The following is a 64154-nucleotide window of genomic DNA, read 5'->3' on the forward strand; positions in this document are numbered from 1 at the left end:
CAGACAATTTGAAGCTACCCAGCGACAACTCAATACATTCATCAAGTATCACCATATTTTAAGAAGATGGTCTATCCCTCTTTCTTAACAGCATATTGATAAACAACTGTATGCAAGGTGTCATTGTAACTGGGCTATGGACTTTACATCCCTGTCTTTATTTAAAGTGTGTGTTGATAGTGGATACACCCAGTACAATATTAGCCTTAAAGGATGAGGTTTAGTAAATTGACTCATTGAATTATAATAAAACTGTCAAAATATTAGTGAAAACATTGCTAGCTTGTTAATCAGAGGACAGTACACAATACCTTTTGAAAATGGCAACTTCCGTAGATTCTGTCAATACAAATTCAGATTTTGTGAAGGCTATGTTTGCAGCGCTTGCGAAAGTAAAAGTATTGCAAAATTGTGTTGATATTTTTTGTGAAACATGTATGAAATATTTTTTCAACGAATGAATTTATCAACATGATCAATTATATAAAAACCGTTCCAAATATGGAAGAGGAGAACACAATAAATGGCCTCTCACAAAGAAAATGGAAAATTTGCTTCTGAAATGTGATGTCCACATTGACGAGAAACTGACAATGTTCAGCCACAACCACAGTCAGCTGTGCTGCTCTGATTGTTTTCTACTAAATCACAGGTAGGTTACAGTCATAAATTTGTTGGAAGGTAATTGAGGTCATGGAAAGTCATAACAAATATCTTCATTCTGAACATTCTAGTTGCTGTAGATGTATAATACATTCAAGTGTTAAAGTATTGATGGTATAAATGATTGATGATATTTTTTTTAAGTGTACATGAATTGCTTGTATAGACCAATATTGAATTGAGCAGGTTTTTTCTCTGGTACAGGGCACTGTTATCGATTGAAATCAATGTCAAAGCCCTGTTGATATAAATTTTAATCAGGAAGTTCACTTTATAATGCGATTATTTCATAACATGTATAAGGTCACTATTATGAAAATAATTTGTTCAACCCAAATTTGAAACATTTTTTAAACATGCACTTCTTTGATTTGAAATCCATTAAACATCTTGGATTGCTGTAATTTGCATTAAGATTTTATATGTCATAATGGTCCTGTGATCAAAATGATTTTATTATGCTACTTGTTCATTTCACAGACAGTGCACCAATGTGGCTCTTATTTCTGAGTCAGTAAAAAAATCATTCGATATGCAGCGATGGTCAATCAATCTTCAAACATTTCTTGATCAACTTAATATGTTTAAGAGTGAAAAGGAGGCAAGCATTCATACACTAAAAAAATGCAACAAATTACGGACATGCGAAACAAATTATATGCTACTTTGGATGAGCTAGAAAAAACATACTTGAAAGAACTTGATAAAATAAGGGTCACATTGCAAACTTCTCTCACGAAAGACGTTAACAACTGCAGCAGACTGGAGGATGAACTGCAACAACTGCATGAAGCTGTAAAAAGCCTGAGTGAAAATAGCAAGACAGAAATGTAGTTCATAGCAGTCAGGAAAATTATGGAAAAAATACAAGAGTATGAGACAAATCTGTGAATGATCAGAGTTTAATCAAATTTCATGCAGACATTGACATTCAGCAGTACCTGTCTAAAAAGTCAGGTTTAGGATGTAATGAATCCAAACAAGGTGTTCACAGTGAAGAGGAAGTTTGAGTATAATGTGAAAATATCAGGTGGCACAAAGACTTGCTTCATCAATGGTATTTGCATCATGCCTAGTGGTCGTGCCATTATTGTTGATAGTATTAATACAAACGTTAAGCTGTTGGACCAGCAGTTCAAATTAGTCAGCCACTGTGATATATCTGGTCTTCTAAAGGGTATTTGCCTAACTACATCAAGTCAGGTGGCTTGATTATTGACAGTAATGTGCAGTTCATCTCGGTGAGGAATGGGCAGCTGATTACAGGGGGTAAGTTTCAGTTATCGCATGAAGCTACCCATATTGCCCACCACCGTGGAGTATTGTACGTTACCTCTGGCAATGCCCTGTACCACTACACTCTGACTGGGACACTGGTGAAAAAAGTTATATGAGGATACAGGAGGTGGCACTCGAGGTTAATGTATTGTGAATATTTTTAATTGTTTAATATATTGTAATAACTTGTATGTACCAATATAAAAACAAATAAAAAAAAATAAATCAACAAGTGTTTATGTATTTAATTCTGATATACCTATATATGACATGTTTAATGTTTTGCAGTGTGGAAGTTTGCAGTGAGTCCTGCTGGGGACAGGATCTATGTTACCAACTGCGACCAACACAAGCTGCTAACGCTTGCCATGGATGGCACCCGGATATACTCCTTCACTGACCCTGAGCTACAAGGCCCATGAGGTGTCCATGTTACACGTACAGGACAAATGTTGGTATGTGGAAGCACCTACAATACTGTCATACGGGTTGATAATGATGGCAAAATTAAGCTGGCAACTCTAACTGGGGTGATCTATCCATGGTCTGTCTGCGTCAACACAATAATTGACCGGATCACTGTACGACTATACAACAATAGCATAATACTTGTTATGGAACTCCAATAGATCTACCTGTTAAATATATAAATATATACAATGTTTAACTTTTTCTTTTAATGACACAATTAGCAATAGCTGTTTGAACAAACAAGATTTCCATCAAGTTTAAAATCCTTGTTATCTGATTCGAGTAAGACACATGGGCAAGCAACATAAAAGCAGGTTCTTTCCGGTCAATAAAAAATCCAGAAACGGAATGTCGGACGGACAAACAGACAGGCGGATGGCCAGTTCGACAAATATATGCCTCCTACCTGAGGAATAAATAGTGTAAACGTTTCCTAAATGACTGCTTAAAATTTCTAATTGAATCTAAAAAAACCAGTTTATCTCCCTTTCCAGCTCTACGAGTAAATATTCGAAATTATAATGTTAATAATATTTTCATTTATTTGTTTAACACAAAAACACAATTTCCCAATTTCAGTCAAAACTGCTAATTTTTTCCCAATATGAATGGCCCTGGCCCAATTCCAAAAAATGGTGAAAAATACTGGAGTAAATCACTCAGTAATAACACTTCATTTTATTGCATTAATAGAACATAACTGTTTTAACCTAATAGCTTTTTTTGATGAAACGTGCAACATATATTTTACATTACCAAGTTTGTATATTGGATTCAAAATGAAAATGATTTTGATTTTAAATGGAACTTTTGTGTAAGCACATTTTGTTTATATTGTCCATAATTATTGCATTTAGCAAATGTTACATAGTTGTTTTTTATGTTGTTGAAATACTGTAACCATGGTGTACATGTAAACCTGCAATTCTTTTCTGTTTAGTATCAATTTATATTGTGTTGCACATTTATAAGTACTTATGTAAGGTAAAAATATGGAACTAAGAATATATTAATTAAGTTTGTGTAGAGTAAAAACACAGCACATATGGTCCATTAAGTATGTGCATTTATATGTCTTTGTAAATGGATTGTATACACACATATGACGGAATGAATAAAGTCATTGAAATAGGGAAACAAAACAACAACAAAAAGCGCTTCCTTGTTTAAGTTTGCTATTTAGTATTTTTCCATATCAGCTAAGTTGGAAACACAAGGATATCCCATAAGCATTCATATTATACCCTCATTTGAAAAACAATAAATATACAATAAATGTGCTTGTTCTAGGATATTTGGGCTTAATGTATGTGCGCAAATTGTTATCCCAGTTTACCCTGTGCAGTCCGCACAGGCTTATCAGGGACGACACTTTTCATCTAAAGTGAAATTTCGTCGAGAAGATAGATCCTTAAAACAAATGATTCCATAAAGTGTAAATTTTCGTCTCTAATAAGCCTGTGCAGACTGCTCATATCGGACAGCACTATGCATATGCATTAAGCCTATGTTTGTCAGAACGAGTCACACTAGAAAGAATCAATGAAGCCCACACATTTCTCTCACATACTGGGGCGTTTTAGCAGGGTACTAAACTTGCCCATATTGGGGTATCTCAGCGGGATGTTGTGTCACAGTTTACCGTCAGCGTACACATACAATTGGCTCGCCACCAAGGGTCCCTTTGCGTTGGTGTGAACGATGCAAACATTATGCTGAAAATGAGTGGCAAACGGTGTCTGTAGTGGTAATATTTTATTATAGTCGCATTTTAAACAAACGGGGCTTAATGCATGTGCATTAAGTGTCATACCAGAGAAGCTTGTGAAGGCTTATCAGAGAGACTCCGCTTTTACGAAATTTTTCGTATAAACGTTAATGCAGTTGAAGTAAAAAGTGTCATCCCCGATTAGCTTGCACAGGCTAATATGTGACAAAACTCTACGCACATGCACTAAGCCCGGTTTTTACCACAGTACAGCTCATAAATTAGTAGAAGCATCAAAAGAACTGCATGGATTCTCATTATAATACTCCTCTGGTTATGATTATTTTCATATCAAAAATCACTTAACAAATATTATTGTATTTTTCCCACTGCATTTTTACAGTGCATGTATTAACTTATAATCTGACAACAAATAGGAATTTATCAGAAATGTCATTACTGTTAGGTACTGATAATTTTTTTCGGCGTGGCTATTTAACGTCACTTTTGACCTCACCTGATCTTTGTAAGTGTCCAATAAAATTCAAATAAAATTTCCCGCGGCTAGACACGAATGAATACACTTCATTTATTCCATTGGCTGATTTAAGCAAACCACCAGAACATTGGAAACATGTCCGCGTCTTTGTAACACTGTTTTACTGCGTGTTAAGCGTGAAACAATTTTATCTTTAATGAAAAGGCTTGATAGATTTTAAACAGTTTTACACTCAACTTTTGACACCATACAGTTTGTGCGTGCACCATTTATTTTCAGAGGATTGCCAGCGCCAGAGCGTTTGTACTTAAAGGCTATGTTCTCGCGTATTAATATTCAAAATATGTACGAATACTTCGCATGTGGCCGGTTGACTCATATGTTTTAATTTCACTTCCATTCTCCTTTTGGTTTTCTGTTTTGTATCCATAGGTAAAATAAGCCGCGAAAACTCCGCGTAACATCCCGTACTGCGTATGATGCAGCTAAGAACAAAGACATTCACTATCTTTGATCTCATTCATTGAACTCTTTACCTTTCACCAACTTCAACCCCAATCAACGCCGTATATCTTTTTAAAAAGATATTTCTTTTTTGCACATGCTGTAAAATAAGTTGATTTGTTTTACTTATTTTTTTATTGATTTACGTTGGATATTTTTCTATGCGTTTGTGTTGAATACATGGATCTGTCAACACAAATTAATAACCCATGAAATATCATGAATTTACAGTATTTAACAAAAGAATAAAACCCAGACTTTCATGATAGTTTAATAGCCTTTAAAAGAAAATCTAAGTTTTCCAACAGCTATATCTCTTTTTTCTAAAACATGTCTCATAGATTTGAGGTGCGCTCTGGAAAAACCTGGTTAATGTATGTGCGTAAAATATTGTCTAAGATTAGCCTGTTCAGTCTGCACAGGCTAATCAGGGACAACACTTTCCGCTTTCATGGAATTTTTGTTAAAATTAAGTCACCACTAAACAAAAATCCAGTCTAGGTTGAAAGTGCCAACCCTGATAAGTCTGAGCGGAATGCACAGGCTAATCTAGGACAACACTTTATGCACATGCATTAAACAACATTTTCCGAGAGCGGGGCTCATTCATTGCATTTTACAACAACAAGTGTCCTTTTTATACCCAGTAGCCATCCAGAAGATTCGGGTCAGGAACAGTAACTGTGCTGTGGTCCTTCTTACTTAATACACCAATGCTTAGCTCCCCTATGAAATTAGCCAGTAGCCATGCATAAGATTCAGGTCAGAAACAGTAACTACACTTTGGTCCTTCTTACTGAAAAAAGCGATGGTTACCTTCCCTGAGCGCTTACCCAGTAGAGATACAGAAGTTTCATTTCAAGAACAGTTACTGCGCTGTGGTCTTTCTTAATGAACACATCAATGATTAGCTCCCTTGTGCTCTTGATGAACGCTTCAAGTCAAGTGCAAGAATTGGCGTGGTGTGAACGATGCAAACGTTATGCTGAAATTGAGTGGTAAATAGTATCTGTAATATCATAGCAAGGATTTTAAACTTGGTTGAAATCCTGCCTGTACAAACAGCTTTTGCTAGTTGTGACATTCAAAGACTAGTCAAAAGTGCCTTTTTAACAAAATTCTGCTCGTTGTAAGTGCCTTTTTGACAAAATCCCCCCCCCCTGCCCTTTCCAAATCCTAGCTGGAGCACTGGTAGTGGTAATAATTGTGTTAGCCGCACTTTAAAAAAAAACAGGGCGTAATGCATGTTTGTTCAGTGTTGTACCAAATTAGCTTGAGCATGCTCATCAGGGTAGACACCTTCCGCTTTTATGTTTTTGTTTGTTTAAAGGATTTATTTTTCTGAACATTAATTAAGTTGAGGCGAAGATTGACATCCCTGATTATCCTGCACAGGCTACCCTGGGACATCACTTAATGCACATGCCTTTACACCCTTTTTCCAAGAACGGACTAATGTACATTTTCTGCAAAATATGGTGCTTATGTCTCTTCTCAAGTTAGTTATTATATAAATAATACAAATGAAGGCTGTAGCCAAAACATGTTTAGTATATTACTAATTAAAATAAACCAATGTAATGTGTTTGCATGGCAAAATGTTGCGTAATTTCAATAAATAATCAAGAACATTAGTTGACAACAGTGTAATATCATTTTTTATTTCTCAGAGTATGTAATTTCATAATTTACAATCATGAATGTTACGACTTAGTCCATGTTAAGTTGTTAGTGTTGTATATTTCACAATGATTATGAATAAATATAATTTCATTTTCTTAAACTGCATACAATCACTTATTATTACATTTGCAGATTGTAAGAGCATGCAAAAACATAATGCGTCCAAAAAACAGAATAAATGCAGTAGTTCCATACTTAACTTCTGTCCTATTTGTATTTTATGGAAGAAATCAAAATATACATTACATACATTTAAAGCCTAATGCTTATTGAAATGCTCTGTACTCCCTGGGTAGATTCATTACTCTGTGTCTTTCAGTTAGATATAAAGACGCTACCAGAGTGGCGATCAAACTTACGGGTCACTAGGCAGACGCCATATCCACTACGCCACCGCCACTGAATAGTAACAATATACTTGAATTTACTCACCTAAATTCCATTCCATTTTTTTTAAGCGCTGCATGAAAAACATGCTTAACCTATGTGCCTCCCCAGATGAATTTAACAATGGTCAAACATGCCTCAATATTTCCTTTCAACTTCGAAATTCTCATTCTGAAAACACTTTCTAAATCAAATATTTAAATATGGGCAAAACAACCAAGGCCCGTATTCATCAACACATTCTTAGACTTAATAAAAAAGAATAGTTTAGACTCAACACAATTACCTCAGTATTTGCATATAAACAGGCTTAAAACGGTGCTTATATCATTAAAATATTGTTCGTAAAGAAGAAATATACCATCAAACGTGACTTTGGAGTAGTTTTAGTGTTTAAAGGTTTTAAGAATATTCTTTATTTAAAGTCATAAGAAAAAAAATTGGTTTGTAACAGGGCAACAAAGCCCTAACACACAAGAGATAGTTCAATGTTCTTTGCTTAAACTAAGTGTTTACAAGCAACAAGGTAACATCGCGAGAACACACCAGGGATATTGCGGTTGGGTTTGCTTCTCTCAAAGTTGAGTCAGTATATTTGTCATTCTTAGCCAGGGTAACAATCATGAACACACCAGGGATATTGCCAATGGGTTCGTTTATGCTCCTACTCAGGAATTTAAAGGGCAATATTATCTTCACTGCTGGACTGTTGGGACTTGCGCCTTCTTCAGCCTGCGCCTGCTGACCTTGAACTAGGGCTCCAACCTGACACGCCACAAAAGGCTGGAATGACAATAAGTACATGTTTGGTAAATTACAGAATATTTTATCCCTAGTTTGGAAAATGGGGCTTATGCATTTGCAATAAATGTCACAGATTAGCCTGTGCAGTCGGCAAAGGCTTATTGGGGAAGACACTTTCGGCCTAAAAGATTTTGTATTAAAAGAGACTTCCTTTCAAACCAAAATTTCAATAAAAGCAGAAAATGTTATCTCTGATTAGCATATGCACACGTGATGCATAATATCAACTAAACTTTATAACCATTACTCCAATTTGTTCAAATGATGTAAGTGTGCAATAACTTCATATCTCAATATCAAGGTATCTCATTTTAGGCCAAGTGATAGTGAGTTTCACCGAAAGTAAAAAAAAACAAACATAGTTTACATTCCTTTACCTTGGATTGGTGTATTTTTAACCCAGTTAAAAAAAGATTAAAAAGATAAGTTATAAGTTTGGAAGTTGTGTAAGAAGGCATTGTTAAAAAGGAAGTTTCAAATACATTTAACTCGGTGTGCATTTTATCCTAAGTTTAGACAGGTTAAACTCTGGAGTGTGCAATTTTATCTTACATTGAGTGCAATTTAGGATTGTGATACAAAATGTTTGAAAGATTTTCAATGCAGTTCAGAACAGAACAGTTGCAAACAATTAATTGACAATAGTCGTATAAATTGATACATCAATATAGGTTAATCAGACGATTTCTAACTACCAATGAGACAAGCATGCTTGTTAACTCTATACATGTATCAAGTTTCAACCCATTTTCAGAAAATGGTCTATTCCTCTTATCAGCATAATTATAAACAACTTTATGAGAGGTGTATTTAAACTCAACACTTGACTTTGTACTTCAGCCATATTTAAATTGTGTTGATAGTGGATACACCCACTACATAATAAGCCTTAAATGGTTGAGTTTTAGTAAATTGATTCATATACTTATTCAAAACTGTCAAAATAATAGTGAAAACATAGCGTGTTAATCTGAAGACAGTGCACCTTTTGAAAATGGCAACGTCTGTAGATTCTGTAAATACAAGTTCAGATTTTGTAACGGACTATGTTTGTAGCGCTTGCGAAAGTAAAAAAATTGAAAAATGTGCTGATATTTTTTGTGAAACGTGTATGAATTGTTTTTGCGACGAATGTATTTATCAACATGATCAATTATATAAAAACCATTCCAAATATGGAAGAGGTGAACAAAACAAATGGCCTCTCACAAAGAAAATGGAGGATTTGCTTCTAAAATGTGATGTCCACCCTGACAAGAAACTGAAAATATTTTGTCAGGACGACAGTCAGCTGTGCTGCTCTGATTGTGTTCCACTGAATCACAGGTAGGTAACAAAAATTCATGAAATTGATGGAAGGTTATTGAGGTTATAGAAAGTTAAACTGCTACTGTCTCATTCATCAATAAAATATATTTATCAAGATCATTCCATTGTCTGAAGATGAATTGTGCATTGAATTAATTGAGGAATGGCTTTCTATGCGGGCATACATTGTTTGTAAAGCCCTTATCTTTAAGTGATCAGTGTGTTTCACTGTAAGAGAACTGCTTTATATATTGAAATTATTGTCAAAGCCTTGTTGTTATAGCTTTTTATTAGATAGTTCACTTTAGGATCTGGGTAATTATTGCATAAAAAATATAGGGTCACTATTCTGTAAATAAATTAATATAATTTTCAAGCCAAGTTTGAAACATATGCTCATTATATTTGTAAATAAAAATATGCCCATCTTTGATTTACAACCCATTTTACCATCTTGATGTGCTGTATTTTTCATAGAGATTTATTTAGGTTAAAATGGTTCATGTGATCAAAAGGATTTTATAATGCTTAATGTGGATTTTTCAGACAGTGCACCAACGTAGCTATACTTTCTGAGTCTATCAAAAAGCTGTCATTGGATATGAAACAGCTGTCAATAAATCTTCAAACTATCATGGATCAACTTAATATGTTGAGGAGTGAACAAGAGGCCAGAATTCAGTTAATGGAGGTATCATATAGTAAAAGAATGCAAGACATCCGCGATATGCGTAATAAATTAAATGCTACTTTGGATGAGCTAGAAAACACAACCGTGAAAGAACTGGATGAAATTAGGACCACACTGCAAACCTCTATAATGAATGACGTTGACAACTGCAGAAGACTGAAGGATGAACTGCTAAAACTAGATGATGCTGTACAGAGCCTGAGTGAAAAGAGCAAGAAAGAAATTCAGTTTATAGCCAGCAGGAAATGTCTGGTCAAAATACAAGAGTCTGAGACATATCTGAAGAAGAACTCTGTGAAGGATCATAGTTTAATAATATTCCAGGCAGATATTGACATTGAGCATTACCTGTCTAAAAAGTCAGGATTAGGGAGGATTGCAGTAAAGAATCCAAACCAGGTGTTGACAGTGAAGAGGAGGTCTGAGTATATTGTGAACATATCAAGTGATACAAATACTTGCAACATCCAAGGCATTTGCGTCATGCCTAGTGGCCATTTCATTGTTGTTGATGATGAAAATACAAACGTTAAGCTGCTTGACCTGCAGTACAATATAGTCAGTCACTGTGATTTGTCTGGTACTCTAAAGGATATTTGCCTCATTACATCCATTGAGGTGGCTGTGATTATTGGCTTTAATGTGCAGTTCATCTCTGTAAAAAATGGACAGCTCATCAATGGGAGGAGCTTTCAGCTATCGCATGGTTCTGTCGGTATTGCCCACCATCAAGGAGCGTTGTACGTCACATCTGGCACTGCCCTGTACCACTACACTCTGACTGGGACACTTGTGAAAAAGATGTTTGAGGATACAGGAGGTCGCTATGGAGATAGAGGTAAATGTAGTATAAATTTATAAAATTATTAAAAGTATTGTAAGCACATGTATATACTGATATTTAAACAAAGAATACTATCTATTTACATCTCTAAAAAGCTATTATAAAATTATATTAACATTTGTTTTTTAAAGAATACAAGTGTTTATGTATTTAATGCTGATTTACCTATATTCGACATGTTTAATGTTTGCAGTGCATAAGTGTGCAGTGAGTCCTGCTGAGGACAGGATCTATATGACCAACTACGATCAACACAAGCTGCTCACACTGGCAATGGATGGCACCCTGATATCCACATTCACTGACCCTGAACTCAAATGTCCATGGGGTGTTCATGTTACACCGGCAGGACAGGTGCTTGTTTGCGGATTCACATCCAATACTGTCATACAGGTGGTTCGTGAGGGCAAAACGAAGCTGGCACAGATAGAGGGAGTGATCCACCCAATTTCTATCTGCGTCAACACAAATATTGACCAGATCACTGTGGGACTATACAACAACAACGAAATAATGGTTGTAGAACTCCAATAGCTCTACCTGTTGAATATATATATATATATATATATATATATATATATATATATTAAATACAAAAAGTGTGTTTCATAATATGTGATACAGTTTCAAACCTTTGTCGCTTTGTAAATCAAAGAGCTAATGCAAAGGTAAATGTATCAGATTAAAGGTAAATGATCACATTTTGATCTATACAAAAGTTGATGCGCTTATAGGAATAAAAGAAAAGTATTCACCATTAGAAAAAAAGTGTTAATTTATAGCATACACTCGAAATGACGTTCATTTTGACGTCGTAGAAGTTAAACACGTTAAACAAGGTTTTTAATAGAAGAATGACACATTTCGGGCGTGATTCTTCGCATTTCTCGTGAAATAGACAGTTTGAGTTCTTCTGTCGATGTTGAATACGCTGCACAAACCTTCTCTTTGAGATGACCCCAAAGGAAAAAATCTAAGGGACTGAGATCCGGTGAGTGGGGTGGCCAAGGCGGACCTGACTTCAACGATATCAGTCTTGTGCCAAAGGTATTTTCCAGCCATTGAAGAACGCTTTGTGCTGTTTGCGAAGCAGCCCTGTCTTGCTGGAACCATACTTGTTTTATATCAATGCCTCTGCGACGAAGAGCGGGTAGGAACTTATGTTTCAAGAGTTTCAAATATCGTTCACTGTTGATGGTCTCGGTATTGACTTCACTATCTTCGAAACAGAACGGTCCAATTAAACCTTCAGCGCTAAGAGCAGCCCACACTGTCCCTTTCTGAGCATGGCATGATTTTTCTATAAACATGTAAGGCTTAGCGTCTGACCAGTAACGATGGTTCTGTTCGTTTAAATGTTGGTCAAGATTCTTTCATCAAAGTGGCAAAGTCAAGACGTTGGTTACCATCACTTTCTTTCAGATGTTGGAGGACCGGAACTTTGTAGGGTGTTAGTTTTAAGTCAAATCTTAAGACTCAGTGTACAGTGGTGGCACTGGAAGAATGGTTAATGTCAGAAAATACCTTTCGTACCGACCTCTCTGGTGTTTCGTCAGTAATTCGCTTCACCTGTTCAACATTTTTACTGCTGCGGCTGCTTTTTGGTCTCCCCGTGTTGTTCTTTCTCTGGTCTAATATTCCTCCATACTGCTTAAACCGTTTAACTACTCTGTTTAGTTGTAATCTGGTAATAGGCCTATCCCAAGGATATAGCTTTCGCATTCCTCTTATGACAAAAATTACTAATTTTCTCTCATAATATAATTGTATTATGTTTTGACTTTTTTTGTGGAAAGCACCATCTTGAAAATAACAACTTTTAATGACATCACCTGTGACGTCATTAAGAAACAATGTTTGTGCATATATCAGTTTTATTGAACCCGGGGCAATACTTTGAAAGTGTATCACATATTATGAAACACATACATATATATTTCAAGGTATTCAACTCAAAATTAACCGAAAACAGGTTTGCTTTGAACGGCAATAACTTCATATATTTTGCAGCGATTTCCATGAGCATGTCTTATTCAACGCAAAAATGAACTTTCTTTCTGGAAATGTACATATCTTGCAATATGTTTTACAAATGCTAAAAAATAACGCGACACACAACTCGCGTAACCTACTCGTCATCGATCAGACCAGATCGGAGACTTCAATCTTCACGGAGTAAAGGGCGTTTTCCCTGCAAAGTTCACGGACCTAGGAATCATAATTCAATAAAACGTACGAAAAAACAATTTTATTGTTCTTGCCGTTACATTATGCATAAAAACTAACTGTCCAGCGCCGTTTGAAACCGTTGTTTACGTACATTTCGACTTGCAGAAATTTAAACACACGAGTGATTTCATTGGTCCAATGGGAAGGTGAGTCTTTACTCCTGAAGATTTCATTCATAAATCGGGTTTGATCGTTGACGAGTAGGTTACGCGAATTGGGTATCTTGTTATTTCTTAAAATTTGACCCAGAATTTGTAAAAATATTACAAGACATGTACATTTATTGAAAGGACATTCATTTATGTGTTGAATAAGATCGAGTGCATGGAGATCGCTGCACAATTGGTGAACTTATGGCTTTTTAAAGCGATGCACCCTGTTTTCGGGTTACTTTGATTTGCAAAACTTATTATATTTATATTTTTGATCGCGAAATATTTTTTTTTCAGAGAAGTTGATTGTTCGTTATAATTTGATTATTTTTTATTCAAAATGATGTTTTTACTCATTAATATCATAGCCACACGCTTACCACCTGTGTCCACGAATCGAAGTGACAAGGTCAATTGTTTAACAACTACGAAATTTCACGCCGACGAATAAAAATGATTTTATAGTATTTTGAATCAGACAAATACATAAGTAGAAACTCGAGAATTGTTATCAGCAGACAATTTTGTATTACTGTTATGTAATACTGTCCGACACAGGACAGTAAACATTCATAAAACAGAGCGCTTAACATCAACATGGGTACAACTGGGGTAACCGACTTGGAACGGTCTATGCAAATTATAAAAAGTTTAACATGCACAACTTGTCTCCATATTCGCACATGTTCCCGTACCATCCAGACAAACAAATTACACATCTGTAACTGCCTGAAACCAAACTGTCAAGGTCAGCAAACAATTTATCTTTGTATACATCTTTAAGTACTTTGCTGTGATGCATCGAGTGCATTGGTCGAAGATAATAATGAAATTAAATCCATTTTAAAATGCATTGTTATAAGGGTAACTTGTTTTCATATTTTCAACTGTTCAAAAATGCTTTTCCGTATTTTGTTTTATATAATCTTATTAAATATTTGTATAGCATTTTCATGAACAAGGCATAGTTTGATAAATCTTAGGATAGTATTTTGATTGAAATGATCTCTTTATGTTTCTCATGAAATAGTGTGTCAACATTAAAAGTGAGCTATTGGTTTTCGTTTAAAGGCATGTGATAACAAAGATTTAAACTCCTTTTCATATTAAACGAGTCGAGTCATGCAGAAATGGGTCTTGTGCCACATGCGGCCAACGCAGCTCCATACAAGCTTGCGCAATCGCACAATCTGGTCAGGAGATAGGCTGTCCGCTATAAAATCACGCAAGGTTTCATTAGCGGACATTGTATCTCTAGACATAACCTGACGCGGGTCATACGATAGTTTATTAAATGTCGTAGAGTAAATCCGTTGTTGGGCCCGCTACTTACACAGATTTAGGCAGATATTGAAGTTTGTCATTAAATGCTTTATATTGATAATTGTAAACATTGGATCTAAAAAGCTCTAGCAAAAAAACGCAAATACAATTTAAGTAAGAAAAAAGTAACCCTTAACTGGGCTCGAACCACTGTCCCCTGGAGTAAAAGGCCATCCCTTCTTAGACCACTCGGCCATCCGTGCTCATACAATGTTATATAAGCAATCCTCTTAGTATCACAAAATATAACAAAAACAACAGAACTCTCCAAATTATTCAATCGTTTCGCGTTGCAACGCTTTATATTTTTCAGGTTTTTAAATCGTCAAAAGATGCATATAAAGGATATTTTGGAGCATGGTAAATGTTCAGTATGAACTCACAAATATCATTAATAAAACGAAAAATTGCGAATCTTATTTTTTTTTTATTTTGTCAAATTTACCAAAACTTGAAAAGGCTTCTTTAAACGTAAAGGGTGGTTTCCGTACAGGGGTACATTGAAGTAGTACCTGAGCCGGCAACGAGCAATTGAGCATTACGCTTGTTTTCGCAAATTTGTTTTCTGCTTCCCACGACTTATTAATTAAATAGAAAAAAACAACATGTCACATTTATGTCACAGTAGCTCACGGTAAATTTGCAAGGACTTTTATCTTTCATAGCAGCCGTTGCGTCATTATCTATCGATTATAAGTAGGTCGTTCCGATTTTGTAATACTATCGTCACAAGACCACGCGGAGATGAATGTCGCATTGGGTTTATGCTTATTCACTTCTCTGATTTCCATAAAAAGCGCTGCTACGCAGACTGAACCGAAAACGTGCTGTTTATTACGATCGATGATATAAGAGCGGATTTAGGATGCTACCAAGGCACTGACTTCCCGTCACGTGATGACCCTCAGATTCACTCGCCAAATATCGACGCTCTGGCTCGGAAAAGCCTGCTCCTGAAAAAGGCGTACGTACAGCAGGCGCTTTGTAGTCCGAGCCGCACGTCCTCCCTGACGTAACGGCGACCGGATTTGACGCATGTTTAAGACCTGGAAACGTACTGGCGCAAGGTGAGCGGGAACTTCACGACTATACCGCACTACTTCAAAAATCACGGCAGGATAACCGCCGGTATTGGAAAAATATTCCACCATATAAATAAAGTGGCATTTACGAGGATGCACCGTATTCGTGGATGGAGCCGTACATTATGCAGCGAGCGTCGGGGTATGAAGAGAGCAAAATTAATTGGATGTACCTGAACGATTCCCATCTCGCGAACGACCCGCTTGTAGATGACAAAATCGCAAAGGCTGCGGGATTTTGCAACGGGTGGCAAACATGCGAACCGTCCGATCTTTCTCCCTGTAGGTTTTCATCGGCCACATTTGCTGTTTGTGTTGCCGGAAATGTCTTCGAAATTCGTTTTAAATGAACTGGAACTCTTAGGGCTTTCCAATAACTCTGTCGTTTCTCTGCTCTGCGATCACGGATACCAGCATGGAGAACACGGCATCTGGACGAAGCATAAGAGCTAGCCACGCATGCGCCGATGATGGTTTGGATCCCCGGCCTAACCGACAACGGAATCATTACGGATCGCCTAGTGGAATTGGTGGACTTATTCCCAACGCTTGTGGACGCGGTCGGTTAACCACCGATTCCCGTCTTCCCAGAGAATTCGCAGAACGTACTCGCACTGATCGTTACCGGTATACGGAGTGAGTCGAATTCACTCTCCAGCTCCACAAGCCGGATTGGACCAGAAATCAAGCACGGAACTGTCCGACCATCAGACGGACCCCGACAAGAATCACAACGTGGCGTCCGACCACGCTTTTGCAGATCTAGTGAAAAGCATGGCCTTTCGTCTGCATGCCGGCTGGCGTCACGTTAGTCCGTCCGTCAATAACCCATCTATAGTTGGATGAAATTTATCACAAAAAAATCTGTTTAAATGAACAAACAGTATCTTAGATCAGAATATAAAATAAATGCGTACACAGGGTTCAGAATCAACGGGGTTTACACACGGGCCGGACAGAATGTAAACACACAGTTAAGAGCTTTATTTGTGAAACTATTGAAGTTATTGAAATTCATTTGCAAAAATCTTTAGTGCATAAAAGACGGTTTAAATTGCAGTTTGTGCCGATATCTTAAGGTATAAGAATAACTCCTTGAAAACGTCTGAAATTTCACGTTGCTTGAAGCATAGCCGTATAAATGAATGCAGTACACATAGTTTTTGAAAAAGAACACATGCTTATTAAATAATGTAATTCTGATGTATCTTTTATGCGCTAGTTGAAATTCTTAAGAAAAATGGTTTTAAAAGGTATTCGAAAAGAGCACCACTTACCGGTACCCACAGTCACGTGATCATGCACCCTGGTACAACCACATCGTTTTTATATTAACTAATATATTACTTTTGTAAACGCTTGCTTAGTTACTAGATCTTTAGAAATAAAGCACACGCACAGTTCTTGTATTTCTAAAAAGCAATTCACTTTGTATTATCTCGGAATTTTTATTCAAATTATATGCTAGTCATTCATCTGTGCACACATCAGAAATCGCGGTTTCGATCGCCGACAGTGCCAACTTGTGTGAAAAATGGTCATTCTCTCTTACCTCTAATGCAGGCTTGGAAATATCAAATGGGCCGCGTTCTGAGAAAACTGGGCTTAATGCATGTGCGTAAAGTGTCGTCTCAGATTAGCCTGTAAAGTCCGCACAGGCTAATCAGGGACAAAACTTTCCGCTTTTATGGTATTTTTAGGTTCAAGGAAGTCCCTCCTTACCGAAAATCAAGTTAAGGCGGAAAGTGTCGTCCCTGATTAGCCTGTGCGGACTGCACATGCTAATCTGGGACGACACTTTACGCACATGCATTTTGCCCAGTTTTCTCAGAACAAGGCTCAACTTGTCAGTTACTGGCATAAGTATGTGCACTTAATACTGGTTCACCAGCTATCCCCGGAAAAGAGTGAGATGACAAACGAACCATATGACAAAAAGCTGTTGAAACAGCAAAAAAGTCCGACGTGCTCAAAAAAATTTGCTGTAAGAGGGATGAAACTGCAAATCAATATTCCCCTACATATTTGGTCCATTCTCACATCTTTGCTTTAGTTCTGTTCATTTTGGGTAAAATTATATAAACGTCAAATGAAACAGAACATTGACATAATTGCATCTGCATTTAATCTGTATAAACATAAACTATTTTTGTCAATTATCTTAAATTTACAATAACACAACATTATTAACAAACGAAACATGTAATTAACACCAAGTTATGAAGGGGAAATCATGTGCTGCTCCTATTTTGTCCCTCCTGGAGAAACTTAAACGTGAGGAGTGCTCTGTGAAAAGGGAGTTTAATGCATGTGCATAAAGTTTCATCCAAGATTAGCCTGTTCAGTCCGCACAGGCTAATCGGGAACGACAATTGTCACCTACATTAGATAGATTTGTGTGATAGAAGAGAATTTATGTAAACGCAAAATACCATAAAAGCAGAACTGCAACATGCACAGGTTAAACTGGGACGACACTTTACGCACATTCATTAAACCCCCTTTTCACAAAACAGCCCACATCATGCATTTTGATATTTAAAACAATGTATAATTTAAGCAAATACTCCAATTTTTATTTAACATGTTAAAGCAGCGGACTGAATTATTTTCCAGACCCATTTGGCACAACTTGCAACATTTTCAGTCCAAGATCTTTTGCCAAGCTTTTGTCAAACACTGATTAACGTTCCCATGGCTACAACTTGGCAAATCTTCAAATTTTGATATAACATGTTAAACAAGACTATTGTCAAGCAATATGGTCTCCTACCTGTGAAACTCCACCGTTGTCAGAATGTTTATATATATATTTTATGTTTGTTGCCATAGCAACCAGACTTTTTGACGTAGGATCAAAATGAAATGACGTGCATAATCTCCATATTGCCATCTAATCATGTTTCAAGTTTCATGAAAAAATATAAAGAACTTTTTAAGTTATCGCAGGATCCAGAAAAGTGTGACAGACTGACTGACATACATACTGACGGACACACAGAGCGCAAACCATAAGTCCCCTCCGGTTTCACCGGTAGGGGACAAAAACTGGACTGAATTTCCCTCTAGACCCATATAGTAACACCTTGTACCATTTTTGGTCCAAGATCTTTCCCTTAGTTTTTGTCAAACACTGATCACCATTTCAAATGACTATAACTTGGCCGTTTTACTGGAGAAGAAGCTCATAATGGCGTTCATGAATTCCTGGGACTGCCAACAACCAATCAGAACACGGCATTCTTCCTTGTTCACAGAGTGGAGTGTGGCCTTTTCCGCGTTTCTGATCAACACCTTGGAGTAGCACATGCTCTAAAATGAGGAGGCAACATAATAAGTTTATTAAAATAGAATACAAATAAGTAAAATAGCATAAAAAAAATGGAGCCACACTTTATTAAGGCGGGTTGTGCTGGCTGCCCCAACAAATTAATCAACAATTACTTCTGCTTCATGTTTTACAGCTACAAGACTTCTTCTTTCACTTTGTCAATGGGTGGCTGATGAAATCGGTTCACTTAAATACTCCTCTGTACTTTCATCATTTTTCATTAAAAATAATTACTTTAATAGATTTTTTAAGGTGTATAATTTTCTTTGACAAATTTAGAGATGCAGTTGAGAAGGATTGGTTCAGTACGAAACATTCCCCACAATTATTCAAATTAATGAATAATAAGGTTACATAAGTTTGAGTTGCAAAAAGATATGAAGATTAAGGCTAATATTTTGTGTCTGTATTTCAAAAGATTAAGCTTTTTACAATGCTATTTTGGGGTTTTCATTGCATTTAAGCTAACTTGTTCATAACTGCCTCAACAGTACCAGGCTCTCTATATGTTAGCGCACTTAGTTAAGTAAAATACATGACTTGGTTTTTCCTGGAACTACTAAAGTGGAAATGCTCCCGCCTTATTCTTATACATAACAAATGTATTTGAACTCCAAATCATAGTGAGCAATTTAAATGCCAACAACCCACACTAAAAAAGGTTCTTAAATATTTAAGCTATAAATTACCTCCCTGGGCAGCTTGGAAATGGCGTCGATCTTTGCTCGAGTTTCCTTAGCGAACACATCGTCAGGTGTCACAGAGGTGACAAGGTTCCTGTTGAAGGCCTCTGCGGCGGAGATCTTCTTATTAAACAGAAGCATCTCGTTGGCCTTAGCGGGGCGCATCAGCCGCAGGAACACGTATAAGGAGCAACACTCAGGCGTCAGGCCCAGCTGGGAGAATGGTGTGCGGAACGTTGCCTGGAAAACGAGAAAATTACACTGTTACCACTAAGATATGCACTTCCAGGCGCTTGTGGGCCATACGAAAATACTGATGAGCACCAAACAGGATAAAATCTGAACAGACTGCACGTTTCTCTAAGTTACTCGCAGTCTGTTCTGGTTTTATGTTGGTTGCACATAGTCATTTACCACTCAGATAGGCAGTTTGAATCAGTTGTAGTCCCTGAGAAAATCAAATTAAAACAAGCAAATTCGTTGAATTGATATCCCCCGCCAATATGCTTCTAGACACAAAAGACTTATATTTGACACTCAGCTAAAAAAGCATTTTTTTTAATACAAAGGGCCATAACTCTGTTATTAACAGATGGTGTACAATGCGATTTGGCATGCATCATCATCTTATCCATATATATATATACTCATACCAAGTTTCAATGAAATCCGCCATAGCGCTTCCAAGATTTGGCTCCGGACACAAAAGTGCCGCACGGACAGACGGAGAGACGGAAGAACAGAAGGACGGACGGACAACGCCAAAACAATATCCCTCTGCCTATGGCGGGGGATAACAAAGACCTTTCTTACAAGATTAAAATGTCAAAGGCTTCATTTCCAACTCAAAGATACTGATGAGCTGCTAACAGCATGAAACCTGAACAAAGTGTGCGGGTTGTTCTGGTTTAATGCTGGTTGAATAATTTATTATTAAAGCTGTTTTCGATTTGCTTCTGAGCTAGAAAGGATTAGCATGTAAAGAAATATGGTTTTATTGTTATTTGAGTTTGTATGTTAATTGTTTATGAATAAGCGTATTTTTTGGGTCGAAACGGAGCTTGGGTAAAATAAATTCTGAGAGTCTTGCCTAAATTTTAGAACGCTGCCGCAGATGAAATAAAACTTGATACCTCTTTATTGCTTGGCAGACATTATATCCGATACACTACCACCAGCGTGGATTATTTTTGTCTGGTAAGATTCATTTCAGTCTGTGTTCAATCTTATACAAACTCTTGTTAAAATGGATACTTATGCAGATGCTGTTGAATTTTGAGTAGTTTTTTGATTTTTATACAATTATTTGTTATGCTGACTAACATTATTTAATCAAAGGCTTTCAAAGCACATTTTAACATGGATTATGGTGCCTGCAGTAAATAAGGAACCAAGATAGGAAGCAATTCCAGTAACTCTTTCAGTGTTGGAACCGAATTTTGAAGGCCTTTGCAAACAGTTTGGATCCAGATGAGACGCCACAGAACGTGGCATCTCATCAGGATCCAACTGTTTGCTATTCTGATAGTATTCCTTGAAAAAAATAGAAGAAAATGCAAATTTTAGAAATACTGCAGACGACATTTTAGCAGACGTCAAATTACCCAGCATGCAAAGGTTTAACTGCGGTCTTAAAACATTTATATTAGTCACTACGTGGAAAAATGGGCCTTTGTGCAGGTGGGTACAGTGTCGTCCCAGATCAGGAATTACCCTTTCTTGCTTAACTGGATTTTAGCTAAGAAGACTTCCTTTTAAACAACAGGAAAATTCGTTTAATTGACATCCCCACCTTCTTCTCATTCATATCTACATGTATACACCTATGAAATTTCATGTTGACATCTTGTATTGTTTCTGAGATATAGCCCTAAAAAGTTTGTGACAGATGGACGGACTGACGGACGGACTGTAAGACAGATGGACAACACCAAAACTATATCTCTCCACCTTTTGCGAGGGATAATAAATACAATAAAAGCAGAAAGTGTCAGCCTATATACCACATAACATACCCGATCACTTGCGTACACTGCATCAAAGAGTCCCAGTACCGTGACTGACCCACCCACTGCTGGGCCATTAATCAAGGCAATCAGAGGCTTCGGGAAGTCTATAAATGCGGATACAAAACGCCTGAAAAGGGTGGAAAACTATCATTAGAGGGACCAAGACAATTTTGTTATTCATCATGTTTTTTACCATAACTACAGTAACTGTTACAGTATGATATACATGCAAGCAGGGTAGGCATACATCTTATAGAATAGTGATCAGTGAATCAAATAGTATTGGTCAGTATATAATTTAAAGCAATAAAAACAAACACGTATTTTGCATAAATGTTTCCATTTAACTCTAATAAATAACCCGCTTTCACAGGCATGACTTCTATGTTCTTGGGGTCAATGTTCATGAAGTTACTGAGGTAATTGCCACTGCAGAAGTAGTCGCCAGCACCTGGGTCCCAACAAATTGGAAGAAAAGAACTATACTATTGAGGGGCATACCTTTGGACAAAATAATACGATGGATGGTTTAGCAACTTAAACATTTCAAAGGGCCATAACTCTCTAAATAAATCATCTAACCAGAACCCACAAATAACATGCGCATCTCCTCAAGGTAGTTAAGCTTCCCATAAAGTTTCATTGAATTCAAGACATTTGTTGCTGAGGAATCGCCCGGACAAGAATTGCACTATATGTACAGTTAATGGAAAATTTGAAAGGGCCATAAGTCTGTGAAAAATCATCGGACCATAACTGGCTGATAATGTGCACATCTCCTTTTGGTAGTGAAGCTTCCCATAAAGTTTCATTGAATTCCGGTCATTAGTTGCTGAGAAATAGCCCGGACAAGAATTGCACTATATGTACAGTTAATGGAAAATTTCAAAGGGTCACAACTCTGTGAAAAAACATCTGACTAGAACCCGCTGATAATATGCACATGTCCTCTTGGTAGTGAAGCTTTCCATAAAGTTTCATTGAATTCCGGTCATTAGTTGCTGAGAAATAGCCCGGACAAGAATTGCACTATATGTACAGTTAATGGAAAATTTCAAAGGGCCATAACTCTGTGAAAAATCATCCGACCAGAACCGGCTGATAATATGCACATCTCCTCTTGGTAGTGAAGCTTCCCATAAAGTTAAATTGAATTTCGGTCATTAATTGCTGAGAAATAGCCCGGACAAAAATTGTGCACGGACGAACGCACGGACATACGAAGCGGCGACTGTATGATCCCCCTAAACATTTCGGGGGAGCATAAAAATAACTGAGTTCATTCCATTTATAGACTGATTCCCAATTGTACACATGCATTTTTTCCCAGATTTTAATAGGAATAAAGAAATATTAATCATAGACTTAATTCATATAGAAAAACAATTAAACCATATCTTCATTCATTCAATGATTTACTAAAATTCTTGTTTAAATGTTTCTAAAAAATAAATATTTTCAAGATGGTTCTTAATAGACCTATGCTTGAAGTATTCAAAACATGGATGCTTCTTTACAAAAGATAAAAAGTTGTTGCTCATTATTTGTCGCTATGCAGAAAATTAGTTTTTCTAATTGAGTTGATAATTACCTGTTAGAGTTGCTATGACAACCGACTTGTCCTCACTAGCTTCCTTCAGGGCAGCTATGAGTTCTTCATACATCTGAGAGAAAAAACAACAAAAAACAGTATTATGAAAATAGTAGTTTCAAATAGTGACAGTTCAAACATTTTCTTTATTTGTTTAAAGTAAATTCTTAGATTTCTTACCTCAATTTTTTTTTACTGGTACATACATTTTCTACATGTACACCATCTTGAATATAATAACCTATGTGTTTTGTTGTACTAGCATATTGATTTCATTTTTAAGTGTTTAGGTGCTGCAGATTGGACCAAGGTCTATGTTTAAGGATACACATTTTCACAGTAGTTAACACAGTCATAAAATCCAGTGCTGACTTGTAGCCTATTTTTTTTATTAAAGGTGCCTTTTCACAGATTTTGGCATGTTTTGAAGTTGGTCGTTAAATGCTTTATATTGATAAATGTTAATATTGGATATAACAATAAAAAAGAGGGCCTGAAAGGCCCAAAGTCGCTCACTTGAAATAACAAGATATTATTGGGACAAATCTTCTGACCAAGTTTCATGACGATCAGAAAATAAACCTCTACAGTGTTAACAAAGTTTTACTATAGCCATATAAGGAAAAATGCCCCGCCCCCTGGCAGCCATGTTTTTCAACCAACCGGCATCATTTTTGAACACTTCCAAGATATTATCGGGATCAATCTTCTGACCAAGTTTCATGAAGATCTGACAGTAAATATGGCCTCTAGAGTGTTAACAAGATTTTACTATAGCCGTATAAGGAAAAATGCCCCGCCCCTTGGAAGCCATGTTTTTCAAGCAAACATAATTATTTTCGAACTCATCCAAGATATCATTGTGAACAATCTTCTGACAAAATTTCATGAAGATTCGACAATAAATGTGGCCTCTTGAGTGTTAACAAGGTTTTACTAAAGCCATATATAGCCATAAAAGGAAAAATGCCCCGTCCCTGGTGGCCATGTTTTTAAAGCAACAGAAACCATTTTCGAACTCATCCAAGATATCATTGGGACGAATCTTCAGACCAAGTTTCATGATGATCGGAAAATAAATGTGGCCTCTAGAGTGTTAACAAGGTCATACATTTCAATATAATTTAAAATAAAGTTAAGAAGAAAATGTGTCGAAAAATGCGAAATAAGCCAGATATTTAATTCTGAAATAAAAATGTCTGTACAGTCAAATTCGCCAGAATGTATATCATGCATGTACGATGTGAAACTTAATTCATACGACACACGAACACTAACTCCAATCCTAATAAAAAGACAAATTCTTCGGTTATTGTAGGAAAATATGTACGAAATATCTTTTCGTCACCATGGGCTCGGGGCGCAAATTTGTCTTTGCTGCATTTTATGAAATTCGTCTTCAATGTCTTGCCTATTTTGTGTTATTGTAACATGTATTTATCAATACATTACAATTTAACACAAATCGTATAGTCTCCCTTTAATAGTTTGACAAAAGAATGCCATATTGTACAGAATCATCAAACAATTAAAAACATATTCAAAAGTTTGCTATCTTCCAGAATGTAAAACTATCATTTATTATTAATTCCACTTAATCTTCTTGTGCTTTAAAAAATATTTTAAAAAGGGCGACAACTCTGTCAATTCAACACAATTTTTCAAAAGCCATTTTGCAGTTACTTGCCTTGACATGCTAAACTAGAGTGTTCACAAGCTGTTTTTACTATATAAATATAAGGAAAATGATCCACCCAGCGGCCATGCTTTTGTACCGATCCGAACCATTTTCGAACTCAACCGTCATATCCAGAAAACACATGTTCTGACCAAATTTCATGAACATTGGACCAAAAATGTGACTTCTAGAGTGTTCACATGTTTTCACTATATACATAAAGAGAAAACTGCCCCGCCCCCTGGCGACCATGTTTTTCCACCGATCGGGACCATTTTCAAACTCGTCCGAGATATCAATGAAACCAATGTTTTGACCAAGTTTCATGATAATTGGGCAAACATTGTGACTTCTAGAGTGTTCACAAAGTTTCTCTTTAGCCATATAAGGAATACTGCCACGCCCCCTGGCGGCCATATTTTTCAACGGACCGAAACCTTTTTTGAACTCAACCAACATATTATTGAGACAAACATTTTGACAAAGTAACATGAAGATTGGGCATCAAATGTGACTTCTACAGTGTTCACAAGGTTTTTCTTTTTTTTACCTTGTGACCTAGTTTTTGACCCAGCTTGACCCAGTTTCGAACTCAGTCGCTGTATCAATGGGGCAAATGTTCTGACCAAGTTTCATGAAGATCGGACAATAAATGTGGCCTCTAGAGTGTTCACAAGGCAAATGTTGACGGCGCACGACGGACAAAAGGCGATCACAAAAGCTCACCATGAGCACGTTGTGCTCAGGTGAGCTAAAAATCAAGAATTAAATTAAAAAAAGAAATAAAAGGTAACCATCAGCAGGGATCGAACCACTGATCCCTGGAGTCCTGGAGTAAAAAGTCTCCCACTTAGACCACTCGGCCATCCTTCCGGATACAATGTCAAGTGTATTTTATACTTGATATAACCAATCCTCGTTGTTTCACAAAATATAACGACAACAACAGAACTCTCCAATTCATTAATTCGTTTCGCGTTGCATCGCTTTATCATTTTCGGGTTTTAAATCGTCAAAAGATGCATATAGTGGCTATTATAGAGCATGGTAAATGTTCAGTATTACTGTTTCCTCACAAATATCATAACTAAAACGAAAAATTGCGAATCTGAAACAACTGTTTCAATTTTGTCAATTTACCAAAACGTTAAAAGGACCCTTTAATTTACTGGTTTTTCATGAACTTTTGCTATAGGGCAACTTCTCAATCAGTCTATGCCATGCAGTTGAAAACCAATATTTCAAACATGGTTAATTGAAATGTATACCTTTTGTGAAATGTTTCCCATTCCCAATATCTTTTTTCTTCATTTAACTTAAATAAACATTGTTAATTCAAATTTCCATTTTTGAATGTTTTCCATTTCAAACAAAAATTTTGGTCACAACTATTTGTATCACAGCTTATTATCATTGTTTATTATATACCTGTTTAATGCTTTTAACAAAATACAGGTTGTATCAATCGTTGAAATAAAAAATCCCGTATTACGCTACTCGATGTTTCCAATTCCGTATTACCATACTAGCCGGACTACTTCGACCCATTTAATGACGTCACATTACGCGCAACGAAAATAGAAATATTTTATATTACGAAATATATTACGTAGTACATCGTGTGACGTCATTTCTGTGACGAAACACAATAGTTTTAACTAAACTCTATGGAATTTAAGAACATGTCAGACGTGGTATTTTTTAACAGTAAACTATATGTTAAAAACATCGAACGAATTCAAAAAGTATTTTGGAGTGTGTGTTTGTCATGCATAAATGTATATTTCGATAGGAATACAATAAAATAGTGTGGATCAAACTAAGTTTCGATAAAGACATGGAAGATAGAAGTGGAAGTGAATATTGTTTCAACGTTTTTGTTATAAACATCGGATTAAAGTTGTCAACTTAATTGTTTTAAACATTGGATTAACGATGGCATTAAGGTAAGCGTTTCGGAAACAACCTGTGTTTTCCCGGTTCGAATGTTTACACGTAGATTTACATAAACTGTATTTATACGCGTCTTAAATAAATTATGGCGTACCGTTTTAGTCATTGTTTTGTCAGTTTTGTTAAAGTAAAAAATACAATTGTTAACTGTTTTCGTTAGTTGTTGTGTATAATAAAAGGAATATTACGCTAGTCAATTGTTCCAAGAGTTTGTATCACTCTCTTGGCTTGTGCTATTTCGCATCACACTCGAGGCGGATCACACTCGAGGCTCCGCCTCTCGTGTGAGACGTCATCACACAAGCCACTCGAGTAATACAAACTCTTGGAACAATTGACTAGCGTAATATTCCGTATTTATTTTAAAGTTGCACCTGAGCCAATGCTGTCGTTAAAAAGTATGATTATAAAATTTGCTCCTTCAATTCTGTTTTTGGCAAACAAAGCCATTGCTGATTATCAACTGATCATTAATTAGATATACAGTGTTACGCACATTGAAGGGCATGTACGTTAAGTGTGAGTCATGTACACATTTTTTATTAAATTTCTTAATACATTTGGGCCGTTCTATGTGAAATAGGGGGTTTAATGCATGTGTAAAGTATCGTCCCAGATTAGCCTGTGCATTCCACACAGGCTAATCAGGGACCACACCTTCTGCCTTAACTGGATTTTTGCCAAGAAGAGACTTTTATAAACGAAAAATATCATAAAAGCGGCAAGTGTCTTAACACACGTGCATTAAACCCCCTTTTCACAAAGCAAAGCCCATTTGTTGGATAAATTCATTTAACCCCAAATTGCAGGGTTAATAGATTTTTAAGATCTCTTCAGTATTATGTTCAAAGCTTCTATTCATATCTGCATACATATTAAAACCAAAAGTGCAATGTTACAGCATACACATTGTTTAATATCAAATGAATAAGTTGTGAACATTTCAATTTCAAAGTATTTTGTATGGTCCAAATGAGCACTTGGCCAAAAAACGCCAACAAATGTGTATGTTTCCTGAATATTTAAGGCATTTTTCTTGGCTGGTCTGTTGAGCGTGATGCTGAATACTCCTAATGTATTTGTGACGAGCAGGGTCTGGTACTTATTGTCTGCCCTTGACTGGGAGTGGGTGCTTGACTGAGGTTCAGTCCCAGCCAGGGAGTCTATCAGTTGTATGTATTGCTTCTGTGCCTTATCCTGCAAAGTATATTAAACACTCTTTACAAATAGTGTTCATCCAGTCATGTTGTCCATAATCACAGTCAACAAAATGTTCACTTTAAAAATCAAATAAAAGAAATTGAAAGTCATTAATCCATGTTTGTGTGTTTTAAGTAATCGCAATCAAATATGTGAAATAAATTTCACGTACGAATGATTACGCAATGTTGTTAACCTCTAAGGTAACACTTGTGCTTCTTAATAGGAGTGAACTTTTTATACCATTAAAGCAACACAATTCCAAAAGTGTGAAAATGTGATTGTTCATGTTTCTCTATAAAGCACAAACAGTTTCTACCTGGGACATATTACCCAGGTCATTCCAGGCATTCCATTTGTATTTGCCAACCATGCCAAACATCCCCGGCTTTGGTGCAATGCATTTACCAACTGTCGCCTTAAAATACAATATGAACAAGAGCTGTCAAAGGACAGCGCGCTCGACTATTCGAGTGCTTGACAGTTTAACGTAAGCCATCATGGGGTTATTGTTCAAATTATTCAATAAGGTCAAGGTAATAGTTCAGGTATATTTTCCACAATCTATTGAACATTTGTAAAGACATAAAACAAACTAAATAGGTGTGATTTCAAGTTTGATAGCAATAGCTTGGGTGGAAAGTTTGGACAGTCCTTCAAAAATAAAGTAAATAAATAATAAAAATAAAAATATGGGGAGGTAGGGGGGGTTTAGAGGGGGTATAATGTGGGGTGTGGTCATTTATTAGATGATCTTTCAAAAATAAAAAAGGGAAAAAATAAAAAAATGGGGGGGGGGGGAAGGGGGGCAGGGATTCCGGGTTGGAGCGTGGGGTATTGTTTGGGTGGAATCCATTGTGGTATTCAGGTAAGTGTTGTTTTGTCAAAGTATTAATAAAATCTGATCATAAATAAAGAAGTTATGGCAATGTAATTAAAGTAATATGCATATTGTAAATGGAAAAAGGGCCATAATTCTTACAAAATACTTAATACAGTTGTCTGCTCTTGTTTATAGATTGGGGTCATGTTGGTAAAGAAGTTTGCAAAATATGAAAGCAATATGTCAAGGGACATTGAACATAATTGAGGTGGTACGCAAACTTTAACATAGATTTATCAATAATATGCATATTCTAAGTGAAAAAAGGGCCATAATTCATACAAAATGCTTGATACAGTTGTCTGCTCTTATTTATAGGTTGAGGTCATGTTGGTAAAGAAGTATGCAAAATATGAAAGCAATATGTCAAGGGATATTAAAAATATTTGAGGTGGTACGCAAACTTTTACAAAGATTTATCAATAATATGCATATTCTAAGTGAAACCAGAGCTGTCACCATAGAATGACTTATGCCCCCTATAAACGCTTGATAGTAGTAATAAGCTTTTTTCAAAACCAAAACGCAGATTTCGAAACCTAAACGCCAGTGTTCATTCTGGGCCAGATTGCCGGTGGGCCAATGGCCCATCAGCCATAAATTTAGTGTGCCATTTAAAGATTATGTAGGGGCCACCTGATTGCAGTATGTATGATAACTACCAGCTGCGTGTCTATTCATAGTACAAAATGTACTTGTCCGAAAATTCGAACAGCCGTTAAAAATGTTACTTTTACTATGCTTTTTACAAATGTCACAAAACATTAAATTATTTTTGTCATCGTACGACAACCACGTAAATTTCTCTAACCAACCTTTCTGGAATTTATGATCATCTACATTTTCCGAAGGTTTCAACATTTGTTCGCTTGACCAGCAGAAGATGTACATTTCGTCGATCAGTTCCGGTTAATGATTATTATCTTTGTAAATACATATATTAAACGACTTAATTGTAAAATTGTTTGTTTTTCTTTTAGAAGCAAAATATCTTACCTAAAAGATGCTACAATATTTTATTTTCCATGCATCTGTATACCTTGGCATATTATACATTTTTGTCCGAGTGTATTTAACCACTTCCGGTTGACAATATCTGTTCCGAATACAAACATTTGGGACCGTCTCAAACTGTATTTTAACTGTCAGATTTGACAGATTTGCACTAGAAAATCAAGAGTTAAGAACTTTTAAACGTTTTAATTCCTTAAAATTACAAGTTTGAAGAAAATTGAAGAGCATGTTAATATAAATGATTCCTTATACAGTAACACGATCTACTTAACTTCTATGACCAAAATAAACAAGTCGACACCATCATCCTGGACTTCAGTAAGACCTTCAACACGGTCCCACACCAACGCCTGCTACTGAAACTTGAGAACTATGGAATCCGAGGTAACCTCCTGTCATGGATCTCGAACTTCCTCACCCGCCGAGAAATGTGTGTGTTCGTTGACGGGGAGAAATCAAACCAAGTTCCAGTGGGATCCGGAATTCCTCAAGGGACAGTGCTAGGACCGTTGCTATTTTTGTGTCACATAAACGATCTGCCAGAAAGGGTGAAGTCCAAGATTCGACTTTTCGCAGATGACTGTCTCCTTTACAGACCTATAAAAACCTTTAAAGATCATGAAATTCTGCAAAATGACCTAGATAACCTTCACAAATGGGCCAACGAATGGGGGATGGAATTTAACGGAAAGAAATGTTACCTTCTAAGCTCAAATCTAGCTACTTCTACAATATTAACAAAGAAATCCTAAAAAGAGTACAAGAAAATCCCTACCTTGGAATAACCTTATCTGAAGACATGGAATGGAAAACTTATATCACCAACATAACAAAGCGAGCTAACTCAACCCTTGGATTCTTAAGAAGAAATTTCAGTCACTGCCCTTTAGAATGTCTTCCTAGCACTAGTCTGCTCCAAACTAGAATATGCCAGTGTTGTTTGGGACCCATTCCACCAAACAGACATTGACCGCCTAGAGTGTGTCCAGCGATCAGCCGCAAGGTTCATTACCAGAGACTACCGCTCCAGACAGCCTGGCTACGTCACTGAAATGCTCCGCAAGCTGGAACTCCCCCCACTCCAAGACAGACGGCGCGCCAAACGGTTGACGCTATTGTACAAGGTGGTGGTAGTGCACGTATCGGCCATTTCCATTGAACGCTACCTTGAGCCACTAAGGCCTAAACGTACCATAAGGGCTAAACAATACGAGGACTATATCCATCATAATATAGTGTGTAACCTTGTGAACAATAACTCCAAGTGCTTTGAAACTATCCCAGCAAACACTGTCCTCTTTCAAAATTCATTCTTTGTCAAAACTGTGATAGATTGGAATAGACTAAGTATGACATTGTGAACTCTCCAACAATTGACATTTTCAAAGACAGTGTATTAAAACAGCAATAGTGTAACAATCGCGCACTCCACCACCGTCGAGTAAAAGCCAGAATTGGTTTCTTCGACGTAATCATCCAGATCCAGAACTTCTTACTGTTATGTTATTATGATAAAATCGGGACTGGAGTTCCGGATCACTAATGCAACTAACGCCGTTTTCAAATCCGAATTTACACCAATTTGCTAGTGTTTTACCTCTTTGGAAGCGGATTTTTGTCCGCCATCCTACACACGTTTTTAAAGTTGGAATAATTCCATTCATCAATATTGAAACATCAAATTTCCTAGTTCACTCAGAACAGTAGTTTCGAATCAAGGACATGCATGTTCAGTGGTGTGGAAATGAAGATTTCCTCGTGCACAGATTTGTAGGTGTGGTCATACGACAGGCAAGCAGGTAGAGCGTTGACGTTGTTATTTGTTCATTCTCTGTTCGTTTAAAGGTTAATATTATGCTTTATGTGTTTCAGTGAGTTTTATGAGAGCAGACGGATGACTGAAGATAGAAAGGGGCATTGGTTCTGAACATTAACGAGTATACTTGTTATACTGCATTTTTCTCAGTTCTGTGTATAATGCCGTTAATGATACTTATTTGCAATTCATACTTTATGGCAAATAAAAGTAGGGTGGAACCAGTGTTAAGTGTCTGTGTTTCAAGAAATAAAATACCCTGCTTGTCATGACACCTAAACACACGTGTTTGTTTTTATTCTAAATAATTTGTTTGTCATAAAATGTAATTGAATATAAAACTTAAAACATGTCATTTTCACATAGTTTAATCTTAATTTTCCTGAGATCAATTAAAGTAAACAAACAAAACAAACACAAATTAAAATAGTATAACTAGAGTCACTAGACTGTCATAGCCTATATATATTTATGTATAAAATTGGTTAACAGATCTATATTAAAATATAGAACTAAAACAACGAAAACAAAACAAACAATAAAAGAAAATATACTATTCACAATTTGCTAAGGATCACTTGTTATAGTATATGTAATTTGAAGTTCACCCCTAGCTAGATTCCGCCAGCGTCACGCATCGTTGATAATCAATACATAAAAATAAATCAAAAACACACATTCTAATATCAAAACCTGCATAAATACAATTTAAAATGAATGTAATCCAAAATTTAAGATACCGGTAATTTGAAATTAAAAAGTGATCCTTAGCAAATTTTGAGTAGTATATTTGCAACCTCAACGAACAAGTATTCAATGAACTGCAAAACAGTTTGAAAACATAGAATATAAAATGAATTAATAAGCAATTCTCATGATAATACTTCATGGATTTAATATAGTATACCCAAATCTAATTTTGAGTAGTATATTCGCCACCTCAACGAACAAGTAATCAATGAACTGCACATATTATTACTACAGCAAAACAGTTTGGAAACATAGAACATAAAAGGGATTAATAAGCAATTCACATGGTAATACTTCATGGCTTTAATATAGTATACCCAAAGCTGAATGTCTCACAACTGTACAATTACATCACACATTGCACAAATTAAACTAGTTGATCCAGCACCATACTTTGAATGACTGACAGAAACACTGCAAGAAAAGATGATTGTACAAAACTGAAGGAAATATGATTTGCATAAATAAAGGGAAAATAAGCGAAAACAAATAAAGGGAAGATGATGAATTTAAACAAAGGGACACAAATTTAACACAAATAAAGGAAAGATGATTGAACACATATTAAGGAAAGATATAAAAAAATTCATATAGCAAAATCAGTATTGATCACACAGTCAACGTGTCAATCATACCAATAAAGTAGTTGTTACTACATACCTTGGTAAAATATTACAGTAATACATCAATAAATAACAAAATCACAAAAAGGCACATATTCTGAAGGATTTAATTTAAATAGAACAATAGCTGTGTTTGGGAAACACAATGCCCCCTACTGCTTTTTGAAGCCATAAATTTGACCTTTGACATTGAAGGATGATCTTGACCTTTCACCACTCAAAATGAGCAGCTTCATGAGATACACGTGCATGCCAAATATGAAGTTGCTATTTTCAATATTGCAAAAGTCGTGAGCAAGGTTAAAGTTTTGGGACACATACAATGACAGACAGACAGACAGGCCAAAAACAATATACCCCGATCATTCGATCCGGGGGCATAAAAAAGTAAATAACGTAATGGCATGACATGCAATATTGGAAACATGAAACTACCCAACATAGCATGACAAAAACACAAAGCTAGCCACTACATTTATGTCAGTACAAATAACTTTAAAACATGAACAAAACCACAGTCAAATTAAGATTTAGACATTTTGTGATATAAAACAAATGACGATGGGTAAAGGTTTCATGATCAGAAACCATGTAAATATCTTTTCTTGTATATTACAGCGTAAAGAGTACTTATAATTGTTTCAAAGTGTAAGCACTATCCCTTGTTACAGATACCCACACATACATTAAACTTGACAACATTGCATGACAAATTATTTTGAAACATCAAACTAACCAATATTTCATGACTAATACATTGAAAACATGAAAGTAGAAATTATGTAATGACAAATATCTTGAAAACATTAAATTAGCAACAATGTCATTACAAAAACATTGAAACCATGAAAACATATCATAACAAATACATTCAAAACATGAAATGGACAATAGTGTCATGCAAAATACATTGAGAACATGACACTAACAATTGTGCCATGACAAATACCCTGAAAACATAACTGTAGCCAATTTTTCATGGCAAAAGCCACAGGTGGAAGTAACGTACCCAGGATAGTATTTTTCATATATATATTTTTTAGGAGCCCAATATATTCAAATAAATATATAAAATCATGTTTAATAAGAAAAAAATTGACAAAGAGCCATGAAAAAAAATCCCCACCCTCTGATATTGAAATCATAACAAGGTCATTAACTAGACTTTATTATAGACCTGTCTTCGCGGGCCGCAAAAATGTCAAAAATAGCTTTAATCCAAAGCATCCCTTGATCCTACTATGGGCAATTGGACAACCTTTCAAAAAAAGTTAACTTCAAAAATATCTGTCCAGCCGTTAACTCACATTCGGTCGAAAACCGAGCAATATTTCGAGTCCGTTTGTCAACACGAATAAATCTTCTACAGACTTTCAAACAATATTTTTGAGTTTTTGCCCCTTAATCGATAGCTCCCGTCCTATTCCTTTGAAACAACGAAGCGTGTCAAATAATGCATGCATATGCAACCACTTACCCCTAAAAACTTATTCCAATACAATCAGAATGATAAGTAATTTCCATTTATTCACATTTATTAAAACATTGTTGTTGTTGTTGATTGGATATTTATGTGCCTGGCTCTGTCAGTGTAATTCACTGCTAAGCCGGGTTCAAGAGCGATGGCTACTTTCGTTTTCAAGTAAATCAAATTTAGAGTTAAAACAGTTGTTGCAAAGAAAATATAACATTTTGGAATTAGTTTTTAGGGGTAAGTGGTTGCATATGCATGCATTATTTGACACGCTTCGTTGTTTCAAAGGAATAGGACGCGAGCTATCGATTAAGGGCAAAAACTCAAAAATATTGTTTGAAAGTCTGTAGAAGATTTATTCGGGTTGACAAACGGACTCGAAATATTGCTCGGTTTTTGACCGACTGTGAGTTAACGGCTGGACAGATATTTTTGAAGTTAACTTTTTTTGAAAGGTTGTCCAATTGCCCATAGGAGGATCAATGGATGCTTTTGATTAAAGCTACTTTTGACATTTTTGCGGCCAGCGAAGACAGGTCTATGATAAATTCTAGTTAATGACCTTGTTATGATTCCAATATCAGAGGGTGGGGATTTTTTTTTTCATGGCTCTTTGTCAATTTTTTTCTCATTAAACATGATTTTATATATTTATTTGAATATATTGGGCTCCTAAAAAAAAAAAAAATACTATCCAGGGTACGTTACTTCCACCTGTGGCAAAAGCCATTAAAAAATGAACCCAGCTAACATATCATGACAAATTACTTGAAAACATAAAACTAGCCAATATGTCATGACAAATCTCTTGAAAGATATAAAATATATCTTGTCATATAAATTTGTTGCCGTATATTATCCAAAATTGTGAATTGTGACATTATTGCACAAACAGTTAGCCAACTAGCAAGAACATTCAACCATCATGTCAGACCATGATAAGATGATTAGAGGTGAAAATATATACTTCTTACCTATTATAAACTTACAATCAGTAATCATAATGTGGAAAATTGCTCTATATCAGATTGAAGGGAAGTAACTTTTCAAACCCTGTCGTTAAATTATGTACGTTTTAAGCCCTGAAGAACAACCTTTAATTCATTAACATTAAAATGCGCTAAGAAGCAAGTTTGGTTCATTACTGTAGTCCCAGCATATACAATCTACTGTAAAAATGTCTTTAAAGATTCAAAAAAATGATAAATTGCATATTAACACTATACAAAAACCTATAAAGGGACTTTGATACACATACATATCAACATATTGTCTGTACAATAAAACCACCTAACCATTGCTAATCATTGTACATACAGAGTTTGAAAATTAGAAATGATGTGATGCCTGACAAAAAGTAGTTGGCCTAACATTTCCTGAAATCTTACATCTGATGGCATTTCTTAGGCATGGCTTCCTTTTATGTTATAATGATTTTAAATACAAAAAAATAAAAAGACTGGAGGGGATGTCACCCTCTGGGATGATTGACGACCATGTAATTAGGTCAAAAGGTCAGTGAGTGCATTTTGCTTAAAAAATTGAGGTAACATTGCCAAAATTGTGAAATATCAGATACTATTACTGATTTTACTCCTGAACTGACTTATATTTGATACTTGGAGGGTTAGCTCAGTTTTTAACTGATTTTGGCTTTTCATAAGTAGGTCAAAGGTCATCAAGTGCACTTTTATAACCCGTTTAGAACGTTAATTGCAGTGTATGTAGAAACCAACCAAAGATCCATGTAATATATATTTTTAAGTAACTTTTCGATGCGAGATGGGTACGTTGATGATGAAAAGAGTATTTCTCTGTTGTATCTTATTATTAATAAGTGAATGTTCCTATTTTTGTAAATTACGTTACCTAAATTAAAAGAAAACAATGTTCATTTTAAGACTTTTAAGACTTTTTGCGTTTTTCAATATAAAAACTTTTTATAATAAGAACCAAAATTATTTCTGCATTATCCTATCAATACAAATGCGAGACTTTAAACTATGAAAGTATAGTTACAAGTAAACATGTGTGATCTACGTTACAGTCTATATATATATATATTGTTTTATATAAATTGTATGATAAAAACTATTTTAAATAAACATTTTCAGCTCAAATAGTATACTCTAATAAAGTTCTTAATACTAAACATTCTATAATGTCATATTTATGCAAGATAAGTTATTTTTAATTCACCAAATTAGTATTAATTGTTATAGATATGAATAATGTAAAACAGAAATTATTTTACCAAAACAGTGATCTATTTAGTAATTTATTTCAAAATCTTGAAGTACCATTTATAATATAAAACAAATGTTCATCTGACTTCAATGCAATATTATGGCCATCATGCTGAAGATAATCACGGTCTTGTGTGATAATTTATTTAACAAACGTTACATAAATTAACAGTTTTGTTCCAAAACACAAATTACTATGGCAGTATATGTATCTCCTTATCTTTTATCTTTTACAATATTATCTAGGGTTTAAACAGCCATTCGCTTCACATGCGCATTCAAACAAGCATCATTTGTCAGATCGATAGCACTTACTTCGTGCTGTACTACACATGGTTTGACAGCCACATGATACTAACTGGACACATGCTGCAGGGACCTTTGGTTTCCTCGTCCATACCGCTTTCAATGAATTTTCTTCAAGTTTCCATGCGCCAGTATAAAGAGGATCATCAGGCTGAAAAGCCTTATCTGTGGCATTTAGCCATATCTTTGCCTGATAATTTGCCCTTTTGATGTGAAGTTCAAGCGCATCATTTGTAGGGCGTAACAAATCCAAACTCTTCCTGGCTTTCAAAAATAACCGATACCTACATGTGTCAATGGGAGGTCCTGACAGCAGCCGTAGAGCACACACAGAAATTTAGAAACAGCTAGAGTATCACCATCTCTCTACCAACACCCTCCAATGTATAAGGTTGTGCGATATTCCTCACCCAGGTGGTTTTCTTACTTATTCCATTTAGAGCAGACGTGGTGTCGCCTCCTGTCAATGCGTGAAACCCCAAAATGTTCCTTCTGATATTGTCACCTAGTTTTTCAGATATTGTGTGCACAGGATAACATTTTCTTTGTTTGCCTGTACCAGATATTATATATACATCGGCGTCAGCTCCAAGGTGGTATATTAACAAGAGCAGAACGTCAGTGTCTCTACAATATACTTCTAAACGCCCGTAGCCTCTATCAATAGCGTCCGTTGAGTGCAATATTATCCGCGTATCTGCCTCCTCATGATTTACACATAGGCTTGTCGCATCAAAAGAACTCGACTTTGAATCAATATCACCTGGAAATCCACCTCCTACAACTATAGTTTATCCTGCTGGAAGATTTTCTTAATGTTTTAGCAATTCGTTTGAGAGAAATTCAGCCAAGTCTGCTTTATTGCCATCGTGTGTTATATACTGTTCCCATATTTGCGGAAGAGGAACGTTTGGACTTGGTATAAGCTTCCTAATAGGTCGACCCTTTCCTTTCGTCTTAACTCTCATTGCTTCTTGGATATATTTACTTCCAAAGTATCGATCAAAAGTCACATCAACTTGGGTAGTGTTTGCACTGAAATGACTTAAAACAGATGTTACAAAAACAGTTGTATATTGTCCAAATGTTCGACAGTCCTCAGGCTTATCTAAACTCTGTATTATCGCGTGTCCATCAATTTTTGCACATGTTGCATCAGTCGTTGTCGGAACAACTAGAGGCGTCTTTATATCATTGCCCTTTGTAAGCACTTGGAGTATGTTTGAATTCTGGGTTTTATGCATTTTACCACTGGCCTTTGCAAATGATAATGACACATCAGAAAGTTCATGTTCTAGTACAGATGCTGTTTCTACAGCTCACCCCGAATAAGCTGCGTTGAAAAAGTCTCTGCATTAGCTTTCTGTCAGCCTTTAAAATCTTTGTCACTTTCTTCTTTTCGCGGACTGTCTCCTAATAGGGATATGCAAATGTTTTGGACTGTACCTTTTGAATAGGAGCACAAAATTCAACATTCTGCTATTTCAGCCTTTTCTCTGCAAATTACTTGAGTAATGTTTTACCTCGACTTTCACAGGTTAATAAGTCATCGGAGATATCATTAATTGCACGTCCTTAGATGCCATTGCGAACAGTCTGTTCTCTTCATGCACTCCGATTATATCATATGAACCAAAGAGCTGCATCATGTTCTTGATGCACTCTTCCTTTGAAGAAACTCGAACGAGTTCCATCTGCTCTATTCTTGAATATTCCAATATCTTCGTCATTATCATTTTGATTTAACAATTTGTATGGTACTATTGGCAACCTCAGATCTTACTGACCACGTAATACAAAACCTATATCTTGCCTGGTCCTGTCTTGTTATTCAAATAATACCCCCTGTCGTTTTACACATTCTGATTATCCACTCAGTAGCTTGGTCGACAGGTACTCCGTTGAATGCTTAAATGTTAAAGTTTTGGGACAGAATGACAAAATGACAGACAGACAGGCCAAAAACAACATAACCCCGATCATTCGATCCGGGGGCAAAAAAAGAACAATGGAGGCGACAACGAACACCCTTGTCTTAAGCAACAAATGACACCCATTCAACCGGACACAGGAAGAAACTGAATTATATAAAGATTTAACAAGTTTAATCGTAAAATTAAACACAACTATGGCGAACGTTTTTAGACGGACGGTCATGTCCTGGAATACTTATGCTAATTGGACCATAAACAAATCCACATGAAGTGGGTGGACCTTGTAAATTAAAATGCTTTTTTAGATAATGTTTTGATTGTCAGAAAACAGTTAAACATTGATTGAAAAAATCCGAATAGACATCGTTTTCACTAAATCAAATTAAATAATTTGTCAACTTGTGACTTTTATGTAGAGTTAAATTGTACATATTCGCAACAATGACGCGCGTTGGCCTAGTAACGGTCCTGAGTTTACTTATTAGTGTCGTGTGCAGCTCAGGACTTGTAAATGTGCTGGATAAAAAGAAAAACGCTATAAGAGATGCCATGGAGGCAGACATTGCATAACTTCGCCATGAAATGGGAAATGTTTCCAGCCAGTTGGCACATCTCTTGCATGGAACGGATAGATTTTAAAGTTATGTTCAAAACGCCAGCCAATGTGGATGTGAAAAAGCCGAAAAGCGACAGACAACAGACCAATTTATCTTCCATCAAGTTATTAGAAAAGGTTTTATGTCGGAGAAAATATCGCTGAAAAAAAGAAGTTTAAATGATACACAGAAATGCCAATTCTACAATCAAAAATGTTGATAGGATAGACCGGAGTCTGACTTCAAACGTGATAAATCAAAGCGAAACGAAATCACACGTTAAACGTATTAATGACATTACAGTCAATCAAAGTCGAGAAATCAAAAAACAAATGGACAGAATCATGACTAAATTGGATTCCCTGAATGAAGTTTTTAACCGGGGATAAGAAGGAGTAAAGCGTGACATATCCGCTCTGCCTGATTTCGAGGCGAGGATAATTTAATTAGAGGAGGATTTTAATCGGACATTAGAAGGAGTAAAGCTTGCTACATCGGCTCTGCTTGATTCCGAGGCGAGGATAAATAAATCAGAGGCAGATTTTGATAAGCTCACTTTTCAATGCGTTGGGCGTGTCTAGTTTGGTTGGCATTCACGGCAAAGTATCTATCTTAGGCCAAATCACAATACGGATGATAACTCGCAACTAAAGTCTGCTCTGATATCGGTGGGTTCCTAGTAGAGATCAACAGTAAGGAAGAAAACGAATTCATAAAGAATACATTTTATAAAAATTTGGATATTTTTCTTGGTGGCAGTGACGGTATTATCGATGGAAACTGGAAATGGGCACATAGCGGTGATCGTATTCCGATGCAGAATCAGGAAGGATTTCAGAAGTGGGCCAGAAAAGAACCGAATAACGATAGTTCAAATGAGCATTGCTTGATAATGAAAATAAATGTAGAGTGGAATGATGACGTTTGCCAAAAAAGATTAGGTATGTTTGTGAGCACACACATATATATTCATAAAAGACTCGAACGTTTCTAGATGAACTTGATTGTAAAGATTTCAATTTTTATATTTAATCATTTTATATGATTTTTGGGGTGAATATTTATTTATTAACTCTTATGGTTTTATGCCCATGTCTGACATTTGATGAAGAACGTGTACATTTAGAAATACTGTATCGCCGGTACGGAATAACACGGGTGGAAAACAAGTAGCCTAATGAGTATTTTCTCAGAGTGTCGTGTAACAAAGTGACACTGTTGTTCACAGTCATGACGCAAATACTAGTAAAAAAACATTAGTCCACATGTTAAATTGTGCTTTTTTAGACGCATGTCTTGTTTTGATAATTTAACTGACCTTTATACTTTTTTTAAAACTGTTTGCTATATTGTTATTTATGTATATATATATATAGCCGCAATTGTGTACGTGTTGCTGACTCAGATATCGATATGTTATATTAATGTATTTATTAATTATGATAAAGACTTCAAATCAAGAGAAGTCGAATTCTCATATATAACTTTTGAAGTACATAAATCAATAACAAAAAATAAAATAACATTTATCCTTTTCACTCAAGTTTTAGGCAATGTACCATGTTCAGTTTACAACCAATAATTATAGTCAATGTTTTCACTGCTAATGTAAAAAAAAACAATATCGCATCAAGTATTTAATGTGGTGTATTAAAACGTGTTGTTCAATAATATCGGACGTTATCGGGAGTTACCGACGAATAAACGGCTACAACATAAAATATATTCATTGTTTTTTAAAGAGGATTCGCTGTTAGAAAAACTACAAAAACTCGCGTATGTGTATATTATGTGTTTTATATCACAAAATGTAAATAAAAATCGAAATTAGGATGACCTATGATGTTTCAGTGAACTAAATTAAGTTTAAACTTGGCTTTGCAATATGAAATCATTTGAGTGTTGCTGAATTTCAATTAAAAAGGTGCAATTTGGCGGAATTTAGTGTTTAAAATGTTTAATTCCCGCAAAGCATGTCAAAGAACAGAACAGATTTAGATTTTGCAATTTAAGTCCAATTAAGGTAACACGGCGTCGTTATTAATATCCGTTTAACACAAAAGTAACATTTTGCACAAGTGACTAGGAGTGCATTTCACTAAGCTGCGTACGCAAATAATCATTCCGTAAATATTTGCGTACGCAAATCTTGTTCTCAAAAACGCGTTTCAATAAACAGCGTAAATTAACGCAGTGCGTAAATTATGTCGTAAATATACGCCAGATATGTATTTCGCGTAAATCAGAAAAATTGGCGTAACCTCCCGTTGTAAAGAGGCTGAGTAACCTGCGTATTAGGGAAAACGTACCCTTCCGTCATTTTAGCATTGTGTGTTGTTGATGTTGTACTGAGATTCTTAATTCTCGTTTGAATTTTTTTCAGCTAATATGTATATATTTTTTGGTTTCGATTTTGTGAGGGCTGTTCTGTAGCCTGATGATCACAATGTGATATCGTAATTCTCACAAAAAATTATCTATTTTAGATATTTGGTAGTGGTATTCAGTATATGAACCATACATTGATATTCAGCATGTTAAATTGTAAATTGAATCTACTCCAGCTTACATGTAGATGTCTGGTTTCAATTATGTGAGGGGTATCCTGTAGCCTGATGCTCACAGTGTGATATCGTACTTCTCACAAAAATCTATTCCAGACATGTGATAGTGTTGTTCTGGGTTATAATGTGTACGTGTTGTTCAGATTTTATTTACAGGTCCCACGCCCCTTCACGGAGTCATTTTAGCTGGACCTTTCTGGGTTATAATTAGACAAGATACAGGTTATATTAGTCTTTGACTGTTTTGTCCATAATTTCCTACATGTATATTTATCCTGATTACCTACTTGCCGGGGTTGTAGTTAGTCGAGATGTGTGTAGATAGTTTGAGTTTTATTTAGTAAGTCATTGGAGAACGAGTGGCACGGGCACGCGGTTTATTATCACGCTTTGCAAGGTACAAGGTTGTCTATATACGTATTTTTGATATTCCGTTATGTTAAGGGAGGTAATTTATTCAAGTAAACGCGAGATTTATTAGAATGCTTTTTATATCGCTTATTTTATTGCTAAAATGTGGATATGCAGCTAGTTTTAAATTGAATACCACCAGAAAAAAATTCGGAGAAATAAATATGTACGAAATACATTCGTCACAATCGTCTCGGGGCGCTAATTTGTCTTTGCTGCATGTTATGACATTCGTCTTCAATGTATTTTTTTTGTGGGCCTATTTTGTGTTATTGTAACATATTTTATCAATATATTACAATTTAACACATGTAAACAAATCGTATAATCTCGCTTTACAGTAGATACTGTTGCAGACGATTACTTTTTTACGCGTCCGCGCGCACCTGACAGGCTTAACAACACTTACACACAGCGTAAATTGTGCGCCCATTTTAGTGAAACGGCGTACGCATTTATTTACGTTCGGCGTAAACTCTGTGCGTAAACCTAAAGTTGCGTTTATATACGCTATGTAAGTGAAACGCACTCTAGAAGCGCTAGGTGAGTGCTTTGTAACATACATACTCATAATGAAAGTAGAAATATAAGTCAGCTCTAGTGCCATTGCTTTTATATATTTGTAAATCCGCCCTTTAGGCTACTTCATCGTTTTTTTTTATATATATTTGTAAATCCGCCCTTTAGGCTACTTCATCGGTCTAGATAGGACATTCGATCAAGTATAAGATTGTTTTTTATGTGCATTTTAACTTCATTTAAGGACGGAGCATTTATTGTTTTCAAGTTTAAGACAGATTCGGCGTCGTTTGGTAGTTTTCAAACGTAATTTTCTTGAGACACAAACTTAAAAAACGATAACCGTATTTGAGATGAAACAGCTACACTACAGAAATATCTTTAACAAGTTTAATACTTATGGAAACCGATAGCAAAAACTGACTTGCTTTAAAATGCACTTACGCAATGTGACAAACACCAGTAAAATTTTCATGTGTGCCATCGTGTTTAAACCAAACTATTGATATAAGTGAATTGCGACAAAAACCGCAGGATAAAACACAGTGATATATTTAATTGAATTGCAATCAACAAAGACAATACAAAAACACGCTCGACCAATTATTCAGCACAGGTCATTAATGTCTAATATATTGATGTTATTGAATGCATTCAGCCATTAGTAAGTGTAAAAATTTGAAATCTTAACAGTGTGAAACAGTTTTTCTTATAAGAATAAATACAATAATTAGTTGTCAGTTTGAATTCTCAAAAATCATACAATTTGAATGCGCTTTTTCGTTGGCATTCACATTTACGGCATTATAATTATCGAGACAAATCGACGCCAAAAGAGGTCATGGCTTGTCTGAAAAAATATGTTGATCCATGTATTAGACGCAAAACAAAATATTTAATATTCATTTTAAAAAGTTGGGGCGAATAGTTAATATTCCGCCCTATTGATAGTCATGTCAAACAATGCCGAAAAACCATGATACCTTTTTTAAATACACGCGTGGGCTTTCCATGCAGGTAAAACAATAAGATTTAATTAGCTTCTGTTGTAATGTACGGTATTTTTGAAAAACAAAGACACCAAACACGCTTATATGAGGCCTTAATCGTCCTGAAAAATTTTAAATTATGTCAAAATTAACGAAAAGTATAAAAAAAAAACAATTATGCCAATACATCTTCCATTGGTTCATATCATGGGTCAGCATTTTTGGTATTTAAGCTTTTGATGGGTTTATCGTAAGGTGTAAAGACCAATATTCAAGGTACCGATAAATCACTTATTTCATGCAGCATATTGTTTAATTTATAACAGAGAAATCAATCCAAACAAGGTCAAATGATGCATCCTCACTTATCCCACGATGTTCGGAGATATCGGCCTTGCATTCGATGGCTCTAGTGTGCATGGACCACGTGTCATTGAAATGTCATCCAGTGCAATATCGCCAAGATATCCGTCTCCCACAGTTGCCTCTAGGATCATCTGTTCAGGCATTATTTTCATCAGGTAATGCTTCAATTACGAGTTTAGTCCTGCGTTAACTGCACATTCATATCAATAATTGTATGGTGCAAATCTAGCCTTATTCATTGGTTTTGTGTTTTATGTTGAACAGTATGCATTTAAGTTCATGTGTTACATAAGTAATTGACTAACTTCCCTTAAATAAAAACTATCAGGCGTTGAACAATAATTTTCATGCTGCTCATGTTACTAGAGTTTCATTAATCAGTATTTAGTTAATCAAATTTTATTCTTAAGACATATATTATATAAACTCTTAATGATCAACTTAGCTGATATAATATGTGTCACAGGAAGTGTTTAGTAAATAAGCAATACCATATGAATAATATTACATTGTTTTATTATTTTTTGGTACATAGATCTCTGATATAATATAAACAAGGGATAAAATTGTCACAAAACCAGGTTTTCAATTTGAAAAAAAGTCTGATAATGGGAGACAATTCAAAATGTGCATTGTTACTGAGTGTTCCTAGTTACCCCACTTGCGTCAAATTCAATCTATTTTTAGTCGTGGCGACCTTGATTTCAATTTGAAAAAAGTCTAGTAAAGGGAGACAATTCAAAATATCCATTATTACTGATTGTTTCTCGTTATTCCCCTTGTGTCAAATTCATTTTTTTATGTCGTGGCGACATTGACCTTGGATATATTGACGTGATTCCTTCGCATGACACACCGTCCAATGATTGTTAACAAATGTACCGAGTAATTTTAAAATCTCACAATGAATGACATAGTTATGGCCCGGACAAGATCATTTATGGCCATTTTTGACATTTGAACTCAAAGTGTAAAAATGACCTTGGAGATATCGACGTAATTCTTTCGCGCGACACACCGTCCAATGATGGTGAACACATGTGCCAAATGATTTTAAAATCTCACAATGAACGACATAGTTATAGCCCGGACAAGCTCGTTCCGCCCGAGCGCCCGCCCGCCCGCTTACATTCGCCAATCTAATAACCAATTTTTTCCTGCGGAAAACCTGGTTAACAAAAACTATTTATTCTTTAACATATTCAATCAGTATTCACATAAGCATTATTTTATTCAATAATATAGTCAGACACTGTTCAATTAATGATAGGGAGTGCAAAGTAATAATGATTTGGTCAATACGTACGTGGACGTTCTGATTGGAATGTAGCGGAACACTCGCGTTTCTCCATTCCGTTCCCTGGTGTCCAGAAAGAGACCATATCAAACGTCTGGTCCCTGCCTCCTCGATGTAAACTTTGAGACTTCCGATAGAATCGCCGTTCATGCTGTACCAGAAGTTTAGACAGATACCACTTGACCCCGTAGTGTTGATTTCAGGGCTTCGTAGCATCGCATTGTCACCGTGCACAGTAGGTGCGCTTGATTCCATAAATATGTAAGCCCCTACAATGAATATATTTGCTGAATGTGCATTTTAAGGTCAGTGGGTTTATTAAGATTTCGAAATCTGATTTGAACAGCTTTGTGTCACTTGTTTCATTTGTTGTATATTTGAAAATAAGTTTCATCAAAACATTTGATATAAAGTGATATTATACTAGACGCTCGAGGATGCTGTTCGAAAGCTTAGCAATTACACATAACATACATCTTACCATCAATATTTCCAGTCGTGTGGTCGTTTGAAGGTCCAGTATCATCTGTTGGAGTTGTCGAATGTATCAGGTTCCAATTCAAAGTGTCGTCGCCCCCGTTCACATTTGTCCAGTTGCATAAATTGTCGTTGTCAAATGTGCAGTTCCAGACTGAACGACAAATTGTGTGATTGTATAATTCCACAAAAAACTATCGGATAGTGTCAATGCTTAAGAACCATTGTTCAGCCAATTATTTGATATTTATGTAACCCTCATTCATAGTTTTCACATTAGTAAGAGGATGCTTTTATTATTTAAAGCTGTACACATTGACATTTCATTCGCATACACAACATTCGTCGTATTAAGAAGCATTTTGTCGCAACAAATATTAAATAAAATACTGTAAAATTATTATTATTAATGCGACAGTAATTTTCTAACAAGGTATTTAACTCAAAATCACCCGAAAACAGGTTTCATCGCTTTGAACAGCAATAATTTCACATATTTTGCAGCGATTTCTATAAGCTTGGTCTCTCAACGCAGAAATGAACTTTCTTTCTGGAAATGTATCGATCGAAGCCTTAAATCTTCACGGAGTAAAGGGCATTTTCCCTGCAAAGTTCACGGACCTATGTACCATAATTCAATAGAACGTATGAAAAAACATTCTTACTGTTCTTGCCGTTACATTATGCATCAAAACTATCTGTCCAGCGCCGTTTGAAACTTTTGTTTATGCACATTTCAACGGGCCGAAATTTTAAACATACGAGTGATTTCATTGGTACAATGCGAAACATATATGTGTACAATGTGTCGTTACTCCTGAAGATTTCATTCATAAATCGGGTTTGATCGTTGACGAGTAGGTCACGCGAATTGTGTATCGTGTTATTTCTTAAAAATTGACCCAGCATTTATAAAAATATTACAAGACATGTAATGTATAGACAGGAAATTCATTTCTGCGTTGAATAAGATCAAGTTCATGGAAATCGCTGCACAATTGGTGAAGTTATGGCTTTTTAAAGCGATGCACCCTGTTTTCGGGTTACGTTGAGTTGAATAACTTATTTTATTTTATGCTTTCCGGTGGTTTATAGAGAAATATCACTGAAATAAAACTGGTATTCCACTGTTTTAAACAATAAAAAATGACAGTGAAAATATCGATATTTGTCACTGTTTTACTGTGAAATGACGTCATTTTTTCAACGAAATGACGTCATAAATCCAGCGAAAGTATCCAGTTTAACTCATTTACAATGTAAATAAACGGTAAAAAAAGCATAAAATAAAAAGAAAATTTGTTGGATTCGATGGAATATCGATTTTATTTCACTCGAGATCATAGAAAATATATATTTCACCTCGTGGCTGCGCCACTCGTGAAAATATTGTTTTCTATGATCACTCGTGAAATAAAATCGATATTCCACCGAGTCCAACAAATATCCTCTATAAAGTTATATATATGATCGTGAACTGTTTTTTTTTCAGAGAAGTTGATTTTTTGTTATAATTTGATTATTTTTCATTCAAAATGATGTTTTTACTAATTAATATCATAGCCACACGCTAACCACCTGTGTCCACGTATTGAAGATACAACGACAAATTCATTTGTTGAACAACTACGAAATTTCACGCCGACGAATAAAAATGATTTTAAAGTATTTTGAATCACATAGATACTTAAGTAGAAACTCGAGAAACATCAGAAGACAAATTTTAATTACATATTTTTTTGTTTTTTTATTTTTGTAATACTGTCCGACACAGGGCAATAAACATGCATAAAACAGAGTGCTTAACTTCAACATGGATACAACTGGGGTAACCGACTTGGAACGGTCAATGTCATGTATAAAAGGCTTAACACACATAACTTGCCTCCATATTCGCACTTGTTCCCGTACCAACCAGACAAACATTCACATCTGAAACTGCCTGAAACCAAACTATCAAGGTCAGCAATAAAATGATCTTTGTATATTTATTTGAGTACTTTGATGTGCTGCATCGAGTTGATTGATCGCATATAATAATAATATAATTGAATTAAATCCATTTTACAAGGGTAATTTGTTTTCACATTTTCATAACTTTTCAAAAATGATTGTCCTTTTTTCATAAACAAGGCATAGTCGGATAAATCTTAGAATAGTATTTTGTTTGAATGAGAGCTCTTCAGCTTTCTTATGAAATAGTATATCCACATTAAAAGTGAGCTGTTGGTTTTCGTTTAAAGGCATGTGATAACAAAGATTAAAACTCGTTTTCATATAAAACAAATCGCGTCATGCAAAAAGGGTATTGTGCCACAGGCGGCCAACTCAGCTCAATACAAGCTTGCGCAATCGAACAATCTGGTCAGGAGATAGGCTGTCCGCTATAAAATCACGCAAGGTTTCGTGGTCCCATTAGCGGACATTGTATCTCTAGACATGAACTGACGCGGGCCATACTATAGTTTATTAAGTGTCGTAGAGTAAATCCGTTGGTAGGCCCGCTACTTAAATGGGCCTTTTCACAAATTTTGGCAGATATTGAAGTTTGTCATTAAATGAATTATATTGATAAATATAAAAATTGGACCAAAAAACCCTAGCAAAAAAAAAAGAATAAAATTAAAGACAGAAAAAAGTAACCCTCAACTGGGCTCGAACCACTGACCCTGGAGTAAAAGGCTATCACTTAGACCACTCGGCCATCCGTGCTCATACAATGAGCGATGTATTTTATACTTTATATATGCAATCCTCTTAGTATCACAAAATATAATAACAACAACAGAACTCTCCAAATCATTCAGTCGTTTCGCGTTGCAACGCTTTATAATTTTCATGTTTTTAAATCGTCAAAAGGTGCATATACTGGATATTTTAGAGCATGGTGAATATTCAGTATTACTGTTTCCTCACAAATATTATAATTACAACGTAAATTTGCTAATCCGAAACATTGTTTTAATTTTGTCAATTTACCAAAACGTGAAAAGGCCCCTTTAACACAATTCTTGTACTCGTTTATTAAAACGGTATACACTAACAGCACTTGCAAGATCGTATAAACAACACAAATAAATGTATAAATAGTTTGGAATTTTTTAAGTACATCATACCAGGTTCGTTTACACAGTTTCCGCGGTCAACACATGTTGTGGAGTTCAAACATTCGTTGATGTCCGTTTCGCAGGGCGAGTGGACATCTAATGAATTCTGTGTCCAACCACCATTACAAATGCATTTGTAAGTGAGCAAATATTGTCCCCCAATCTTGTTAGCGAAGTGGTAGTATACGATTTTCTCGCCTTGGCAACCCGGGTTTAAAGTAAAATGCCGGCGCGTTGATTAGTGATCAACCTTCCGGACAGATGGGGTTTTCTCCGAGTACACTGGTCCATCCCCACAACACACGACCACACACAAATTAAAAGTATTTCAATAATTAAAGAAATAGCTGAATAATTCTAAATTCATTCCGATTTTCGTGGGTTGGAAAGGAAATTAGGTAAAGAACTGGGATACCCTACAAGTCCCCACTTAATGCAGACTCATAAGCAGAAGAACCTGATAAAGTTCGATAAACACATGCACACAATCATGGCTTAATTTCTACACGGAGCGTATTCCGTGATTTTTATGATAATAAATCAACTGCTTATATCAATATAATACACTGCGTTATCAATTGATGTGGTATCTGAACCATACTTTTGATTGCGATGTAAGACAAAATATACGTTTTTTAGAAAAAAAACAACAACAACAGCATATTGCAAAGTTGTTACGTCGCTTTTGCCCAAACTCTGGGACTGAAGATTGGCCTGTAGGTTAAATAGCGCACACCGGTATACATGGTTATTTACCCAATAACGCAAATATTATGGTCCATTGCCCCCAGGTATGCGTATCCCAGGTTTTATGACTATAATCCGTGTGTAAAACCCCAATGTCAATGTGTCACAAGATAAGCGAATACAGTGCCAAAATCCTGAGCAATAGCGCTGTAAAATATACTGTCCGAAAATGTATAATCATTTATGATAGACGAAAACGCGATAGTTCGAAAATTAAGAGTTACGAAAAATAATTATTTTTGCCAAAATAGGGGGTGTCCGAAAACTTGAGTAATTACGGTTCTTGCAAAACATTCTTGATGAAGCACCATTTAAAGACGCTAACCTTAACATTATATGAGCCGCTTCATGCGAAAATAAGTCTTATTCCAAATGCGACCAGCAATCGCGGAGTCTGGTCAAGAGCTACGCTGTCCGCTCACGCAAGGTTTTGTGGTCTATTAGCGGTGATGCACAGGCTGGCCGCATATGGCCTAATAAACATGTTCGTTTGGCCCGGGTCATATTTTGCTCATTGTTTAGAAAAATTGCGTTTGTGCGCGTTCGTTCAATAATGGGCATACAAGCTCGTGTATGTTGTGTAGTTATTTCAACGTTCATTGCCGAATACGTTTATTAGCATTCAACTCGAGCTGAAAACGGATATCGGGGAAAAAATCCGACAGATTTTACAGGCAAGTTCGAATCTACACTGAAAGCGTTTCATTCAGACGTTTTTCGAAAATTAAAAATAGAAACTCTTATCATGCCTCGTACAAGTTTGTTGTCTCGTCACCTGGTGTGCAAAATACACAATTCTAACACGGCACGCGACTTGTTTTCTATAGACAAAAAAGGAAATCAAGTGTGGGTTATTCTGTAATAACTAATGGGCGGAGCTTAATGTTTTGAAAATAGTTCCGAATAAAAAAAGAAAATATTGCAGTAAACTGCACGTGCTAAAACCCGCTTTAAAAGAAATGTAATAAATGTAGCATGTATATAAATGTAATGAAACAACAAATTGTATATTTGGTGATAAGTGGCATAACCACGCCTACAAAGAATGTTATTTGTTAGGAAACGTAATAGTTGTTATTCGGAACTCTCCAGTCTGGGATTTCCGATATTTGAGCACGCGCGGTAGGTACAAACAAAAGCTGACAAGCATATTTAAAAAGAGAGTGAATCAATAATTTCTCTTATCGCTGAATAGTAAACACCACTTTTTTCTGCTCAAACGTTCGTTATAGTTGATAAAAATATCAGGAATTAATCATTTTTCTTTAGATGAACTAATCTCGATAGTATTTAATTTGTAAGAATACTATGTAACACGATATAATGCTGCATATACATGTAAACACCTTCGGTCACGTAACTATGTCATTGCATATACTGTGCGTTGGCCTGGGCATACAGTTTTAATGGAAGTTTGTCAACTAAACTACCAAGACATTGACGTCATCGTATATATATTATACTATTCAAATATATTTAAAATCATACAGACAAGTACCAAACAACAAAAACCTTACTATTCTCAGTCCATTCGTAGTACTATAACTCATATATCGTTCCATATCAGTTGGATATTTATGTCTAATGATTTAGCTCTATTGTAATGTTTTTTTAAAATCTAATCTGAAAAGCAAAGAAAATTATTCGCTAAAGACTCAGACCTTTAGATTAGAAGACACATTGCTAAAGAGCTTTACCATACATTACTTTTGTTTGCTATATCTATAAAGCATGCCGAAAAAACAAGAACATCAATAATGTTTTTCAGAAGAAATATTGTAATGTCAAGCCGTCTGTATAGGTTCCTTCATAACAAAGTCTGTTTTTCGTGTCTTTTAAGAATGTTAGCTACTGGACCCATTCGTATAGGCGGCTGTACATCTGTACGGTGTATTTAGACTTTAATCCTGTATTAAACGTCTGACATACGTGTATAAAAGTGTTATATTTGTTATCTGTAATTAATAATAATAATAATAATAATAATAATAATAATAATAATAATAATAATAATAATAATAGTAATAACAACAAAAGACTTGAATTTTGACATTTCATAAAAGAAACACTACTGTCGTTTAAATACTTATTATCCACTACTGAATGTGAAGCAAATCGAATAGCGACGTTACTGGTCATTACTGTATTCGTAACAATGTTTGTACCTCCCGCGCGCGCTCAGAAATCGGAAAAACCAACAGGGCGCGAGTTCCGAATTAAATCTATTCAGAAAACATTTAATAACATGTCAGCTTTTCAGTAGCATCAATAAACGTGACGTCATTAAGTTTCTACGATTGTTGTTTTCAATGAAAGTGACGTCATTTGCATAATATTTATGAATGAAAACGACGTCATATGTTTGTACAATTCAATGACGTCAATAAATAGTGAACTGTGAACTAAGAAGTGCGGAGTATTGAAAAATATAGTTCACGTCCTAAAGCTTGAACTAAATCAATCAGAATCTTGTTAGAATCGAAATAATATTTTTCAATGATGGTTTGTTGTCGAATAACCCACAGTAAGTTGTATAGATGAGTGTTATCAAATCACTCGTGCTTCGCACTCGTGATTTAATTCCTACGCATCTATACTCCTTACTGTGGGTTATTCGACAAAAAACCATGATAGAAAAACATTATTTCTTAAATTTACACGGATTATGTTCCAGCATTGAAGGTATAATAATTTACAATTAATACGCATTTACCCACCATGTAAATGTAGAAAAAATCACTTCGATAGCTTTATAGATTGATAACGCTTCGATTCGGAATGGTTTGTTTTGCATTGTGTCATTATTTGCTGCTCTGATGTTACATCGTAGAAGGCTTTATACTCATTTAGACTTGTTATGGACCTTTTTCCCATCAAAACGAAACATACAACAGAAAGTTCTTATAAGGCTTCTAAATACACGTTAGCAGACTAGGTCTGTACGCAAAGGCATTATAATTAATACTTTTTCAAATAATTTAATGACATAACATACAAAAAGGCCTACCTAAAGTCGTTAAGTCCGATCGGTTGAGCATAACCATGCTGTCCACACGTAGCATCACTGCATCTGTTGCCTGTATATCCAGGCATACACAATGCTGGGTCTGATACATTCTTTGAACAGAGGGAATCATTTGACCATCCTTGTAAACACGAGCATCTATAAAACAATTATTTAAACAAAAAAGGGTTTTATATAATTTAAGGTTATATGACAGCATTGTGAACAATATGCTGACATATGTTAACTAGTATACAGTCTATATACCACGTTGTACAAGTCCTATGGCTACTGTGAACGAGTTCGAATATATCACAGTATTGTACTGGAGCTTTTTAAATCCAATGTTTACATTAATCGATATAAAGCAAGAAATGTTAAACTTCAATACATGTAAAATCTAAGAAAATGTCCCTTTAACAGCCTGTTTCCTGTACTAAGGAAACCAGAAATGTAAGATATTTACATATATTTTAGCCACATTATATTACATGCATAATTTAGCAATGTGATTGAAAAACGTGTAAATCACTTAATAACATGTTTCTCAGTGTAATATCCAAATTTATTATAAAAAGAAATATTTCGATATCAGTAATGATTTAAATCTTAAAAATATATTTGACGTATGTTGAATTAGTATGCACACAAGGCTGGTAAATTATATTAGAGCATAATGCCCAATTGATGACATTTTGTAATTTCAATACCAACCCTAACAATAACACGCTGCATTAACTAAAACAGTTCTGCATGATTCGAAAAGCGAGCATATGCATGTGATCATTCGCTGGTGATTGGATTAAACAATGCAATCTTAATAAAACAAATATATAAGACAACAGCCAACGCATTAAACATGTTCATCCATTTACAATAATGAGTTGTACAATAACAATTCACCGATTACGTCTATGCATAAATTGTATACACAATGAGATATAGCAACTATTCGTATTCCTTGTTATGGTATCGCACCCATAATGATTTCCCGCGATTTCTTCGAAGATTGAAGAGCCTGTATAAAGTTGCCGTAGCCGATTGGTTAAGCCTTAAGGCGATAGACTTGAAATCTTTTAGGATCTTCCCGCACAGGTTCGAATCCTGCCGACAACACATACTTTTTGCGACGCGTTTTATTTCTTTTCTTACGTAATTTTATTTTTATATAGCATATTAGCTAACTTTATTGTTAATTATGTTGCAATTTTTATGCCCATTCTGCAATTTTTTTAGATTAAAACAACGTTAAGGCTAAATTTGGTAATTTACTGATGAAAATACGAATCATGCATGTTGCATTTTTATTTTTATTTAAGAAAGTAAACGGTAAATCTCTCAATTTCTTGGTTCTTTTGCTGTATATAGTGTGTCTATAAAAACTAAGTTCAAAATATTACTTAAATAATACTATGTTGAATTTTAGGACACTTTGTTTTTAACCAACCAAATTTCTAATTGGCTGAAAACACTTACATTTCATGGCGCTCTTCCATAGATAACAAATTCTAAAAAATAAATGTCTGTAAGAGAATACTTTTTTCATCTTGTTTAAATTTTAAACACCTTTACTGCATCTGCACACACCAACTGCATGCCCATATTTGGAAATCTGGATGAATTATGGAACTTTAATATACCCCAGGGGTGCAAATAAACTTGACACAAGCCGAGCATCGGGGTGGTTTTGAAAAAAAATCAGTAAATTTTTTTTAAGTACGGAAAGCGTACCTAAAAATTTGCATGTAGTTCAGTGAAATGATGCTGATTGAGAAAATAATACATTAGATTATATTTGGATAGGTGCCCATTATGGGTGCGCTACCTTAAATTTGAAATGATCACTACCTATAACCTTCTCCCGACAAATAAAAACATGCATGAAGAATATCCACAGATATATGTGTACCATATCATATATCAATGAAAAATATCAACACGACTATCATTAAATTACAACGAAGCACAAATAAAGAAACTTTTTGGGTGTAGCTGACTGACTTTAAAATCCCGTTTGACGGTATGTATATTTAGGCAATTTTGCAGCGGGTGAATTCATTGCCAAGTATAATTTCGCGAAATATACTTTTAAGAAATGCAAACTTACAACAATTGTTTAATGCAAACAAGTTACTGTTGCATATAGTTATTAAACGTAATTTTTTACCTAACATCACTTGTTAGAACAAATATAATAATGAAAACTTTACTCATTACCCGGTACAAAAATTAATGTCTTAGATTATGTCAAATATATTTTTAGTCGGAATAAGTTTTCTTAGGACGTTCGAATAATCTAGATTCTGAGATGTTTAGTGGCGAACGGACAATCTAGGTTACGAGAATCACGTGCCAGATAATTGAGTAAGCATGTATTATTTTAGGACAAAAGGAAAGCACAATATTTATTTTAACAGTGTTTCTAATATTTAGGAGAACAACCTGTATGACTCAATTATGAAGTCATGTTTAAATTACATTTTGATGACGTCATAATACACAAACGTATACAATTTAATATTTTCTTAGGTATTTTTGTTTTGTATATATAAAGAATGAATATCTTTCGGCCGTTACTATATTTATTCTTGCTGGGTAATATCAGTACATGTATATACTCGATTCGAGATGTGTATTGACGCGTTAATGAATTTAGGGGGGAGGCCAATGACCTTTATGTGTTCTTGTAATTACCGAAACCTTGGGAATAACCTTTCTCTTCTTACAGGCAATTGCTAGTAACTTGAAAAATACTTACGTATAACCACCAATTGTGTTTGCACATTGCCCTCTATGTCCGCACGGATCATGGTGATTGACAGCACATTCATCTATATCAACACAGTTGCCATTGTTATCAAAGCTGTAACCCTGAATATGAAAATAACATGAATAACACCAGCAATAGAAGTAAGAAATGTTTTCTATTGAATCTCGTTATACCAGTTAAAATTTCGCCCTTCACAAGTCGGCGACAACTCGGATCTAATTTGATTCAATTTTATTCCGCATGTATACTGAATTTACTCAGCAATAGAGGGGCAAATGTTCAAATGACATGTATTGACATCTTTTATTTTTTAGATATCTTAAAGAAAAGAAATGAAGTAATGATAATCCATCAGGCGTCGCATGTTAAAATTGAATTTTAGAGCGCGATGTCCTATTAAAATGTTCAATCATTGCTTAGAGCCAAAGTTACCGATCTAGATTAGAATTGCTCAGAAAACAGGCGTTTTCAGACACACCACAGCAATGCAAGATGACAAAGACCTTGCATGAGTTAGTATTATAGAATATGTCTTTTCTTTCGCTAATCATACTGCTATTAGGTTTTATGATTACATTCGATAACATACCTTAATACAGATACACACTCGTAACATAGATCCAAGATATTCGCCACATTGACCTTGCAGTTGACATGGTTTACCATCACATAGAGATCCATCTGCTATTGTTCCGATCTGTGTAAAAAGAACAAAAGCAAACTCTGTATTAAAAAACTGATAATATACCCTAATTATCAAACTAATTTTGCTAATGCCTCTTTACAAAATTACAAATACATTAAATATTTCTATAAATGTATATAACATCGTAATGTTTCTCCTTTGAATATATTAACGTTAAAGATCACTGTGAAAGAACAAAACTGTCACGTGACCACAAAAGTCAACGTCAATAGTCATTTTATGACAACAAACAGCCGCGCAAGGTAGGTTTTTTTCCAATATCTTTGCTGATCATCCTCTGACTTTCATACGACCTAGTGCAGGCAATATGGCATGCATATAGCTTTCGATCGGTATATCACGCGTTTTGTGTGTTGCTCTGGTTTTCGAGAACACTTCGGCGGAAATTTCCATTTAAATAGCAAACGTCAGTAGTAAAATTACAAAGATTCGGTGTTCTCGAAAATTAACGATCACAGAACTGTCTATGCTTTACCGGACGAACATATATTACAAATGTCTATGCATAAACAAACAAAAATATCTATCAGATATTAAATAAACGTTTAAAGAGTGAAAACAAATATGGCAAACGTCAGTAGTACGTTTAGGAATGGCAAACGTCAGTAGCAAAAATATGCAAACGGCAGTAGTCGAATAAATGCACGCGTTTAATTTAATGAAAAACATGTGAAACAATATAATTTATGCTAATTTAGATTTAAACTAGATATAACAAGTTAAGATTGTTGTCATAAATTAATGCACGACATATATAAATTCTGCAACAACAAATTTGAACTAATGTTTAAGTGATATTATGTGCATCTAACAGTTTTCAGGTGTCTATCGCAACCGTTGTTTATTTTTGGTGTTTTCACGTCATATACATGTATATTCGTTAATGCAGCATCAACATCTTGAAAAAATATCCCGGAGAGAGAAATATAATGCTTTTGAATATCAACCGTACTTTCGTTTTGACAACTAACGTTGACATAAAATGACTACTGACGTTGACTTTTGTGGTCACGTGACAGTATTTGTTCATTCACAGTGAAGATCTTATATTACATATATCGACCGAGAGCGCTAAAATCGACCGCGTGTGCAAACTTTTGACGTATGATGTCACAACCCAGGATAAATCTTGCTGTGCGGAAGCGCTTTATTGTTTTTTGATGTTGACACTGGCGATAGATTAACACATTTTTTTATCAATTATTTATAACATTTCAATAAATTGTTTCATTTAACATTTTATACGAAATATGTTTCAAAATGTGAATATATTCTGGATAAAAAGCTACTTCGAAAGATGAACATTTTTGTCAATGTGTTTCAGCGCTGCTAAAATCGTTCATTATACAATAACTGATATACATGATGAAAATGTTCGGTGCAATATAACAAATAGAAAACGTCAATTTGGGCCCAATGGCATAATGGTGATTTCCCAGGTTGCCCCAAACTGTCAAGGGACTTCAGCCACTAGGTTTCTGTCCAAACATATATCTAATTTGGGGCTAGCTGCCTGATCACTATATTGTCATATGGCCCTCATTGGGGTTTTCGATTAAATTAGTTCCCGCTCAGCTGTCAAAAGTCTGAAACTTTTTAGATTATTAAAGTACTAGTTACCTTTCAATATATTTTTCCTCGCACCTTTACGAACGGTTAAGGTCGGTAAAATGGGAAATAAAGAATAGATGGACCGGTTTCTATTTTTGTATGGACTACGCGTGCAATTTATATACCGCGCATAGCAACCGCATAAGAATATTCTAAAATTCTTTTTTTGTATTTATTGTGACTAGCTAGCTCTATATTTCGAACAACGCAGCAGTATTTTGTGTAAAACAGTTGTCTTCTTTTCGGGAGTTCCCCGTTCGATGGCGTCATCACCAAATTTATCCAAATAACGAACGACGTCACCGTTTTATGTGTACATATCAAGTGTCAAAACCGACGGCTACTCGCATTTTTTATTAAAAATGAGGACAAAACAAGTAAGTGCTATTATTTATTGGACGATTGTCATTGAGGAACAAACACACGATTGGTTCGGCATGTACTCAGGTACCAAGCACCAACCTGGCTGCACGGTAAAATACTCGAGTTTATAACCATTTCATATAGTGTTTTTATTTTTCGTTCACTGTCTAAATTTGAATTTAAAGGTGTTAAATCACATTTGAGTATCAGTTCAACATTACCAAACGTTGTTATCTCATCATAAATTATACATCAGTGGTTATATTCTAGATATCTATTCTCTTCTATTGAAAAAAGATACAATAATTTAGCTTAATTTTTATGCCTCTGCCCTCACAAAATGGCAGCAATCAAACAAATATTGATACCTTTGACAATATCTCATAGTGAGTGAGAGAGTGCCCTAATTAACATCTGAGCTTACCTTTCTTGTATAGAACATTCTAAATTAATTATTTGATAATTACTACAGATAGTGCAATGTTTGTAGATACTATAAAATGTGATTGATTCAAGCAATCAAAAGATGTGATCAAATGTGATTAACCATATTTAAAACTTAAATTCAAATAAGATATTAATAACTTTGAGGTGGGTGACGTGACAGTCGCTACCTTTAGTATGGTGGCTGACTTGACAGTCTATACCTTGAGTATGGTGGGTGACGTGACAGTCGCTACCTTGAGTACGGTGGGTGACTTGACAGTCGCTAACCAAAATGACTTTTAAACGGTAGTTAGGAATATACAAATTAATTTAATCCTAGTATTTTGGTAGTTATAAAAATATATACTTACAAGTGTAAAATTATCAAAGTGTTATATCAATGGTATTAAATAACTTGTTTTGGTGGATGACAATATTGTCGCTGACCTACCTTGCATTTATTCCTCAATTATGGTAATTTGAATTTACTTTGACTTAAAATGCTCAAAAATGAAAATAAAACAAATATGCTGCCCGGCCCTTGTGAAATCCAAGTACAGTAAGCAACATGGAGAAATCATTGATGATGCCAGGGAAAATTATGTGCACCTGAAAATTATAATTGAGAAGGTTGCAACAGTTGGCTGTTCTTTATTTTTACACTGTATGTTCAAGTTGATTGATTAGTGTTTTAAGGAGGTTATGCCTCATACATACATACTAATGATTAATATATATTTCGTTGGTATATACCAATATTTGCTGCACAATTTGTTGATAGTTTCATGTGTTACGCAACTTTCACCTTCGATATATCTTCTCTTCAGGTAACCATAATTATCGAAGTATTGGTCACTTCATGGTTTAGATAATTACTTATAAAAATATTAGAGTTATTTAATTACAAGGACTGTTCTGTTGCTCTTATCCGCAGTTGGTATTCGAACGTATATATTTTACCAGATTTGTGCAAATAAGGAGATTTTATCTCAACTATACACAGTCAGCAAATTAGCACTATTTTTACAAACAGAAGCTTTTGTGGGCTTTTCAAACATTACCTCACGTGAGCTTTTGAACTGACAACATACTGTTCTAAATCATAACAAAATATCAATAAAATGTAATTCTTTGTAAAAAATTTCCTAAGCAAGGTAATCATTCTATTATACAGCATTGCAGTTTACCTATATATTTTTTTAAAGGTCAGATAGCTTAATTGGTAGAGCAACCCAAGCCAATATCATATTATTAATATCATCAGATGGCTCGTGGGTGGATTCGGGTTCGAATCCCGATCTGACCTTCGTAGGTAAACTTGTGGTTGCAAGGCTAAAAACTGATAGCTTGACAATCTGTTTTGGGCGGGGTTTTCGGCTAAAAGTTCTGTTCATCAGGTCACATGAAACCCTTTAATATGGCCCGTTTGTTGTTTAATGGCTGATTAACATAATAATTAAAAGTTATTTTCCTTATTTTTTTGTACCAGTGCCTATAGTATTACCAGTCTTTACGAACTCCACGTTCTTCTGCTAGGAAGTGCCTATAATAATTTTATTTTAATATCGTCTTTATAAAAGTTTTTTGTTAGTTTTTTTCTGTTAAACATTACTCAAGCTCGCTTTGAGGCTTTACCTAATTTCATATTATAAAAAGGAGAGATTAATGAGGGGCTCCTCGCTTTATAGTGACCTCCTACTCAGACCCAGACTTTAAGGCACATAAGCCTTCTGCTTCGGTCCGATCAAAACTTTGGGGCTGACGGGTTGATCTTCATACTTAATAGTCCTCAAATGTGTTTAATATTTTTGTAATTTTCACATAAATTTATATTTCTTTATTTATTACACCTTTCAATGTCCGTATGAAGAGTTCTGTGGTTTCTTGTCGATAACGTTAGTTTGCATGAACCGATCTAGATGAAACCTGGAATATGTAAAGTTTACTTGACGATCTATATTAACATTTTATTTGGAATTTGTGGGGTCAAAGATAAGGTTGCTGTTACTAAACAATTGAAAACATTTAGCGCTAAATTACAGTTTACATGACGATCTATATTAAAATTTAATTTGGAATTTGTCGGGTCAAAGATAAGGTTGCTGTTACTAAACAATTGAAAACATTTAGCGCTAAATTACAGTTTACATGACAATCTATATTAAGATTTTATTTGGAATTTGTCGGGTCAAAGATAAGGTTGCTGTTACTAAAAAATTGAAAATCAGTTACCGCTAAATTACTTGAGTTGTGTTGGAAATTAGCATCTATATTATGAGTGCACGTTTGTTACATAAAGACGCAGCCGTATTTCATTTTTGGCCAGAAGGGTCAAAATCAAGATAACTGTTTCTAAAAAATAAAAATAAAACAACGGAAATGTGGATTGCGGTCAAAACATTCATTTTTAATGAAATAATGGTTATAACAAGCTTGCATAGTGATCTAGTATGGTTTTTATAAGGGTTGTTCTGGACAATCTATAGGCAACTGTTTGCTGAAATAAAAAAAAACAGTTTCCGCTCAATTACTTGAGTTTGGAATGAGATATTTCAACTACATTATATATAGTTTGATTTTATGACTTGGAATTGTATCTGGGGATAGTCGGATCAAGGTTAAGGATATATTATGGAAAATAAACAGCATCACATGTCTTTGCCAAACAATACTTAATTGATTTACTTGGCAATTTAATATTAAGCATTTTGAAAGAAGCTTTTATGAAAGCAAATAGCAAAAAAAAATGTATAAACCTCATTATCATTTCGCATCTAAGCATTTAAGAAATCGATAACATATGACTCAATGGATTTCGATACAAGTACTTAATACAAAATACAAAAACTTACTTGAAAAATATAAAGAAGGGTAAAAAACGTATATCCAAGCATTTTTTATTATAAAAATTGTACAGAGTGTCTTCAATTCCTTCGACCGTCTAATTTTTGTGACGACTTCCTTGTGATAATGTTAGGCACGTTGATGACCTATTTCAAGAGAAGTGTATTGATAAGAACAAAATGTAATCTTGTAATGGTTAAAGATATCGATGTTTATTTACAAGTGTGTTTTTTGTCTTAACTAGACTAGCAAAGAACAGGTTTAAGCACCCATTTCTTTGTATATACAGATCAACGGCGGTCTCCCGAACTTTAATCATTTGAGAAGTGTGTTTTTTTATGAATGTGTTGTTATATATAAATATTGCTTATTTTACAGGATTGACCTTTTTCATTATAACTATATTTAAAAAAAAATCCTGTCGGAAAGTACACTTCAAATACGCTTGTAAAGTTTTCTTAGAGCACTTATCCCATTTATGCCTAGAGTCTAGAAAAAAGGCCTTGGCAAACAGCGTAGACCCAGAAATAATAATAAGAAGCAGAAATAAAACGCATAGAAATCAGAATTAGACTTTGTCTACGTTTATGTTTGTGTTACGGTACACTCAACAAACTTCATCACACGAGAGACACGACTATTAACCCATTTATGCCTAGTGGACTCTCCCATTCTTCTAAATTGGATCAATTTATTTCCAACATTAGGGATGTCTAGTATATTTATTTTGATATTTAGAATATTTCTAACAGAAATTCCTTTAAGCAAACAGCGAAGACCCTGATGAGACGCCGCATCATGAGGCGTCTAATCTTGGTCTACGATGTTTGCAAAGGCCTTTTTTCTAGACGCTAGGCATAAATGGGTAAATGTATAGACCTCACCATTGTAAAACGTACCGCATTACGATTGTTCTCTTTTATAAGTAATATGTTTCTGTTAAATTATTCCAGCTTTTTTAATATTTAAGAAAGAAATATTCGCGCATTTTCGTGGTTTAGATCCCTTATAATTTTCTCAGTAAGGAGCTACTTTTAATATTCTTTATTACCTCCATTGATTGTTTATTCACTATACTGCCTCAATTAATTTCACATTGAGAACTTTCAAAAAGGAAATTAGCAAATACATTGTTTTCTCTGGTCGAGTGTTGACGATACAAAATTTATTTGCTGACTGTACTGAAAAAAATATTGCATGGTATTACTCTAAACGCAAACGCAAATGCTAAAATAAAATCATAAAATGAGCCTTGTCCTGAGAAAACTGTGCTTAATGCATGTGCGTAAATTGTCATCCCAGATTAGCCTGTGCAGTCCGCACAGACTAATCAGGGACGAAACTTTCCGCCTTAACTTGATTTTTGGTATGGAGGGACTTTCTTGAAACTAATAATACCATAAGAGTGAAAAGTATCCTCCCTGATTGGCCTGTGCCGACTGCACAGGCTAATCTGCGATGACACTTAACGCATATGCATTAAGCCCAGTTTTCTCAGAACGCGGCTCAAATAATAAAAACGTAGTATGGGATCGTCAGCCGTATTTGGTCAAGCTGACGACCAAGCAATGTTCCGATGGTATTGATTAAACACACCAGATATTTCAGCCGGTCATTCCGGTTCAAACGCATTTTAACCCATTTATGCCTAGTGGACTCTCCCATCCTGCTAAATTGGATCAATTTATTTCCAAAATTAGGGATGTCTAGTATATTTATTTATATATTTAGAATATTTCTTACAAAAATTTCTTTAAGCAAACAGCGTAGACCCTGATGAGACGCCGCATCATGCGGCGTCTCATCTGGGCCTACGCTGTTTTCCAAGGCCTTTTTTTCTAGACGCTATGCATAAATGGGTTAATATCCAGATATTTTTTTACCAATTCTGTGCTCAGCGTTCAATTATCCACCATTGTGCTTCCATTCCAGCTTCCCAAATGAATTTCGTTGACATTTCGAAATCAACACAGAAGACAACCAAGAATACCTATTAGTTATCCGTTTCAGAACACTCTTCCACCGTATATTTTGACAGTTTTGTTTTTTAAGAAGCATACTTCTATATGTTCACTTCGTTTACGAAATCACCTCTGCGTTTCAATTTTGTATGCCCGTGACCAGTTGTAGCTGCTCATTTTTGTATACCTTAATTTGAATTGCAATGCTATTTGGTTAATGTTTCAACAAGTTTGTGTTTGGTGATTTGACTTAGTTGTTCGGCAATGACCACAGCTTTT

The 64154-nt window shown here is 35.2% G+C and overlaps 3 protein-coding genes across 3 annotated transcripts; 1 reads left to right on the top strand and 2 right to left on the bottom strand.

Annotated features, from left to right (window-relative positions):
* Window positions 1-9859: 9859 nt before the first annotated feature.
* Window positions 9860-11377, top strand: LOC127871603 (uncharacterized). Its single transcript, XM_052414699.1, has 2 exons — window positions 9860-10834; window positions 11034-11377. The coding sequence occupies exons 1-2, from the start codon at window positions 9907-9909 to the stop codon at window positions 11372-11374; spliced, it is 1269 nt and encodes a 422-aa protein (XP_052270659.1). The 5' UTR covers window positions 9860-9906; the 3' UTR covers window positions 11375-11377.
* Window positions 11378-18779: 7402 nt separating this feature from the next.
* Window positions 18780-36031, bottom strand: LOC127872622 (enoyl-CoA delta isomerase 2-like). Its single transcript, XM_052415951.1, has 8 exons — window positions 36020-36031; window positions 28391-28513; window positions 27871-28068; window positions 23241-23313; window positions 21998-22100; window positions 21656-21776; window positions 19647-19880; window positions 18780-18938 (listed from the first exon to the last, which is right to left on the bottom strand). Exons 1-8 carry the CDS (start codon window positions 36029-36031, stop codon window positions 18780-18782), a joined length of 1023 nt encoding a protein of 340 aa, XP_052271911.1.
* Window positions 36032-44370: 8339 nt separating this feature from the next.
* On the bottom strand, window positions 44371-49678 carry LOC127872623 (MAM and LDL-receptor class A domain-containing protein 1-like; the record flags this gene model as incomplete). Its single annotated transcript, XM_052415953.1, has 5 exons — window positions 44371-44693; window positions 45869-46128; window positions 46341-46490; window positions 48222-48278; window positions 49453-49678. Coding segments are annotated over 5 exons (825 nt in total), but the record flags the coding sequence as incomplete, so codon positions are not given.
* Between the last annotated feature and the right edge of the window lie 14476 nt (window positions 49679-64154).

This window comes from Dreissena polymorpha, chromosome 3, assembly GCF_020536995.1.
Source record: "Dreissena polymorpha isolate Duluth1 chromosome 3, UMN_Dpol_1.0, whole genome shotgun sequence".
NCBI lineage: Eukaryota > Metazoa > Mollusca > Bivalvia > Myida > Dreissenidae > Dreissena > Dreissena polymorpha.

Coding starts and splice junctions, on each gene's coding strand:
- LOC127872622 (XM_052415951.1), bottom strand. Junction 28,069..28,390: donor ACCTGGGTAATATGTCCCAG/GTAGAAACTGTT, acceptor TATACTTTGCAG/GATAAGGCACAGAAGCAATA. Junction 22,101..23,240: donor TGTCATAGCAACTCTAACAG/GTAATTATCAAC, acceptor GTTGGGACCCAG/GTGCTGGCGACTACTTCTGC.
- LOC127871603 (XM_052414699.1), top strand. CDS start 9,907: ATGAAACAGCTGTCAATAAATCTTCAAACTATCATGGATCAACTTAAT. Junction 10,835..11,033: donor AGGTCGCTATGGAGATAGAG/GTAAATGTAGTA, acceptor TAATGTTTGCAG/TGCATAAGTGTGCAGTGAGT.